This window comes from Neoarius graeffei, chromosome 14 (assembly GCF_027579695.1).
Source record: "Neoarius graeffei isolate fNeoGra1 chromosome 14, fNeoGra1.pri, whole genome shotgun sequence".
Classification (NCBI taxonomy): domain Eukaryota; kingdom Metazoa; phylum Chordata; class Actinopteri; order Siluriformes; family Ariidae; genus Neoarius; species Neoarius graeffei.
Genome location: NC_083582.1, coordinates 20,068,182 through 20,140,270, shown reverse-complemented (window position 1 = coordinate 20,140,270; position 72,089 = coordinate 20,068,182). Strand labels below are relative to the sequence as shown.

The 72,089-nt window shown below is 44.1% G+C and overlaps 1 protein-coding gene across 1 annotated transcript; it reads right to left on the bottom strand.

Moving 5' to 3' along the window:
* Positions 1-24,310: 24,310 nt before the first annotated feature.
* On the bottom strand, positions 24,311-70,745 carry LOC132897506 (sarcoplasmic reticulum histidine-rich calcium-binding protein). The gene is made up of 5 exons (XM_060938773.1): positions 70,054-70,745; positions 42,702-42,805; positions 34,026-34,094; positions 33,741-33,795; positions 24,311-25,069 (listed from the first exon to the last, which is right to left on the bottom strand). The coding sequence occupies exons 1-5, from the start codon at positions 70,670-70,672 to the stop codon at positions 25,044-25,046; spliced, it is 873 nt and encodes a 290-aa protein (XP_060794756.1). The 5' UTR covers positions 70,673-70,745; the 3' UTR covers positions 24,311-25,043.
* Positions 70,746-72,089: the final 1,344 nt, after the last annotated feature.

Genomic DNA, 72,089 nt, shown 5'->3' with positions numbered 1-72,089 from the left:
CTGGTCGTGGAATATATCCCAGTTTGTTATTTCAAAACATGCTCTCAGATCCTCGCACGCTTCAGGAGACCAGCATCGTATTTCTCTTTCTACTGCATTGCAGCGTTTCAATTTGGATTTGTATGTCGGGATTAAGTGGACCACATTGTGATCGGAATTAGCAATAGAGGGTCTAATTTTAGATCCATAAGCATCCTTTACGTTCACATAGCATTTATCCAATAGTCTGTCTTTCCGCGTTTCACCTTTGACTACTTGATAGAAGCCAGGTAGAACTGCGTCCAATTGGCAGTGATTTAAATCCCCTGCTATAATGGCAGGCGCGTCTGGGTGTTTCTGTAAAAGTTTGTAAACATAGTCCGCAGTAGTGGCTGCGGCGATCGAAGCCTTGCCGCTAGGTGGTACGTACACCACACAGAGAAGCACGCATCCAAACTCACGGGGCAGGTAGAAAGGCCTCAATGTCAAACAGAGCATCTCAACGTTTGAGTCGCATATCGTGTCTTTAACGGTAAACTGGCGGCACCATTGATCATTCACGTATACACAAATCCCACCGCCCTTGCTTTTCCCAGAGTTATTGTCTCTATCGAGCCGGATCAGAGTAAATCCGTTTATCTCGAAAAGAGAATCAGGGGCGTTGGGTTGCAGCCAGCTTTCTGTAAGACACAACAGCGAAGCTTCACGAAATTCGGAGCAGTACCTTGCGTGGGTTCGGAGGTCGTCGATCTTGTTGTTCAAAGACCGAAGGTTGCTGAGAATGATTGCTGGGAGCGGAGGTTTGGTGTACCTTCGTCTGAGCCGATTCCGTATTCCACCTCTCCTGCCTCGTTTCCTGCGCATGGGCCTTCTCAGCTCAACGGGGATGTCACTCAGGAACGGCGGGGGTGGCGAAGGTGGCAAGTGGCGAAATGCAAGCAGGGAATCACGGCTGTAGATTGCGTTGGGGCGACGGTCCCAGTCGGATATTAAGTCCATTTCTCTCTCCGGTACAACAGAAGACTTTGAGTAAGCAGGGAGTTGCCCAATGATGGTAATCCCAATTAGAGTCAATATAATCCGCGGATAAATCATCTTTAACATCGTAAGTGGGCAAACGTGACGAGTGCCATTTTAGACACAAAACAAACGACACAAGCACATTAACAAACAAACAAACTTGAGACAAACTTAAAGCGAGAGCATGTTCAGGACGCGGTTCGCAGCCGAGCAGCGCACCGGAAGTTGTCCCCACCGGAAGGCTAGCACATTGTGATTATGATTGAGTGTAACCTAACTTTACCAAACATCTACCTGGTACTACCAGGCTTAAATAAAATTAGGATTACATTTTCAGCACAATATACAGTAGGAGTCCAAAGTTTGGACACACCTACTCATTCATACGCTGTTAAAGTTCCTGCAAAAACACAAACAACTGGTAGCAGGGTTGCCATTCTGTTACTGTAAAATTAACACAGTTACTAAAATGTGTGGTTTTGTACCGTTAATGAAAAATACAGTATGAACTTGGTTTTTTGAGTACTTTCACAGTATTATACAGTTAATTGAAAAATGTATAACTTTTCTTTTACAGTATCTTACTAATTTGTTTAAATGCACTTTATAGTTTGCATTTTTTTACATCCACATTCCAAAATCTGTCCAAAGCTGGCTACAAGCACAGAATGCAAACCTTTGTTGTGAGTGAAGAACAGAGCTAAATGACTGATTTTTCAATCATGTAATTACAATGTGAGAGAAAAATTCCACAGCTTCTTATTGCACTTTATTTTATAATAAAAATTGTAGAACAATTGCATGTTAGCTTGGTGCTAACAAAAATGAGACAGATCTGTCTCAAAATGCCTTTGGCTTTAGCTGAAAATAGTGCAATAAATGTACAATGGATTTATGGCCCTTTTCCACTACCCTTTTTCAGCTCACTTCAGCCCGACACGGCTCGCGTTTCGACTACCAAAAAACAGCACGACTCGGCTCGCTTCAGCCCTGCTTAGCCCCTAAAACTCGCACGGTTTTGGAGTGGGGCTGAAGCGAGCCAAACCGAGCAGAGTGAGGCTGGGGGCGTGAGCAGACACTCCCCTGTGCACTGATTGGTGAGGAGGAGTGTCCTCACATGCCCACAAACGCCCCGCGAGCACGCTGGGATCTGTAAACACCGTAAACCCGGAAGAAGGAGAATTACGAATTACGAGAATTTCTGAAGCCTTATGCGCCTCGCCTCATCTATACGCTCTTGCCAGTATCTGTTGGCGTTGTCGGTGACAACAAGCCACAGCACCAAGACCAGCAACACTAACGACTCCATGTCCTCCATGTTTATTGTTTACTATCCGGGTCGTGAGACTACCGCTTAAAAGATCACTGATGTCACTGTTTGCGCTGCTTAATGACATCACGTGACGTCCACCCACTTTCGCTAACTCCACCCAATGTGTCCACCCACTTCCAGCCAGCACGGTTCAGCGCGGTTGTAGTCGAAATGCAACTCCAACAGCCCTGCTCAGCTCGACTCAGCACGGCACAGCCACGTTTGTAGTGGAAAAGCGGCATTAGGCTCAGAATTATTAACATGGCCAACTATCTCACTTTTTAAACTAACACTATAAATGAAACACTACACACCATAATATGGAAACAATGTTTAGAAATCTACACCATGTGACCAGAACACAACAGATCAGTTGAAGACATTACATAATTTCAAACAGTTACAGACAGGAGCAAATTCCAACAAAACTCTACATCACGTATCGTGGGAACAAAGTGAATTTATTGCCCAAACTTAAGGCATATCAGTGGTCAAAGAGAGAGAGAGAGAGAGAGTAGATTAAATAGAACTTTATTGATCCCTTTGGGCAGGTTCCCTCAGGGAAATTAAGATTCCAGCAGCATCATTACAGGATAAACAGAGAATAGAAAATAGAGAAAAAACTTCTAGATAAATTAAGTATTTACATATACAAATATAAAAAGAATAAGATATGGGGAAGGGGGGAAGGGGGCCAGCAGGAGAGATGTTGCACTTTATATTGCACATTGTCCAGTATTGCTTATTGTTAGGCTAGGCTACTGCTCCTTCCTGTCCTCTGTCCTCCTGTTACCCCTCCTCCCTCCCAGAGAGGAGTTGTACAGTCTGATGACATGAGGGACAAAGGAGTTTTTAAGTCTGTTCGTCTAGGGACAAATAAAATTACATTAAATGTGTTCATGGGAGCCTTGTAGCACTCAATGTGAAAGAATTTTGTGAATAGCTCCTTTCGTTTCCGTGTAAATCAGCGTTGTTCGAGGAGAGGGAACTCTGAGAGAAAAAGCGCTCTTTGCTTGTTATATTGTGTCTTTTCCCTGCACCGTTACCAAGGCGACGAGCTCCGCTCAGGGAGCAGAGAGGGGAGGGGCTGCTCTCTCTCTCTTTCTCTCTCATGGTGTATTGAGCTGTTATATTTACAGAAAAATTCGTGTTAAAAGGTGTCTCATGCTGCATCAGATTCATCAGAAGGTGGTAACTCAGGTGACCTGCAAAGAAATTATATTTTGTGAAATTATTCCTGTCTAAATATAGGTTATGACAGCCATCTTGAAAAAAAAAATTCAAAAAAAAAAAATGCCTGCCTACCGACCCTAGTTTTGAAATCTACGTAACCGGGAACACACTTTTTTTTTTTTGGCCTAACCAGAAAATTATAGTTTTAACATGGTCTATTTTGTTGAAGTTATCAACTGTTCACTGATGATGACTTGAGTGCAAGACTGTTGATGACAACTGCAGTCCTAAAGTTATCATGGCAATTGTAATCCTAAGCTATTGTAGCAAAGCTGTAAGTGTCCAGAGCCATCTTCTAAGTAGCATCCAGACAGTAAGGCATTACTGCCCATTAGACTTGACTTCCTACTGCCCACAGAAGCAAAGTGATGAGAACTCCAGCCAGAAGTAGGACATCAGGATGGATCAGACAGCATCACTGGTATCTCAGGACTGATGTGTAACTTGACAGAGAGAGAAACACATTGTTAGGTATACAGTGTCTTGCAAAAGTATTCATCCCCCTTGGTGTTTGTCCTGTTTTGTCGCATTACAAGCTGGAATTAAAATGGACTGGGGGGGGGGGGGGGGGGTAAAGCACCATTTAACTTACACAACATGCCTACAACTTTAAAGGTGAAAATTGTTTTATTGTGAGACAAACAATAATTAAGATGAAAAAAAAAACCCAGAAATCAGGAATGTACATAGGTATTTACCCCCCAAATGTCAATACTTTGTAGAACCACCTTTTGCTGCAATTACAGTTGCAAGTCTCTTGGGGTATGTCTCTATTAGCTTAGCAGATCTACCCACTGGGATTTTTGCCCATTTCTCAAGGCAAAACTGCTCCAACTCCAAGTTATGCCACAGATTCTCAATTAGATTGAGGTCTGGGCTTTGATTAGACCATTCCAAGACATTTAAATGTTTCGCTTTAAACCACTCTAGTGTAGCTTTAGCAGTATGTTCCAGGTCATTGTTCTGCTGGAACGTGAACCTTCATCCCAGTCTCAAACATCTGAATGACTCAAACCGGTTTTCTTCCAGAATTGCCCTGTATTGAGTGCCATCCATTTTTCCTTCAGTCCTGACCAGCTTTCCTGTCCCTGCAGATGAAAAATATCCCCACAGCATGATACTGCCACCACCATGCTTCACTGTAGGAATGGTGTTCTCAGGGTGTTGGGTTTGCACCACACATGGCTTTTCCCATGATGGCATTTCACATTATGGATCAATTTTAGGCTCATTTGACCAGAAAATCTTCTTCCATGTGTTTGGAGAGTCTGCCACATGCTGTTGGGCAAACTCCAAATGTGTTTTCTTACACAATTACTTTTTTTCCAGCCACTCTTTCATAAAGCCCCATTCTGTAGAGTGTACGGCTTCAAATGGTCCTATGGACAGATGCTCCCATCCCTACTGTGGATCTTTGCAGCTCCTTCAGTGTTATCTTTGGTGTCTTTGTTGTATCTCTGATTAATGCCCTCCTTGCCTGGTCTGTGAGTTTTGGTGGGAGACCTTCTCTTGTCAGGTTTGTAGTGGTTTCATATTCTTTCCATTTTACTATAATGGCTTTAATTGAACTCCCTAGGATATTCAAAGTTTGGGATGTATATATATTTTTTTAAAATAACCCAACCCTGAGCCATACTTCTTCACAACTTTGTCTCTGACATGTTTAGAGTGGGGCGGCACGGTGGTGTAGTGGTTAGCGCTGTCGCCTCACAGCAAGAAGGTCCTGGGTTCGAGCCCCGGGGCTGGCGAGGGCCTTTCTGTGTGGAGTTTGCATGTTCTCCCCGTGTCCGCGTGGGTTTCCTCCGGGTGCTCCGGTTTCCCCCACAGTCCAAAGACATGCAGGTTAGGTTAACTGGTGACTCTAAATTGACCGTAGGTGTGAATGTGAGTGTGAATGGTTGTCTGTGTCTATGTGTCAGCCCTGTGATGACCTGGCGACTTGTCCAGGGTGTACCCCACCTTTCGCCCGTAGTCAGCTGGGATAGGCTCCAGCTTGCCTGCGACCCTGTAGAAGGATAAAGCGGCTAGAGATAATGAGATGAGATGTTTGGAGTGCTCCTTGGTTTTCATGTTGCTTGCTTGGTATGTGGATCTTAAATCAACTAATTATGTGACTTATAAAGTGAATTAGTTAAACCAGCTCTTATTTAGGGGTTTCATACAAAACGGGGTGAATGCCTATGCACACTCCAGATCTGTTTTTTCATCTTATTGTTTGTGTCACAAAAAAACAACAATTTTCACCTATAAAGTTGTAGGCATGTTGTGTAAATCAAATGGTGCTAACCCCCCCAAAAAAAATCCATTTTAATTTCAGCTTGTAAAGTGACAAAACAGGACAAACACCAAGGGGGCACTTTTGCAAGGCACTATAACCACTGTTACCTACAGTGGTGCTCGAAAGTTTGTGAATGCTTTAGAATTTTCTATATTTATGCATAAATATGACCGAAAACAACATCAGATTTTCACACAAGTCCTAAAAGTAGATAAAGAGAACCCAGTTAAACAAATGAGACAAAATTATTATACTTGGCCATTTATTTATTAAGGAAAATGATCCAAGATTACATATCTGTGAGTGGCAAAAGTTTGTGAACCTCTAGGTTTAGTCAAGTCAAGTTTATTTGTATAGCGCTTTTAACAATAAACATTGGCGCAAAGCAGCTTTACAGAATTTGAATGACTTAAAATATGAGCTAATTTTATCCCTAATCTATCCCCAATGAGCACGCCTGTGGCGATGGTGGCAAGAAAAAACTCCCTCAGACAACATGAGGAAGAAACCTCAAGAGGAACCAGACTCAAAAGGGAACCCATCCCCATCTGGGCAACCACAGACAACATGACTATAACATTAACAGTCCGAACATAAAGTCAGCTTCATTGATGCTATAAACCCCCCAGCGACGGAAACCCGAGTGCAAAACCGTTCACAACAACTGTAGTCCCAAAGTCAGCAAGTCAACTGCAGTCCTAAAGTCAGCAAGTCAACTGCAGTCCCCAGCCACAAAAGCACCACTGCAAGAGTCCAGAGCTTCCTCCAGGTGCAACCCCCAACTGTCCACATGGGGCCGCCCTCCACAGGAGCAATGCGATGAGACTCCAGACTCCAACCAGACACAGGGCACCAGGATGGATCAGGCACGTCCAAGGAGCAGAAGAGGTCAGTATCTCGATCCCAGGACCAACAGGTAACTCAGAGGGACAGATTTGGGGGGGGGGGGGGGGGGGACACAGGTTGCTAGGTATGCCCAATGTCACCTGTAGGAACAGTCATTCACCTGTAGGAACAGTCTACATATTCCACTGAGTACAAGCAGGGACTCCGGCAACTAACTATGACAGCATAACTAAAAGGGGAGAGCCAGAAGGTAACACAGGCATGAGGGAGCCCCAGAACATAAAGCAGCCAGCCACTACACCGTCAACAAACTCGAGTGAGCAAGTGAGTGGGGACTGACAGCATCCATACATCCCAGTTTACCAAAACACTCTATGTCTGAGGACCCTCCAGATCTACACCTTTACCTCATAAACACCATTAACAAAAGGCTTGACTAAACAGATATGTTTTCAGCCTAGACAAACACTGAGACTGTGTCTGATTCCCGAACACTACTTGGAAGGCTGTTCCATAACTGTGGGGCTTTGTAAGAAAAGGCTCTGTCCCCTGATGTAGCCTTAACTATACGAGGTACCAGCAGATAGCCTGCAACCGTTTGATCTAAGTAGGTGTGGCGGGTCATAGAGGAGCAGAAGTTCACTCAGGTACTGTGGTGCGAGACCATTCAGTGCTTTAAAAGGTCAATAGTAGTACTTTATAATCAATACGAAATTTGATTGGGAGCCAATACACTGTGGATAAGACAGGGGTGATGCGGTCATATTTTCTAGTTCTAGTAAGGACTCTTGCTGCTGCATTTTGAACTAACTGGAGCTTGTTTATGCACTTATTGGAACATCCAGACAGTAAGGCATAACAATAATCCAACCTGGAGGTAACGAAAGCATGAACTAGTTTTTCCACGTCATGTAGTAACATTACATTTCTTATCTTAGCAATATTTCTGAGATGAAAGAAAGCTATCCGGGTAATGTTATCAATGTGAGTTTCAAATGAAAGACTAGGGTCAATAATCACTCTGAGGTCTTTTACTGCTGCATGTGAGGAAACAGAAAGGCCATCCAGAGTTACTGTGTAATCAGAAAACTTACTTCTAGCTGCATGTGGTCCTAGTACAAGTACTTCAGTCTTGTCAGAGTTAAGCAGAAGGAAATTAATAAGCATCCGGTGTCTAATGTCCTTTACACATTCCTCAATTCTATTAAGCTGGTGTCTCTCATCAGGTTTTGCAGAAACATACAACTATGTGTCATCAGCATAACAGTGGAAATGAATAGAATATTTACGAATAGTATCACCCAGAGGTAACATGTATAAAGAAAAAAGCAGTGGACCAAAGACAAAACCTTGTGGAACACCAAACTTTACCTCAGGGCCCGTTTACACGAGGACGCTGTCGGGTAAAAACGACTAAATATTTTATCAGAAGTGCCTTTCGTTTACACGAGGACGGCGTTTCCGAGGCTGAAAAACGGATAAAATTGAAAACGCCTTCCAAAGTGGATAAGTTTAAAAACGGCCCCCGTTGCGTATCCGTCTAAACTACCCAATACGCGAAACTCCGCTCGGATCTGCTCACGTCGGGTACGCGTTTACGTCATACATGTGTCATATACTGTACATGCCAGCCCGGGAAGTAAGAAAGTAAGTAAAAAAGTAAGAGCATGTCTGATTACATCGATCTAACGGACCTTCAAGCTGCTCTGTGTTTTAATGCAGTAGATGTGTTTTCCTGCTCACCCGCCCAGCTGGAGCTCCTCAGTTTGGTGTCGCCAAGTTACACGCACGCACGCACACGCGTGTGCGTGCACGCGCGCGCCGCCTATTCAAGCCGCTCGTGAAACCATAAACCCGAGACTGAAAACAAAACTAGCAGCCGAACAGGTTTATTTTGCTGAGATGGACAATGCCTTTTCTCTTCTTCACCGAAATAAGAGTGAGTGTTACTTAATAAAGGCAGATTAAAAGAGTTTCGGTTTGCTCCTGCTCCTCCCTCGAGCACTACAGTACCTCAGCCGGACCGGTGTTCTGTAAAGTTATCCTAGCAAGTTCTCATACAGACCGTTTTATTATTCAAAACAAGTCATTACAAATTATGTGACTTGGCCAAAGGCTCGACCAATACGCACAAAACATAAAAATCGGCAAATGCGTGAAATTCTCACCGATTTTCTATCAGCCCAGCTGATCGGTGGGACAAAACTACTGTTGAATTTTCCTACCCTCCTGGATTTCGCGCATGCGTAGTAGGCTTGGTAGGATAACTTGACAGAACAGCGGCGCAGATGTGCAGATCAGACAAGACGGAAGACGTTGCGCATGCGTGCAGACATAGCGGAGACATTTATGCGTCACCGTATAGACGCAGATTTCCTCCTTGAAAACGGTCGTGTAGACGCGGAAAAAAGTGAGAACGAAAACGGACTTTTGCGTTTTTGTTTTATACCGTCCCCGTGTAAAGTGGGCCTCAGTAAGTCTAGAAATATCACCATTTATATCAAAATACTGACAGCGATCAGTTATATAAGACCTAAGCCAGGAGATGGCCGTTCCCTTCACTCCCACAACATTTTCTAGTCTATCCAGAAGAATGGAATGATCAATGGTATCAAATGCTGCACTAAGGCCAAGCAACACAAGCAGTGAGACACAGCCCTGATCAGATGCCAACAGCAGATCATTTACTACTTTAACCAGAGCTGTCTCTGTGCTATGATGAGGTCTAAATCCTGACTGATACATTTTATGGATGTTATTCCTATGCAAATATGAGCAAAACTGCTGTGCCACAGCTTTTTCAAGGATCTTGGAGATAAAGGGGAGGTTTGATATTGGCCGATAATTGGACAGCTGACATGGATCAAAGTCAGGTTTTTTAATCAGGGGTTTGATAACTGCTAGTTAAAAGGATTTGGATACATAGCCAATCCTCAGAGAAGAATTTATTATTTTTAGAAGCGGTTCAATTACTTCAGGTATTATCGGTTTGAATAGATGTGTAGGTAAGGGATCACAAGTTGAGGCTTTTGATGCCGAGATTAATGAAAGTAATTCAGTTTCTTTTAGGGAAGTAAAACATTCTAATTGCTGATCTGATACAGTTATATTGTTAACTGCAGGATCACTTACATTGTCTGACCTTAAATTAGTAGTTGGAATTTTTTCGGATATTCTCAATTTTGTCATTAAAAAAATTCATGAAGTCGTTGCTACTACATACTGCAGGTGTGCATGTGTCTATAGTGGACTTACTTCTGGTTAATTTTGCTACAGCATTAAATAGGAATCTAGGATTATTTTTATCATCTTCTATTAGGGAGGAGAGATATGTTGATCTAGCAGAACTAAGAGATTTTCTATACTTCAGGAAGCTCTCCTTCCACACTAATTTGAACACTACCAATTTTGTTTGACGCCATTTACATTCCAATTTTCAAGTGGTCTGTTTTAATGTGCAAGTGTCATCATTATACCAGGGTACTAATTTTTTGTCTCTGACCATTTCCTTTTAAGAGGAGCTACATTATCTAATGCCGCTTTTCCACTACCAACGCGGCTGAGTTGGGCTGAGCCGTGCCGTGCTGAGTCGAGCTGAGTGGGGCTGTTGGAGTTGCATTTCGACTACAACCGCGCTGAACCGTGCTGGCTGGAAGTGGGTGGACGTCACGTGATGTCGTTAGGCGGCACAAACAGTGACATCAGTGACCTTTTAAGCGGTAGTCTCACGACCCGGATAGTAAACAATAAACATGGAGGACATGGAGTCGTTAGTGTTGCTGGTCTTGGTGCTGTGGCTTGTTGTCACCAACAACGCCAACAGATACTGGCAAGAGCGTATAGATGAGGCGAGGCGCATAAGGCTTCAGAAATTCTCGTAATTCGTAATTCTCCTTCTTCTGGGTTTACGGTGTTTACAGATCCCAGCGTGCTCGCGGGGCGTGTGGGGGCATGTGAGGACACTCCTCCTCACCAATCAGTGCACAGGGGAGTGTCTCCACATGCCTCTAGCCCCACTCGACTCGGTTTGGCTCGCTTCAGCCCTACTTCAAAACCGTGCGAGTTTTGGGTGCTGAGTAGGGCTGAAGCGAGCTGAGTCGTGCTGTTCTGAGGTAGTCGAAACGCGAGCCGTGTCGGGCTGAAGTGAGCTGAAAAAGGGTAGTGGAAAAGGGCCATAAGGTATGGCAGAATGTTGACTCTAAGGCTACATCCACACGACAACGGCAACGAGATGTTATTTAAAAATATATCGCGTCCAAATGGGCAACGATCAGTAAAATATCAGGTCCATATGGCAACACAACGCTTGCTGAAAACGATGCAATACACATGCCACACCTCTAGGGGCGCTGTAAGACGGTCCCTTCGGAGACACCAGAACAATAGAAGTAAGGACGCATGCACATAAACTATTATGCGCGAGACTTCATATTAGCCACAAAGTCAGGAAAATCTGTTCGTAAAATTACATTATAATGACCAAATACAATGAAAAGTATTTTTCCAGTCTCACCTGTGAAAGGTAATCCCATGTGATCTCGTTTGGGCAGCAAACCTGTTGGTACAGTTAAACGCAGCTAATCTTTATTCTCCGCTTTGACCTATCCAATATGGCGGCGAGGATGACGTATGATTCTACGTGGAAGGCGGCATCTTTAATGGTCCAGAATAAATTGAATGCTACACGTTGATGGATTAATTTGCTCTTCTACGCCCTTTTTGAGGAATGTATTGTAGGACTAAAACCAACATCTGAAGAGGTGAGATCGCTCCTTTTTTTTCCCTATTTTTGCTGGCGGGATTGACTCTGCCCTAAGGGCAGAGTCTCTCTCTCACTTTGCACCATTACACAATAAATATTCACAGTGAAAATATTTTGTAAGCGCGTTTCATGAACCAAGTTATAGGATTTGTTGACAACTCGCATCGAGTTCGTTACACTTCTACCCGGCGTGAAGCACTCAGTCATGTGGTTGTGACGTCATCGTAAACAAATCCGTTCTACTCATCCAGACGACTTCACAACGGCAATGTTGCCAGATCTTTCCACTCTGGAACCCGTTCTCAAAAAGACTGCGTTTTGGGCACCCAAAACGCCGGTGCTGTGTGGACGCCAGGCCTAAACGATAAGCAATTGTATCGGAGTCACCTGAATCCGTTGCCGTGTGGACAGGGCCTAAGCATTCGGTTGCCTGATCAAGTTTTGCAGACCCAATCAAAGTTGATAACTCTGGGAGATCATTTATAAAGCTCTGTGCAGTAGTTGACGTGAATGTACGTTTAATACAGTAGCATGGTGAGGTGCATATATAATTACTCAGACACATTTTGAATGAGATAATGATCTGAGATAACTTCAGACTGTGGAAGTATGACTATATTTTCTACATTTAACCTGAATGTTAGTATTAGATCAGGGGTGTGACCACAATTATGGGTCGGTCCTATGACATTCTGATTAATCCCTACTGAATCTAAAATGGACACAAACGCTGTTTTCAAAGGGTGTTCTGGGTTATCGAAGTGAATATTAAAATCTCCGACAACTAAATCTTTGTCTAAAGAAATAACCAGATCTGAAATAAAATCTGCAAATTCAGAAAAACTCAGAATATGGCCCCGGGGACCTGTAAATAATAAGTACTGGAATTAACTGGGTAGACTTATTTTTCGAGGCTACATACATTATATGGGTATGAAGAACTTCAAATGTATTAAATTTATTACCAGGTTTTTGTGTTACACCTAGATAATCATTATAAATAACCGCAACGCCTCCTCCTCTGCCAGTTAGAAGAGGCTGGTGTATATAACTGTATCCAGGAGGACTCGCTTCATTTATTGCTATATATTCATTTGGCTTAATCCATGTTTCAGTTAAACAAAGTACATTAAACTCCTGATCAGTAATGAATTCATTAACCATTAGCACTTTAGATGTAAGAGATCTAATATTTAATAGCCCCACCTTTAGGATTAGCAGTTAATTTGAAGGTGAAATTAGAGTCAGGTGTTTTCAGTTAATGGGATGACAATCAGGTGACAGTGGGCACCCTGTTTTATTTAAAGAACAGGGATCTATCAAAGTCTGATCTTCACAACACATGTTTGTGGAAGTGTATCATGGCATGAGCAAAGGAGATTTCTGAGGACCTCAGAAAAAGCGTTGTTGATGCTCATCAGGCTGGAAAAGGTTACAAAACCATCTCTAAAAAGAGTTTGGACTGCACCAGTCCACAGTCAGACACATTGTGTACAAATGGAGGAAATTCAAGACCATTATTACCCTCCCCAGGAGTGGTCAACCAACAAAGATCACTCCAAGAGCAAGGCGTGTAATAGTCGGTGAGGTCACAAAGGACCCCAGGGTAACTTCTAGGCAACTGAAGGCCTCTCTCACATTGGCTAATGTTCATGTTCATGAGTCCACCATCAGGAGAACACTGAACAACAATGGTGTGCATGGCAGGGTTGCAAGGAGAAAGCCACTGCTCTCCAAAAAGAACATTGCTGCTCGTCTGCAGTTTAATAAAGATCATGTGGACAAGCCAGAAGGCTATTGGAAAAATGTTTTGTGGACAGATGAGACCAAAATAGAACTTTTTGGTTTAAATGAGAAGCTTTTTTTTCTTTCGATTACGTTCATTATGTCTTATATTAAATATAGTTAGTTTTTTTTTCTTTTTTATCAGACATCTAATTTTTGGGTTTGTTTACCTGACATGTTTCGACGTACAACTTCCGTCTTCCTCAGAGTGTCACCGGATGTTATTGGTGACGCATCTTTTATCAGCTGCTGTTTCTGAAGGCGTGTCAATATCCACAATGGGCAATATCCAAAGGGGCAGAACAGGTTAAGAACAACAAAACACAGAAGAAAGAGAAAAAACAAACTAACAAACAAGAACACAGGGGAGTAGTTACATTACCATACATCAGGGGAATAACTGAACGCATTCAAAGAGTAATGAGGAAACACAACATTAACACACCTGTCAAACCACACACAACACTCCGTCAGATCCTGGTTCATCCCAAAGACAGAATACATCCGGACAACAGATGCAACACCATATATGAGATTCCATGTCAATTATGCAATAAAACTTACATTGGGGAGACAGGAAGGAGTTTCAACACAAGAAAAAATGAACATAAGAAAGAGTGCGAAAAGGAGACAGCTACAAGACAAACCCGAACAATAAAAGAAAAGGCACAACAGGAAAATTATACGTCAGCTATAACAGATCATTGCAAAAGGGAAAATCACATTATGGACTGGGGGAATGCCAGAGTCATCCGCACAGAAGATAACAAACATCAGCGCTGGATCAGGGAGGCCATGGAGATCCGTAAGCGAAGCCCGAGGACCATCAACCGGGATGAGGGAGCATACATGCTCTCCCATACCTGGAGTGACATCTTGCAGGGGACGAACAGACAGTATAAGGCGTGACCGACCTGTCAAACCAGACAGGAAGGCCACGCCTTCAGAAACAGCAGCTGATAAAAGATGCGTCACCAATAACATCCGGTGACACTCTGAGGAAGACGGAAGTTGTACGTCGAAACATGTCAGGTAAACAAACCCAAAAATTAAATGAGAAGCGTTATGTTTGGAGAAAGGAAAACACTGCATTCCAGCATAAGAACCTTATCCCATCTGTGAAACATGGTGGTGGTTGTATCATGGTTTGGGCATGTTTTGCTGCATCTGGGCCAGGACAGCTTGCCATCGTTGATGGAACAATGAATTCTGAATTATACCAGTGAATTCTAAAGGAAAATGTCAGGGCATCTGTCCATAAACTGAATCTCAAGAGAAGGTGGGTCATGCAGCAAGACAACGACCCTAAGCACAGATCAAATTCTGTAAAGCTGCTTTGTGACAATGCTTATTGTTGAAAGCGCTATACAAATAAACTTTGCTTGACTTGACAAGTTGTTCTACCAAAGAATGGTTAAAGAAGAATAAAGTTAATGTTTTGGAATGGCCAAGTCAAAGTCCTGACCTTAATCCAACTGAAATGTTGTGGAAGGAATTGAAGCGAGCAGTTCATGTGAGGAAACCCACCAACATCCCAGAATTGAAGCTGTTCTGTTTGGCGGAATGGGCTAAAATTCCTCCAAGCCAATGTGCAGGACTGATCAACAGTTACCAGAAATGTTTAGTTGCAGTTATTGCTGCACAAGGGGGTCACACCAGATACTGAAAGCAAAGGTTCACATACTTTTGCCACTCACAGATATGTAATATTGGATCGTTTTCCTCATTAAATAAATGACCAAGTATAATATTTTTGTCTCATTTGTTTAACTCGGTTCTCTTTATCTACTTTTAGGACTTGTGTGAAAATCTGATGTTTTAGGTTATATTTATGCAGAAATATAGAAAATTCTAAAGCGTTCACAAACTTTCAAGCACCACTGTAATGGTTAAGGACAGTGTACATTGTGCAATGAGTGTAAGCAGAGACTCTTGCAAGACTAACTATTACAGCATAACTAAAAGGGAGAGCCAGAAGGTAACACAGACATGAGGGCACCCTGGGACATAAAGCAGCCAGCCACTCCACCATCAACAAACCAGAGCGAATGCGGGGGGCAACAGCATCCATACATCCCAGTTTACCAAAACTCTCTATACCTAAGAATCCTACAGAGCTACTCCTTTATCGAATAAAAAGCTATTAACAAAAGGCTTGACTAAACAAATTTGCCTTCAGCCTAGACCTAAACACTGAGACTGTGTCTGAGTCCCAAACACAACTTGGAAGACTGTTCCATACTGTAATTGTGGGGCCCTGGAAGAGACGGCTCTGCCCCCTGATGTAGCCTTCACTATTTGAGGTACCAACAAATAACCAGCACCTTTTGATCTTACTCAGGATGGTGGGTCATAAAAGATCAGAAGTACACTCAGGTACTGTGTTGCGAAACCATTCAGTGCTTCCTAGTTCAATTGTAATTTTTTATAAATCAATGTGAAACTTGATTGGGAGCTAATGCAGTGTGAATAAGAAATGGTGAGGAGTCCTTACTAGATCTTCTAGATCTAGTAAAGACTCACTACTACATTCTGGACAAACTGCAGCTCGTTTATGCACCTACTGGAACATCCAGACAGTCAGTGCGTTTACATGCACATAGAGAAAATCAAATTTCTGCCGTTGCTCGACTGAAATCGAAGTTCTAAATGCCATGGAAACACCTTAGCTAGGCTGAAATCGAACCGAACTTGATTTCTTGTAATCGAGCTACACAACCTAGATTATGCAATTGTAGCCGAGCTACTTACTTCAGCACTGCCCCTTCCGGAAGTGACGAGTGACGAGACCACAAGCGGGAAACACAACAGCCTCGGTCGACATGACAATGAATCATGACAACGGCATGAATCTTTTCTTTTTGTGGCATTGTTTGCACTGTTAAAATTTAGCTCACTTACTGTATCACCAAATACATCTATACAGCTGTTGCATAGCTGTGAATTGTGTACATAAACAAGTCACTGTATTTGTGAGTGTATGTATATATATATATATATATATATATATATATATATATATATATATAAAAATAATGTCCAACATCTGAAGAATGTCAATAAAAACAAAACAATTGAACTTTGTGTGTTTATTAAGACATAAGTTAAATTGTAAGCAAAAAATGGACTTTAGAAAAATATACAATTGTGCAAAATAAGTTGTCTTACAAAACAGTGGTCTGCGCAGGACAGTTTGTAGCCATACAGTCTGTTAGAGCAAGCCTAACAGCTTGAGCACGGAACTTGCGAACACGGAACTGATACCAGTGTTGCCAGATTGGGCGGTTTTAAGTGCATTTTGGCGGATTTGAACATGTTTTGGGCTGGAAAACGTCAGCAGTATCTGGCAACACTGCTGATAGCTTTGTTTATACTCTTGAATAGCTCTTCTTCATGACGACAACCGGAAGTGTACCAACACGATGGGGCGTGTAGCGCCACCTGTGGCTCAGGTGCACAATGTACCTCACACAACAGCTCGATTTCCTTGTGTGCATGTTGGATTGGATTTCTCTGGCACCCCTGCTGGGACCCTTAGCTCGATTTGCATGTGCATGTAAACGCACTAAGTAAGGCATTACAATAATCCAACCTAGAGAACTAGGTTTTCTGCATCATGTAGTGACATTATATTTCTTATCTTAGCAATATGTCTGAGATGAAAGAAGGCTATCCTTGTAACAGTCAGTGCGTTTACATGCACATCCAAATCGAGCTACTGTCGGTAATCGAGCTAAGGGTCCCAGCAAGGGTGCCAGAGAAATCCAATCCTACATGCACACAAGGAAATCGAGCTATTGTGTGAGGTACATTGTGCACCCGAGCCACAGGTGGCGCTACACGCCCCATTGTGTTGGTACACTTCCGGTTGTCGTCATGAAGAGCTATTCAAGAGTATAAACAAAGTTATCAGCAGTGTTGCCAGATACTGCTGACGTTTTCCAGCCCAAAACATGTTCAAATCCGCCAAATTCCACTTAAAACCGCCCAATCTGGCAACACTGGCAGTTCAGTGTTCACAAGTTCCGTGCTCAAGCTGTTAGGCTTGCTCTAACAGACTGTATGGCTACAAACTGTCCTGCGCAGACCACTGTTTTGTAAGACAACTTATTTTGCACAATTGTATATTTTTCTAAAGTCCATTTTTTGCTTACAAAAAATATATATTTTTTGCTTACAATTTATGTCTTAATAAACACACAAAGTTCAATTGCTTTGTTTTTATTCACATTCTTCAGATGTTGACATACACACAAATACAATGACTTGTTTATGTACACAATTCACAGCTATGCAACAGCTGTACAGATGTATTTGGTGATACAGTAAGCGAGCTAAATTTTAACAGTGCAAACAATGCCACAAAAAGAAAAGATTCATGCCGTTGTCATGATTTGTTGTCATGCCGACCGAGGCTGTTGTGTTTCCCGCTTGTGGTCTCGTCACTTCCGGAAGGGGCAGTGCTGAAGTAAGTAGCTCGAATACGTAGCTCAATAGGGTTTACATGCACTAAGTAGCTCGGCAGAAATCACATAATCTAGGTCATATAGCTCGATTCCGAGAAATCAAGTTCGGTTCAATTTCAGCAGAATTAAGGTGTATACATGGCATTCTGAACTTCGATTTCAGTCGAGCAACGGCAGAAATTCGATTCTCTCTACGTGCATGTAAACACACTGATTATCTACATGAGTTTCAAATGAAAGACTGGAGTCAATAATCACCTCAAGGTCTTTTACTGCAGCACATGAAAAAACAAGGGCCATCCGAGTTACTATGTAATTAGAAAACTTGCTTCTTGCATGTTGTCCTAGTGCAAGTTCTTCTGACTTGTCAGAATTAAGTAGAAGGAAGTAAATAAACATCCAGTCTCTGTCCTTTACACATTCCTCAGTTTTATTAAGCTGGTGTCTCTCATCTGGCTTTGCTGAAACAAACTGTGTGTCATCAGCATAAGAGTGGAAGCTAATACCATGCTTATGAATAATATTACCCGGAGGTAGCATGTAGAAAGGAAAAAGCAGTGGGCCTAAGACAGAACCTTGTGGAACACCAAACTTTGTCTTCGTCTACATAGAACAGTCACCAGTTACATCAGCAAACTGATAATGATTAATTAAATAAGACCTTAACTGGGAGGGCACCATTCCCTTAACCCCAACAACATTTTCTAGTTTATCAAGGAGAATGGTATGATCCATGTTGTCAAAGGCTGCACTAAGCTAAGGTCAAGCAACACAAGCAAGGAGTCACAGCCCTGATCAGAGGCCAGTAGTAGGTCATTTACTACTTTAACCAGCACTGTCTCTGTAAATCCTGACTGATACATTTCATGGATGTTATTCATATGTAGATATGAGCACGGACTGCTGTGCCATAGCTTTTTCTAGGATCTTGGTGATAAGGGGAGGTTCATTATTGATGTTTTAAAGGATTTAGGTACATAGCCAGTGCTAAGGGAAGAATTTATTTTTAGAAGAGCTTGATTGGTTCCATTATGCTCTACGAGGTGATATGGAATATCAAGACTCATTGGATTGTGAGAATTCTATAGCTGATAACTACTTCACATATCCAGCATTGATGAGCTTGGTGATCTCTGCCTGATATATTGCAGCATGTTCTGGGTTGTAGGCAAGCAGTCTTTCTATGCTGCACAGAGAAGGTATTACAGCATTCAGAAGTGCCTTTAGAGGTGGTGTGTTGTTGATATACTGTAAAGGAGTGGCAGAGTGATACACATCTACAGTTACCCTTACTATATGCTGATCAAGACAACCTACTGCTTCCTGATCAAGCTTAGAAGGGAAAATGGCCCCTAAAGACTGGTAAGGGAGAATGTCTATCTGCCACAGTTGTTGGACACCTTGACAGAGTTGTACTTCATTAGAACTTTTCCCAACAAATAGAGCTTGGACCACTGTCTGATTTTGTGCTGCAGAGGATTTGATCTTTTCAAGGAATAGAGTGTGCCCCTGAAGAGACCAGAAGCATGATAGCAGGCCTATAGCCTGGGCCAAGCATGAAATGCTCTACTGGACACAAGAGATGAGGATGATCAGATCCAATGAGCAGTGTAGACTGCAGTGTCAAACGCTTGCATGGGTAACCCTTGTAGATGTTTAAAGTGCTGTATAATCTGAATTGGATAAGTCTGATCCAAAAGGTACAAATTCTCAGAAGTAAAGGCCTCCTTTGATATCGAACTTCTTGTGTTGGGCTGAAGCTGAGGCAACATTGAAGGCTACAGCTTTGCCCTTAAAAGGTTTCAGTATCCTGCTGGACAGTTCTTAAGATGAGGGATTTCTGCCACCCCGTCAAGTCTGAGAGATTCAGCGGCATCAGTTAACAGCATTGCTTTTTTCTGATCCTAAGGCCTTGTGATCTCAACCACACTTCCAGGATTCCGCTTTGTCAGAAATCGATCTCCGGATCTTATCCAAGGACAGAAGTCTGGGCACACGCTCAGATGGTGGTCTCTAGTGGTACAGAATGGACAATTATATCTCTGGCCTGGTGAATTCATACTGGAGTTTCACACATCACTCACACTTGTAGATAGTTTCTTCTGGGATTGACTTGTTCCATGTACAACGGTAGCTGTAGGGATTTCAGATTTAAAGGATTTTCTCTCTTGCTGTTATGGCTCTTGTTTTCCCTGCTGACTTACCTGTGTAGCCACTATCGAGCACTCAGCTTACTGCTCAAGGCATTCTGCAAAGTCCACCTGGATGTAAGAAGCTCCTAGATGCTTAGAACAAATTACCTACTGTAATTTGCCATATGGACATAAAGAACTTGCCAAGGAGTTGCTGAAAATGTGAAGTACAGGCCAAATCAGCATCCCCCTGTTTTTCTCCAAAGATTTGAGCATGCCCACAAGAGCTCAAACTCAAAAGTCACTGAAATTCTTCACATCACCAACACAAACAGGAGGAAGACTCCAGGTTTGTACTGATTTCCTTTAAAACTAATTGATGGGGCTGGGCATCTCTCTGCTGTAGGGCAGCTAAAACACAAGTATACAGATGGAGGCTGTGAGCGTAAGCACGAGCAAGACAGCGAGTAGACTCCAACTTCGGATGATCCAGCAGGATATATGATATTTATACTGCTCAGTAGCCTCCTGAGAAACTAGATTGAAGAGAACCATTTTCAACATGGCAAACTCTGGAGGGTCATAAATCATAAAGTTAGGAAAAGAGGGTGCTTCAATCAGAGATGATGTAGCCCATGGAACCATAAAACCATGAGAATGACCTGGAGGTTGAGTCTACAAGGAGGTGTGGGTCTGTGGTTGAGGATAAGGATAACCACAACTCCAGAGTGCCTCTGAGAGGGATAAGCAGCCAGAGCACCACATTGTGGCCACTGAGAAAGTAAGTTAGTAACTAGCAGAGGCACAGCAGCAAATGCAAGAGGGATTGGATTTTGTGCAGAAATTGCTGTGGTGTCTCTAACTGAAATAATCTGAGCAGGTTATGAACTCTGTGCCCTATCTAAGTGATGGCTCTCTGTGTTCAGAATGGAGGAAGGAGGCAGTGGTAAAGCTGATAGGCAGCTAAGAAGAGGGGGTGAGTGAGTAATTGTTGACTTGTCCAGATAATTGAGAATTACACTCATTTATTCAGGCACGTAACTCTTAGACTAAAGAAATATCTTGCTGACCTGGTGTTGAATTCATAGATGGTGGATAAGAGATAGATGAGATGTAATAAGGAGATCTCTGTTCAAAGCAATCCATTCTCTCCTCCAATGCTTGAAAATTATGTCGTAAATTAATGATTAATATTTTATGGTCCATATCCTGCTGTAATTTAGACATATGATAAGGATTATTAGAAACAGAATTATGTTGGGTAAGTGGAGGTTTGTCTGAACCCTGTGTTGGAGACATTTCTCCAGGATCCTGATTTGGAACAGCAGTTCCAGGGACAGAGCCAGGTATGTAGCTGGGGTGTGAATGCTTGTCATTCAGGTTGAGTGTATTGTGCTGCTTGAGCTTCTCAATGAGTGTGTGAGGGAGAAGCAGCATTTGCATTAAATTGGGGACTATAATTAAATGGTCTTTTTAACTCTGCTCAGATAAACAAAGGAACTTGCTGCCATACATACATTCACATACGTACATGCTTAGAACGTGTCACTAAAAATAGGTAGAGATAGCACGCCAGCACAGAATGACATCACTTCCATAGTTGACGGGTCTATCCAATGAAGAGATTTTTTTACAATATAATTTCAATAAAAAACATTACACATTATTACAGTAAAATAACTACCACTTTTGATGGGCAGTGTAGATAAAATTTACTTTTTTAAAAATCTGTTTAAAATCCGAGTTCAGGATTTTTCCATTTATAGTCAATTATGATCAAATGCTGATGCAAAAATATCTTTAACCTTTCAATCATGTTGATCATCTATTTACAATGAATGCATTTAAAAGCTTCTCTCTCTTTTTAACCAAATGTTAACCAAATCTTTTTAACCAAAAGATTACCATTAATGTTATCAGGTTGCCGGGGATATGTTAATATTACCATTTTGCTTCCATTCCCATATGACATCATTACAGCATAATAGCAGTAAATAAATAGTTTTGTGTGTGAATGTAATGGGGTATTGGTGAGGAATTGCTGATTGCAGAGGAGACAGGGAGATAGTAGGTGCCAAAACTTCATCACTTGTGCAGAACTGTAATATATAGAAAGTTAACTAGGAAGAAAGTGAAATTTCAAGTGGGATATTTATACCAAACATCAGTTATTCCATAGCTTATCATGCCATTCCAACCTTTGTTTAATGTAACATGCAGCAATGACCAAGCATGGATTAATTAACAAGAATACTTTTAATCTTTTAAGTTGAAAATTGTAAATCCTTTTTAATAGGAAGAGCGTTGAATAAAGTTTGTTTTGAAATGTTTTAAAATGAAATGGTTTTGGAAATGAATTCCCCTTAGTCTCTCATTATAAAAGGTAATCTTCACCATGAATTCTCTTAACAAAGAAATGGGTCTTTTTAACCAAGAAAATGTTCAAGCAAAATATCAAAATATAAAATGAAACTTAAAAGTTCCTCAGCAGACCCTTATCAAATCACCTTTGTAAGAATGATAAACCCAAAATTAAAAGCACAAACAATATGGGCAGTTATACTTATCACGGGAGCAATCGTTCTGAATACTCAGTAAACAATAATTCAGTCTCCCAGTTCAATATTCTCACGTAAAAGTTCACGGTTTCCAACCTGTAAAATGCAATGTTTCCTCATAAAAGTTCACAGTTCCAACCGAGTGGGCTTACGTACAGTCTCTGTACCAAACGACTCTTCAAAACAACTGGTGGCAGGGTACTCACACACACCGGGCACCACCGTGGCTGGGGAGAGAGAGAGAGAGAGAGAGAGAGAGAGAAGTGGTCCAGGGACAGGCAGCTGCTGGAGTAGATGATCTTGCTCCGCTGTCGAAGGAAAGGCGTCGAGCTACAGAAGTCTATTGTCTGAGACTGCAAAACTACCTAGTGAGCTCAATCCGTCTCACACACTAACGACGAGTACTGCTTCCGTAGCCTATGGCTGAATACGGTCTTCAATGCCTTCACGTTGGTTCTCCTGAACACTGACAACTACCGTACTTTTTCCGGAAACAAACAACAATACTCAAACTTTCACACTTGGATTCCAACTTACATTAACCAGAGTAAGACTTATTTTCTTCAGCAAGCCCAGTCGCACGCCTGCTCCTTGGACGCCGCCATCTTCTTCTCTCTTCGTCCCGCCCTCTCTTCCTCGCTCCCATTGGCCAGCGCACCAATGCCAGTGCTCCCGATTGGTCAGTCCTGTGGCACATGGCTAGGTGCATTTAAAGAAACAGTATCAAAACAAACCATAGTCCATTACTCTGGTGCACCGCTACATTAGCAGATACAAAATGACCTTGAAAGTGGAATAATATGCTATTATTACCAGTTAATACTGAACTAAAACAGAATTATGGTGTTAGAACTACATCTGTGCATTTAGAAATACAAATACACACAAAGTACCACTGAATCATGTGTCTTATCTGTTTATTATATTTATTTATGTTGGAACTAAATGCAAGTAGTTCATCACGAAAGAATCCAGTGCAACCGAAAATTAAATATTCTGTATTTTATTGTTGCCATTTCTGATAAAAGTAGTTCTGTAAACAAAAAAAAAACCTAGCATTTAAAAGATCTGCTTTAAATATATCCATCTTGCTACAATGAACTCTTCCTAGGATGGACTGATAACAGGTCATGTTTCCAGCTTATGTCGGCGACACTTAACATCACTCAGCCACTGAGCTTTACTTCTGCTGTCCACCACAGGATGGCACAGCAGATGATGTGAAATGTCCTCAGAGATATGAGGCAACAGTTCTGCAGAAACAATGAGGAAGGATATATAAATCATCAAAACATACTGTGCATGCCTGGGCATTAAAGATTGCTATGTAGAACACAGGAAATAAAAGAGGACGTCTTGGATCAAATTGTTTAAGCACTATACCCCCAAATGACCTTTTTGTTTATCCTTGCATTTCTTTACATATCTATAAATATATGAAATAATGAAATATAGAAAAAGCACTCAAGTACTCAAGGATTAAGTATTTCAATAACTTGAGAAAGACTAAGTATTAGAGATTCAGTACTCACTGATACACTGTTCCAGACATCACGTCCATAAAGCCACCTGGGGGGGGGGGGGGGGGGGGCTTACACAATGTATTTTACACAGTCATTTGCTTTGTGTGTATTTGGTGGAACAAATGGTAATTTAATAAATAAATAAATAGATTTTTAAAAAAAGTCAGATAATTGATGTCCAATCACTGAACCTTCCTTACTATTATCCAGTTAGTTTGAACATCAGAGGTGGACAAAGTACTCAATTTCATTACTTAAGTCAATAGTACAGATCCCACTGGTCAAATGTTACTCCGATACAAGTGAAAGTTGTCCAGTCAAATTTTTACTTAAGTACTGAAGTACTTGCTTTTAAAAATACTTAAGTATTAAAATTACATTTTCTGTTAATGCATCGTTGTATTATTGCCACAACGCTTACAAACCTAATGCCTCTGAAGCAACCGATCGGATTCACAAAATGAACGCATGCTGTGCCGTCATGGTGGTTTAACGTTCAGCTAGCTAGTCAGTGAAGCGCCACCTGACATGCTAGCAAATGCTTTTCAAACTCGAAATCATATTGGGTAGCTAACGCTACTAGAAAAGAAAAATATCTACATTCTGTTTATTTGGCAAGATTATGCTAAAACATATTTCTGAAAGGACTTCAGATAAGTTAACGTTATTCATGTTAGTGTAACTCCGTTTTTACATGCTAACTAATAGTGCCCAAGTTAACTAGCGATGTGTTAACGTTAGCCATGGACAAGGCGATGGTAATTTGGCGGACAAATCCATAGAAAGTCATGTGATTAACCAGACTGCATAGCTATTGCAACATTATTGCTAGCTCTAAAGGCACAGACAACTTCATTGCAAGCTTTCTCTTGGAATAAAAAAGTTTACATCCCTCAATATGCTTCCGCAGGTCAGACGTCAAGTCTTTGTAGGCTGTGATGTGGTTCATTTTAGGCAAACATTTAAAATGAAACAGATCTTTAATTCTTTCAGAAAACTGAAACATGGGTTCTAGCTATAGCCATGGATGCATGCATTCTCCAGAAGAACCACCTCCTTCCATTCTGTCATCAACTGATCATGTTAAATAATGCTGCAGAGAAATCATTGATCTTGATTTTATCCAGTCTAGGGACGTGACCCTAGTGATTACTGATAGGCTGTCTCAGTGTCACCTGCAAAAAAAAAAAAAAAAATCACGTTTTAGAAAGGAAAAGAAAAAAAACATCCACTTTCAAAGCTGCTTCATAGTAACAAGTAGCGAGGACCTTGACAGAAATGTAGTGGAGGAAAAAGTACAATATTTGTCTTTCAAATGTAGTGAAGTTAAAGTCATAAGTTTCCAAAAAAAATAATAATCAAGTAAAGTACAGATACTCAAAAAGTGTACTTAAGTACAGTACTCAAGTAAATGTATTTTGTTACTGTCCACCTCTGTTGAACATACATTAGTTTGAACTTCTGATTTAAGCACAAAAGACATACAGTAAGGTCCATAAGTATTTGGACAGTGACAATTTTCATAATTATGCTTCTGTACCCCACCACAATGGATTTGAAATGAAAGCATCAAAATTTCAGCTTTAATTCAAGGGGTTTAGCAAAAATATGGCATTAACTGTTTAGGAATTAATCTAACCTATTTTTTGCCAAGTCCCTCCATTTTCACATATTTAAAAGTAATTGGATAAAATAAAAATTACAAATGTTATTTTTAATACTTGGATGCAAATTCTTTGCAGGTCAATGACCACCTGAAGTCTGAAACCAATGGACATCACTAAATACTGAGTTTACTCCCTTGAAATGCTTTGCCAGGCATTTAATGCAGCCACCTTCAGTTGCTGCTAGTTTTTGGGTTTTGCCTTCAGTAAGTGGAAATTATGCTCAGTTCGGTTGACTGACTTGGCCATTTACTAACATTCCATTACTTTGCCTTTAGAAGCTCTTGGGTTGCTTTTGCAGTATGTTTTGTGTCATAATCCATCTGTACTGTGAAGTGTCATCCAAGCAGTTTTGCAACATTTGACTGAATCAGAGTAGAAAGTATAGATCTATACACTTCAGAATTCATCCCATCATCAATCAGATCACCAATAAAACACCAGTGATCCAGTTCCACTGGATGCCCATGTCCACCGTGTTTGACAGATGATACAGTTAGGTCCATATATATTTGGACACTGACACAAATTTTGTTTTTTTTTTACCTGTTTACTGAAACATATTCAAGTTATAGTTATATAATGGACATGGACATAAAGTCCAGACTTTCAGCTTTCATTTGAGGGTATCCACATTAAAATTGGATGAAGGGTTTAAGAGTTTCAGCTCCTTAACATGTACCACCCTGTTTTTAAAGGGACCAAAAGTAATTGGACAATTGACTCAAAGGCTATTTCATGGGCAGGTGTGGGAAATTCCTTCATTATGTCATTCTCAATTAAGCAGATAAAAGGCCTGGAGTTGATATGAGGTGTGGTGCTTGCATTTGGAAGATTTTGCTATGAAGCAAATATGCGGTCAAAGGAGTTCTCCATTCAGGTGAAACAAGCCATCCTTAAGCTGCGAAAACAGAAAAAAACCATCCGAGAAATTGCTACAATATCAGGAGTGGCAAAATCTACAGTTTGGTACATCCTGAGAAAGAAAGAAAGCACTGGTGAACTCATCAATGCAAAAAGACCTGGACACTCAGGCCCACTTTACACGGGGACGGTCTGAAACAAAAACGCAAAAGTCCATTTTCGTTCTCACTTTTTTCCGCGTCTACACGACCGTTTTCAAGGAGGAAATCTGCGTCTATACGGTGACGCATAAATGCGTGGAATTCAATTGGATGTGCATGCCAGGCGGCTTAGTGGTGCTGTGAAAGACCTCCGCTATGTCTGCACCCATGCGCAACGTCTTCCGTCTTGTCTGATCTGCACATCTGCGCTGCGAAAACTTTGACTACTCTGCCTATGGCTACTCGTGAGGTTGCCAGAGCAGCTTGAAGGTCCGTTGGATCGATGTAATCAGACATGCTGTAGCCGTTCTATATGAGTGGGTGGAGCACAAAGAACGGCAGGACAGAGATCAGGTTTACAAATAGGCTTTATTGCTACACTTTTCAGTCTAACAATATTTTTAAACCAACAGACACACACGCAACCGGCGTCTAGCTTGGGGATGAGCTTCTCTGCTCTCCCTCTTTAAATAGGGTGCGGTCACTGGGAAGACACACAAACACAGGTTAATTGACATCAGGTGTAGTGATTCTGCCACTTACCTTCCCTGACTCCACCCTCCTGTCACAGACCGGCGCTTGACCACGCCCCCGCTGCCACACATGCTCTTACTATGACATAAACGCGTACCCGACGTGAGCAGATCCGAGCAGAGTTTCGCGTATTGGGTAGTTTAGACGGATATGCAACGGGGGCTGTTTTTAACTTATCCACTCTGGAAGGCGTTTTCAATTTTTTCCGTTTTTCAGCCTCGAAAACGCTGTCCCCGTGTAGACGAAAGGCACTTCCGATAAAATATTTAGTCGTTTTTACCCGACAGCGTCCTCGTGTAAACGGGCCCTCACAGAAGACAACAGTAGTGGATGATCGCAGAATAATTTCCATGGTGAAGAGAAACCCCTTCACAACAGCCAACCAAGTGAACAACACTCTCCAGGAGGTAAGCATATCAATATCCAAATCTACCATAAAGAGAAGACTGCATGAAAGTAAATACAGAGGGTTCACTGCACAGTGCAAGCCACTCATAAGCCTCAAGAATAAAAAGGCTAGATTGGACTTTGCTAAAAAAACATCTAAAAAAGCCAGCACAGTTCTGGAAGAACATTCTTTGGACAGACGAAACCAAGATCAACCTCTACCGGAATGATGGAAAGAAAAAGGTATGGTGAAGGCGTGGTACAGCTCATGATCCAAAGCATACCACATCATCTGTAAAATACGGCGGAGGCAGTGTGATGGCTTGGGCATGCATGGCTGCCAGTGGGACTGGGTCACTAGTGTTTATTGATGTGACACAGGACAGAAACAGCCGGATGAATTCTGAGGTATTCAGAGACATACTGTGTGCTCAAATCCAGCCAAACTGATTGGTCGGCGTTTCATAATACAGATGAACAATGACTTGGCCATTCAAGAATATTCCACTTCTTTGCTTTAATAAACTCCTGGATTGCTTTGGCTTTATGTTTTGGGTCAGTCACCTGATCTCAACCCAACTGAGCATGCATTTCACTTGTTAAAGACTAAACTTCAGACAGAAAGGCCCACAAACAAACAGCAACTGAAAAACGCTGCAGTAAAGGCCTTGCAGAGCATTAAAAAGGAGGAAACACAGCATCTGGTGATGTCCATGAGTTCAAGACTTCAGGCAGTCATTGCCAACAAAGGGTTTTCAACCAAGTATTAGAAATGAACGTTTTATTTACAATTATTTAATTTGTCCAATTACTTTTGAGCCCTTGAAATGAAGGGATTGTGTTTTTAAAAATGCTTTAGTTCCTCACATTTTTATGCAATCATTTTGTTCAACCCACTGAATTAAAGCTGAAAGTCTGAACTTCAACTGCATCTGAATTGTTTTGTTCACAATTCATTGTGGTAATGTACAGAACCAAAATTAGAAAATGTTGCCTCTGTCCAAATATTTATGGACCTAACTGTATGGTATGCTTTGGATCATGAGCCCTTCCTTTCCTTCTCCATACTCTTCTCTTCCCATCATCCTGGTTCAAGTCAATCTTGGTTTCATCTGTCCAAAGAATCTTGTTCCAAAACTGGGAAGATTTTCTAGCAATGTCTAATCTGGCCTTTCTTTTCTTGAGTGGTACCACTGGTTTGCATCTTGAGGTAAAATCTCTGTATTTATATTAATGAAGGCATCTCTTCATTGAACACTTTGACAACATTAGGCCTACCTCCTTGAAACCCCCAAGTCCTTGACTTCAGGGTTTTCTTCAACAAAGAAAGAATTCTATAGTTATCCACTTTCATTGTCTTCCATGGTCTTCCAGGCCTGTTGGTGTTGCTGAGCTCACCAGTGCATGCATTCCTTTTTTGAAAATATACCAAATTGTTGATTTGGCCACTCCTAAAGTTTTTGCCATTTCTATGACAGGTCGATTTTTTTTTCAGCCTAATGATGACCTTCACTTGCAGCGACACCTCTTTGGACCACATGTTGAGAGTTCCCAGACCTTTTATCTCCTTAATTGGTCATGGAATTAAGAACAACTTTATTCATCACACACTTGTGAAATTCCTCTCTGCATTTAACCCATCTGAAGCAGTGAACAACTCCGCCAAGGACGGTCCCAAGCCCGGCTGAAAAAGGAGGAGGGCTGGGTGTGGGGCTAGCTACCCCACCCCGTTAAACAAAGCTAGCTACAAAAACACCAAGAGGAAAATCAAGACATCGTAGTCCTGGGAAGAGGGGGATCATCAAGAAGAGTTATGACGCCGTGTGGTGAAAGCCGGAAATCGGAAGCTACAAGGCCGACCCTGCTCTCCGCCAGGGCACCAATCAACATCAGTGCATGGAATGTCAGGACCATGTACGGAGCAGGGAAGGCAGCGCAAGTTTCTGCAGAAATGCGCAACTACAACCTAACACTGATTGGAATCAGCAAAACGCGATGGACACAATCTGGACAGACAAGACTAACATCAGGGGAGATGCTGCTGTATTCAGGACATGAGGAGGACAACGCTCCACACACCCAAGGAATAGCTCTGATGATGTCCAAAGTAGCACAGAAAGCACTCATCGGATGGGAAGCCCATGGTCTGAGGATCATCACAGCATCTTTCCGAACAAAGAAGAAGAGAATCACCATGAATGCTGTGCGGTGCTATGCCCCTATGAACAATGGCATAGAAGAAGAAAAAGATCAGTTCTAAAGTAGGCTAAAGACCATCCTAGAAAACCTCAGCGAGAGACATGTCAACATCCTAATGGGAGACTTCAACGCTAAAGTGGGAAGTGACACCACCGGGTATGAAGAGGTGATGAGGAGACATGGCCTGGGTAATATGAATGAGAATGGAGAAAAGTTTGCAGACCTGTGCACTCTCAACAACCTGGTAATCGGGAGCAGCGTCTTCGCGCACAAGAGGATACACAAGGCAACTTGGGTGTCACCGGACAATACCACTGAGAACCAGATCGATCATATCTGCATCAGCAAGAAGTTCAGGAGATCCCTGCAGGATGTGAAGGTGAAGAGAGGAGCTGATGCCGCATCAGACCACTATCTGACTGAAGCTGAAACTGAAGAAGGAATGGATGGCATTGGCAGCACAGCGTCACAAGTACAACATATTCTCTCTGTGAGACACACACGAGAGAAAAATTCAGAGTGGCCCTGAACAACAGGTTCCAAGTACTGAGAGAACTGATGGAAGAGGAGGAGACCGTAGACAGCAGATGGAAGAATGTCAAAGAAGCTGTGACCACAACATGCAGCGATGTTCTCGGGCCCATAAAGTACCAACATAAAGAGTGGCTGACAACAGAGACAATGAAGATGGTTCAAGACAGGAAGGAGAAAAAAGCAAAAGTCAACAATAGCAGAACAAGAGCTGGGAAGACAAAAGGCACAAGAGGAATACATCACAGCCAACAAAACTGTGAAGAAAAGCATCAGAGCCAATAAGAGAAGGTTCATTGACAGCCTGGCAGCTAAAGCAGAAGAAGCAGCAAGAAAGGGTAACATGAGTGAAGTGTACTCCATCACGAAGAAGCTGTCAAGAACGTCCAGTAAGCCAAACAGACCAGTCAAAGACAAGGAGGGAAAGACCTTGATGGGAGAGGAACAACAGCAGGACAGATGGAAGGAGCATTTTGAAGAGCTGCTAAACAGGCCAGTGCCTCCAAACCCACCAGACATAGCACCAGCAACTGAGGATCTCCAAATCAACTGCAACACGCCAAGCAGGGAGGAGATCCGGAAAGCTATTGGACAGCTGAAGAATAACAAGGCAGCAGGCCCAGATAACATACCAGCAGAGGCATTAAAGGTAGATATAAACACCACAGTAGAGATGATGTTCCCACTGTTTGAGAAGATCTGGAAGGAGGAGCAAATACCATCAGAATGGAAGGAAAGCTATCTGATCAAGCTACCAAAGAAGGGTGACCTCAGCAATTGTGCCAACTACCGAGGCAAGGTCCATATCAGGCAAGGTGTTCAACAGGATCATCCTGAATTGAATGAAAGACCAAGTAGACGCTCAACTCAGGGACCAGCAAGCAGGCTTCTGGAAAGACAGATCCTGCACAGATCAGATCCTGCACATCATCGTCGAACAGTCCTTGGAGTGGAACTCTCCTCTACAGTATATGCCAACTTTGTGGACTATGAGAAGGCGTTCGACAGTTTGGACAGGAACACCCTCTGGAAGCTTTTCCATCACTATGGTGTGCCAGCCAAGATGGTCACCATCATCAAGAACTTGTATGATGAGATGTCCTGCAGAGGAGTCCATGGATGGCAGCCCACCAATGCCTTCGAAGTGAGGACTGGAGTTCGTCAGGGGTGCTTACTCTCATCTTTCCTCTTCTTGCTGGCAATCGACTGGATAATGAAGATGTCGGTGACCTGCACAAGAACAGGAATCTGGTGGACACCCTTCACACAACTTGACGATCTCAACTTTGCAGATGACCTGGCACTAATGTCCCATACCCGTCAACAGATGCAGGAAAAGACCAACAGAGTGGCAGCCATCTCAGCACAAGTAGGCCTGAACATCAACAAGAGGAAGACAAAGATCCTGAGGATCAACTCCATGAGCGAAGATCCCATAGAGCTGGAAGGAGAGGCCTTAGAAGAGGTAGAAGCCTTCACCTACCTGGGGAGTGTCGTGGACAAGCTGGGCAGTACCGAAGCTGACGTCAAGGCCAAAATAGGCAAAGTAAGAGCAGACTTCCTACAGCTAAAGAACATATGGAAGCCTAAGAAGCTGACTATACAAACAAAGATCAGGATCTTCAACTCCAAGTTGGTACTGTTGTATGAAACAGAAGCCTGGAGGACAACAGCGGCCACGATGAAGAAAGTGCAGACTAGAGCCCTGCACTCCCGCGGGACCCGATGCAAAGCAGTGCGGCGCGGTACAAATTTTGAAAGCTCATTGCGGGGGCGGGCGGGAGGGAGAGTGCACAATGCGGGCGCGGGCAGGAGAGGTGATAAGCTGCAGTCCCGCTAACTAAAAACGTGTTTAAAATAAAATTTATAAATTATTAATTTATGTCTATCGTATATAATTTGTGCTGGATATTTTATTTGGCATTAATAAAAACATTTTAATATGCCTAAATTTGCGGATGTGGTCTAATCTCACGTACGTTTCTGATTCCTTTCCGCTCTTCCATGTTTGAGATCTCCGATCATGGCAGAAGAGCAGAGCTCCTCTAGTGAAGCTCACAGTGCTTCATAAGTAAGTGCTGCTTTAAAAAGAAGTACATTTACCATTAAAAAGTCAAGAGTATTAGTCCTAAGTATTAAAAAGTATTTAAAAAAAGTATTAACTAGTATTAAAAAGGACTGTGTATCGCACAGATTGTTCAATTTAAAGCTAGAAATAGACAGTGTATAATCTGAGGAGCTGGTTGTGGTTGCGCAGCACTTCATATGAGAGGAGAATGAAATCGCGGTTGGAATCATAACGCTACAGACTCGGAAGTGGGAGTGCGCAAAGCGAGAACTGTCAATCAAAGCGAAAGCTGTCAATCATGAGCGCATGCAGCGCTCAACTTGGAATGTGTCAGCAGAATGTCAGAGTCTAAACAATAAACTTACAATAAATGAAGGATCGGTCAGTGGAGAGCTCAGCATGTTTAATTCCCCAAGCCAATGACAAGAACTTTCGTGAGAAATAACGCGAACATCTGCATCATGCGGGATTTGCGGGCGGGAGCGGGACAAAATATGGCAGGCGCGGGCAGGAGCGGGACTGAAAATCATAATTCTTTGCGGGAGCGGGTGGGAGCGGGACTGCATAATGCGGGAGCGGGCGGGAGCAGGACTGAAAATTCTGTCCCGCGCAGACCTCTAGTGCAGACTTTTATCAACTCCTGTCTATGGATCCACTGGCCGAACACCATCATCAGCAACCAGGACCTTTGGCATAGAACCAAATAGCTCCCTGCAGAAGAGGAGATCCTAAGAAGACGCTGGAGATGGTTTGGTCACACACTCCACAAGCCAACCTCCAACACAACTAAGCAAGCACTGACCTGGAACCCCCAAGGCAAGAGAAACAGAGGATAGCCCAGAAACAAATGGCGTCGAGACCTCAATGTTGACACCAAAAGAATGGCGTACACCTGGAGCCAGCTGGAGCAAAAAGCCCAAGACCGGGATGCCTGGAGATCTCTCGCTGGTGGCCTATACCCCAGGAGGGGTAGTAGGCTTAAGTAAGAAAGAAAGAAGCAGTGAACACGCGCACACATGTGAGCAATGAGCGCGCGTGCACACATACCCAGAGCAGTGGGCAGCCATGCTAACAGCGCCCAGGGAGCAGTTGGGAGTTAGGTGCCTCACTCAAGGGCACCTCAGCCCAACCATCCCATATTAACCTAACTGCATGTCTTTGAACTGTGGGGGAAACTGGAGCACCCGGAGGAAACCCACACAGACATGGGGAGAACATGTAAACTCCCCACAGAAAGGCCCCCGCCAGCCACTGGGCTCGAACCCAGAACCTTCTTGCTGTGAGGTGACTGTGCTAACCACTTGGAAACTGGTCACACCTGGCCATGAAACTGTTTATTAGTCAATTACTTTTGAAACTATGAAAATGGAGGGACAATGTAAAATGCAGAACGTGATACCTGGTTTGCAGATCGTCTCACAGACCACAGGACATATGTAGCAGTAGGAGCATTGCTGGAGGAAAACAACAAAATCTTAAACAGTATTCTGAAAGGAACCATACATTCAACCTTTAGGGCACCAGATTTGTAAAAGCCTGGGAGCTCTATAGTGGCCATAAAATGTCTGTCATCACCTTGGAAAAATGATTGATTGATTGTTTTTATAACACTGATTATTATAACATATTATACACCCTCTTTTTGTACTATACTTGTATGCACACTTTGTATAGGTGTACTTACATCACAGTGTTGGCAATGCACTGAGGAGTCTCCTGCCTCACACGAGCATTCATCACAACTATTGCAGTGCTGAGAAAGAGGGAAAAAGACAGCAAAAAGTTCCTTCTGAGAGTCTCTTTGTATTTGAATTGATGCCCTTATGCAAATACTAGAGCTTCACATATAGATGTTGACTGTTTGGAAGAGTTACATAAAATGCAGACAAACAGACTGTGGCAGCGGGGGCGTGGTCAAGCGCCGGTCTGTGACAGGAGGGCGGAGTTGGGGAAGGTAAGTGGCAGAATCGCTTCACCTGAGTGTCATTAACCTGTGTTTTGTGTGTGTTCTCCCCAGTAAACCGCCCTACTTAAGGAGGGAAAGGGAGAGCGGAAGGGAGCTTCTTCCCCGGCAGAGCCGACAGTGTGTGTGTGTCTCTCTGCCTACTTGGTTTAAAAACATTGTTAAACTGAAAAGTTCGGCAATAAAGCCTTGTGAAAACCCTTGATCTCTGTCCTGCCGTCCTCTGTGCTCCACCCACACGCTATTCGCGCTACAGTGGTGCCGAAACCCGGGACAAGGTGGAGCATCAGTCCTGCAGCCCCATGGAATCCTCCCCGTTCGCGGACTTGGTCCACGCCCTCGCCACGGCTCAGCAGAGTCAGCACCAGGCACTCGTCACGCTCCGGAAGGAGCAGGAGCTCCGCTTCGAAGCCCTGGTGCTGGCTCAACAGGAAGATCGAGAGGCGTTCCGGCGTCTCCTCGCGTCGGCGGGGTCCACCAGCGCCCCGGCCGCGGGCCCGTCTCCCCTCACCTTAACTAAGATGGGCCCGCAGGATGACCCCGAGGCTTTCATCACGTTGTTCGAGCAGGTCGCAGAAGCCTCGGGGTGGCCGATGGAGCAGCGCGCGGCACGCCTCCTCCCCCTCCTGACGGGAGAGGCGCAGCTGGCCGCACTACAGCTCCCCGCCGATCGCCGGCTGGCCTACGCCGACCTTCGCCGGGCTGTCCTCCAGCGCGTGGGGCGCACGCCGGAGCAGCAGCGCCAGCGCTTCCGCGCGCTGCGGATGGAGGAAGTCGGCAGCCCGTTCGTGTTCGGCCAGCAGCTCTGGGACGCCTGCTGGCGGTGGCTGAGGGCCGAAGATCGCGACGCCGAGGGAATCATCGACCAGGTGGCGCTGGAACAGTTCACCGCCCGCTTACCAGCCGGAACCGCGGAGTGGGTCCAGTGCCACTGCCCGGCGTCGCTGGATCAGGCCGTGGGACTGGCAGAGGATCATCTGGCAGCTGTTCCGGCGGCAGGACAACCACCAACATCGTCTTCTCTCTCCTCTCCTCTCTCTCTTTCTCTCCCCCCTCCTCCCGTGTCTCGTCCTCGCCCCATTCCCCCACCACGGAGGCGGGGGCCGGCTCCACCCCAGCCGGCCCGCCGCACCCGTGGTGCCCTCCCGTTTCTCCCTTCTGTGTCTGTCTCTCCCCCCCCTCAGGTGAGTGAGCCTCAGAACACAGCTGCAGAGGGAAGGCCTGGGCCGGTTTGCTGGTGCTGCGGGGAACCGGGCCACCTGCAGCAACAGTGTGCAGCGATGGAGGTGGGGGCGGTGGTGCGGATCCCTGACGCGCCAGAGGCTGCCCTCGATCGGGCCGGAGCGTATCGCATACCAGTAAGTGTACAAGGGGCTACATATCAGGCGTTGGTGGATTCAGGTTGCAATCAGACCTCAATCCGCCAAAGCCTGGTGCAAGACGAGGCATTGGGGGGAGCACAAGGGGTGAAGGTGTTGTGTGTGCACGGGGATATTCACAGCTACCCGTTGGTGTCGGTCCACATATATTTCAGAGGGGCAAAATCAATAGTGAAGGCGGCGGTTAATCCTCGCCTGACCCACTCTTTGATCTTGGGGACTGATTGGCCGGGATTTCGGGGTTTGATGGCACGTCTAGTAAAGAGTGGGTCCTGCCGGTTGATAGGGGAGGGTCCCGGTGTCGCTTTGGCTGGAGCGGCGGTCGCAGAGCCGTCTACGTCATCTCCGCGACAGAGTGAGGAGCCCCCGGCCCCTCCTCTTTCTATTGGGGAATCCCTCGCGGATTTCCCACTGGAACAATCGCGAGACGAGACTCTGCGACACGCGTTTGACCAAGTGAGAGTAATCGATGGTCAAACGCTCCCGCCGAACGCCACCCCGCCCTTCCCCTATTTTTCCATTTTGAAGGATAGGTTATACCGAGTGACGCAGGACACTCAGACGAAAGAGCGGGTCACCCAGTTGTTAATTCCAAAGAGCCGCCGGGAATTGGTATTCCAGGCGGCTCACTTTAATCCCATGGCTGGACACCTCGGGCAGGATAAGACACTCGCCCGGATAATGGCCCGATTCTATTGGCCGGGGATTCGCGGCGACGTCCGTAAGTGGTGTACGGCGTGCCGCGAATGCCAGTTAGTAAATCCAGCGGCCATTCCAAGAGCACCCTTACACCCCCTACCATTAATTGAGACCCCGTTCGAAAGAATTGGGATGGATCTCATCGGGCCATTAGACCGGTCAACACGTGGGTACCGCTTTATATTGGTTCTGGTGGACTATGCAACGCGATACCCGGAAGCGGTGCCTCTTCGCAATATCTCAGCACGCAGTATTGCAGAGGCCCTCTTCCACGTCATCTCCCGGGTTGGAATCCCGAAAGAGATTCTGACTGACCAGGGCACCTCGTTTATGTCACGAACACTGAGCGAACTGTATGGGCTACTGGGTATTAAGCCGATCCGCACCAGCGTTTATCACCCACAGACGGACGGTTTAGTTGAACGGTTCAATCGCACCCTCAAGAATATTATTAAAAAATTCGTAAGTGAGGACGCACGTAACTGGGATAAGTGGCTCGAACCCTTGATGTTTGCAGTGCGAGAGGTCCCCCAAGCCTCCACGGGGTTCTCCCCATTTGAATTATTATATGGGCGTAAGCCACGCGGCATCTTAGATGTACTGCGGGAAAATTGGGAGGAGGAACCTTCACAGAGCAAAAACGAAATTCAGTACGTTATGGATCTGCGCGCAAAACTCCACACGCTCACCCACCTAACTCAGGAGAATTTGCGCCTGGCCCAGGAACGGCAAACCCGCCTGTACAACAAGGGCACGCGCCTTAGAGAGTTCACTCCGGGAGATAAGGTACTCGTCCTGTTGCCCACGTCGAGCTCCAAATTAATCGCCAAGTGGCAAGGACCCTTTGAGGTCACACGGCGAGTCGGGGACGTCGACTATGAGGTTAGGCGAACGGACAGGGAGGGGGCGCTACAGATCTACCACCTCAATCTGTTAAAACTCTGGAAAGAGGAGGTCCCCGTGGCGTTGGTGTCGGTAGTTCCGGAGAAGGCGGAGCTGGGGCCGGAGGTCCAAAAAGGGACATTGGCATCTCGTACCTCTCCGGTCCCCTGTGGAGACCACCTCTCCCTGACCCAACTCACGGAGGTCGCCCAGTTGCAGGCCGAGTTTTCGGATGTATTCTCGCCCCTGCCCAGTCGCACTAACCTCATAGAACACCACATAGAGACGCCCCCAGGGGTGGTAGTGCGCAGCCGTCCTTATCGATTACCCGAACACAAAAAAAAGGTAGTTCGGGAAGAACTTCAGGCCATGCTCGAAATGGGCATCGTCGAGGAGTCCCACAGTGACTGGAGCAGCCCGGTGGTCTTAGTTCCTAAGGCCGACGGCTCGGTCCGGTTCTGTGTGGACTATAGAAAAGTCAACGCGGTGTCTAAATTCGACGCGTACCCGATGCCTCGTATTGATGAGCTGCTCGATCGACTAGGCACGGCTCGCTTTTACTCGACACTGGATTTGACGAATGGATATTGGCAGATCCCCTTGACTCCATTATCCCGGGAGAAAACGGCCTTTTCCACACCGTTCGGCTTACACCAGTTCGTCACACTTCCGTTTGGGCTGTTTGGGGCGCCCGCTACGTTTCAGCGGCTGATGGACCGGGTCCTCCGGCCCCACGCCACCTACGCGGCCGCTTACCTAGATGACATCATTATCTATAGTAATGACTGGCAGCGGCACCTGCAACACCTGAGGGCCGTCCTTAGGTCGCTGAGGCGGGCGGGGCTCACTGCCAACCCGAAGAAGTGTGCGATTGGGCGGGTGGAAGTACGGTATCTGGGCTTCCACTTGGGTAACGGGCAGGTGCGTCCCCAAATTAATAAGACCGCAGCGATTGCGGCCTGCCCGAGACCCAAGACCAAAAAGGGGGTGAGGCAGTTCCTGGGGCTGGCTGGCTATTATCGTAGGTTTATACCTAATTATTCGGACGTCACCAGCCCGCTGACTGACCTCACTAAAAAGGGGGCACCAGATCCGGTCCAGTGGACGGAGCAGTGCCAGCGGGCTTTCTCTGAGGTAAAGGCTGCACTGTGTGGGGGGCCACTTTTGCACTCCCCTGACTTCTCTCTCCCTTTTTTGTTACAGACGGATGCGTCGGACAGAGGGCTGGGGGCCGTTTTGTCCCAGCAGGTGGGGGGAGAGGACCGCCCAGTGTTATACATCAGCCGGAAGCTGTCAGTGCGTGAGGGGCGCTACAGCACTATCGAGAAAGAGTGCCTGGCCATCAAGTGGGCGGTCCTCGCCCTCCGTTACTACCTGCTGGGGCGCTCTTTCACCCTCTGTTCGGACCACGCGCCCCTCCAGTGGCTCCACCGCATGAAGGATGCCAACGCGCGGATCACCCGTTGGTATCTGGCGCTCCAACCTTTCAACTTCAAGGTGGTCCACAGGCCGGGGGCGCAGATGGTCGTGGCGGACTTCCTCTCCCGTCAAAGGGGGGGGGGGGGGGGGAGTCGGCTGCGGGCCGGACGGGCGCCTGGCCTGAGTCGGGCGGTGGGGGTATGTGGCAGCGGGGGCGTGGTCAAGCGCCGGTCTGTGACAGGAGGGCGGAGTTGGGGAAGGTAAGTGGCAGAATCGCTTCACCTGAGTGTCATTAACCTGTGTTTTGTGTGTGTTCTCCCCAGTAAACCGCCCTACTTAAGGAGGGAAAGGGAGAGCGGAAGGGAGCTTCTTCCCCGGCAGAGCCGACAGTGTGTGTGTGTCTCTCTGCCTACTTGGTTTAAAAACATTGTTAAACTGAAAAGTTCGGCAATAAAGCCTTGTGAAAACCCTTGATCTCTGTCCTGCCGTCCTCTGTGCTCCACCCACACGCTATTCGCGCTACACAGACAAATGCAACACCTACACTTTGATAGCCATCACTGGAACTGCAGTTGGAATTGGTCAGAAAAGGCTAAAAAAAAATTTGTGCAGAAATGTTACACATTAGCATGCTTTGCAAGGAAAAGCACCTGGTAGCCACTGTAAAATATGGAGATGGATTAGTGATGCTTGGGGCCATTTTGTGACTATCAGTCAATGGGCTGGTGTAACAATGTATGATATGAATGAATACAAATTGAATTGTATTCAGTGTATGTTTGTTTCACTACAGCATGAAGCTTCCCTTCCCAAAGGGTAATGGCCATAGAAAGAAAATAGCTAGAGAGAACAAGCAACTTATGAAAGTGCGCTCTTCTTACTTAGAATCTCCTCTCATTTTTTAAATGGTTCCACCCCTCATTAACATATTACCGCCCATAGCAATCTGAAATCAAGAAGATATTGCCCTGCCAACTCTGTTAGAGTTGACCTTCAGTTCACAGACCATAAGTAAAACATTCAAAGTTAAAAAAAAAAAAAACACATTAAATGATGTAATGTACAGTGGGGCAAAAAAGTATTTAGTCAGTCACCAATTGTGCAAGTTCTCCCACTTAAAAAGATGAGAGAGGCCTGTAATTTTCATCATAGGTATACCTCAACTATGAGAGACAAAATGAGAAAAAAAAATCCAGAAAATCACATTGTCTGATTTTTAAAGAATTTATTTGCAAATTATGGTGGAAAATAAGTATTTGGTCAATAACAAAAGTTCATCTCAATACTTTGTTATATACCCTTTGTTGGCATTGACAGAGGGCAAACGTTTTCTGTAAGTCTTCACAAGGTTTTCACACACTGTTGCTAGTATTTTGGCCCATTCCTCCATGCAGATCTCCTCTAGAGCAGTGATGTTTTGGGGCTGTCGCTGGGCAACACGGACTTTCAACTCCCTCCAAAAATTTTCTATGGGGTTGAGATCTGGAGACTGGCTAGGCCACTCCAGGACCTTGAAATGCTTCTTAGGAAGCCACTCCTTTGTTGCCCGGGCGGTGTGTTTGGGATCATTGTCATGCTGAAAGACCCAGCCATGTTTCATCTTCAATGCCCTTACTGATGGAAGGTGGTTTTCACTCAAACTCTCACGATACATAACCCCATTCATTCTTTCCTTTACACGGATCAGTCGTCCTGGTCCCTTTGCAGAAAAACAGCCCCAAAGCATGATGTTTCCACCCCCGTGCTTCACAGTAGGTATGGTGTTCTTTGGATGCAACTCAGCATTCTTTCTCCTCCAAACACGACAAGTTGAGTTTTTACCAAAAAGTTCTATTTTGGTTTCATCTGACCATATGATATTCTCCCAATCCTCTTCTGGATCATCCAAATGCTCTCTAGCAAACTTCAGATGGGCCTGGACATGTATTGGCTTAAGCAGGGGGACACGTCTGGCATTGCAGGATTTGAATCCCTGGTGGTGCAGTGTGTTACTGATGGTAGCCTTTGTTACTTTGGTCCCAGCTCTCTGCAGGTCATTCACTAGGTCCCCCCGTGTGGTTCTGGGATTTTTGCTCACCGTTCTTGTGATCATTTTGACCCCATGGGGTGAGATCTTGCATGGAGCCCCAGATTGAGGGAGATTATCAGTGGTCTTGTATGTCTTCCATTTTCTAATAATTGCTCCCACAGTTGATTTCTTCACACCAAGCTGCTTACCTATTGCAGATTCAGTCTTCCCAGCTTGGTGCAGGTCTACAATTTTGTTTCTGGTGTCCTTTGACAGCTCTTTGGTCTTGGCCATAGTGGAGTTTGGAGTGTGCCTGTTTGAGGTTGTGGACAGGTGTCTTTTATACTGATAAGTTCAAACAGGTGCCATTAATACAGGTAACGAGTGGAGGACAGAGGAGCCTCTTAAAGAAGTTGTTACAGGTCTGTGAGAGCCAGAAATCTTGTTTGTAGGTGACCAAATACTTATTTTACCAAGGAATTTACCAATTAATTCATAAAAAAAATCCTACAATGTGATTTCCTGGATTCTTCCCCCCATTCTGTCTCTCATAGTTGAAGTATACCTATGATGAAAATTACAGGCCTCTCTCATCTTTTTAAGTGGGAGAACTTGCACAATTGGTGGCTGACTAAATACTTTTTTGCCCCACTGTATATTGTAATAAATTTCTGCTTTTGGACTGAATGTTCATTTGATGGCATGACCAGTCAAAGCCGTCAGGTAACATTGGCTGGTCAGTTAATGTTAACATACTGTCCATGATGCTAAATTTAGATAAAACATGTAGTTTGGCATACATAGTTTGCAGGGCTGCACAGATCGCCTGATTCAATTCCAATTCCCAAGCTAACAATTTGATTTTGATTCAATAGGTGTGTGTGTATATTATATATCAAAGCAATCTTACATATTGCTTTGATTTCACCTGCAATACTAGTGTCAAATTTATATAATCCAAAGTGGTTCCACACATCAGCCATTAATTCTGGTCAGAGCCAAACTATTTTATTCTCTGGCTATGTTTAATCATAGTTGAAATGAACCTAGAAAACCTTTTACCAAAAAATGCATATTTGCCTAAAAAGATCCATCCATAAATTTTACAGATCAATTGTAAAAACTATTTATTAAAAAATATGTTCGCACTCGGTGGCACGGTGGTGCAGTGGTTAGCGCTGTCGCCTCACAGCAAGAAGGTCCGGGTTCGAGCCCCGTGGCCGACGAGGGCCTTTCTGTGCGGAGTTTGCATGTTCTCCCTGTGTCCGCATGGGTTTCCTTCGGGTGCTCCGGTTTCCCCCACAGTCCAAAGACATGCAAGTTAGGTTAACTGGTGACTCTAAATTGACCATAGGTGTGAATGTGAGTGTGAATGGTTGTCTGTGTCTATGTGTCAGCCCTGTGATGACCTGGCGACTTGTCCAGGGTGTACCCCGCCTTTCGCCCGTAGTCAGCTGGGATAGGCTCCAGCTTGCCTGCGACCCTGTAGAACAGGATAAAGCGGCTAGAGATAATGAGATGAGACATTTAAAGGCACAGCCACAAAATCAGCCTGTCTTATCCTACAGGATTTTCATACCATGCTAAAGTGGCATTGGGGGGGGGGGGGGGGGGGGGGGACATGGCATTTTTACAATTAAAAACATTTTTAAAAATTAAAAAAAAAAACATCAAAAACTTTAGAAAAGCATCTCAGGGAATAAAATAAGTGAAAAGTGTACAGCATGCCTCCTTTAAAGTTGAGATGATAAACGTTTTAAAAGGCAGAAAATAATTTTGCTGAAAATACCCATAATTAGCCCAAAATTTTTCATCTTTTTAGAATTCAGCCATAGTGGCATCCAACAAATCTAAGGACATTAATGTTATGCTACCTGTTACAGTTGCCCATCAAGCAAGGATAACATTCTCTCATTCAAGGAACAATTACTAAAAAAAAAATTATTGCATTCATGTTTTACTGTACATGGTGTGTATGGGGTATGTGGTGTGTGTCATTCATGCTGGTACCTCACAGACGGAGCACAGGCTACACAGAGATCCACTCTGATACTGTAATGTAGTTGTGGTCTCTGCCTCTGCTGCTTTTGCTTTTTCATCACCACTGGTGTGTTCTACAGAGCAAACAATACACACTTAATCATTAAAAATCTACATGCACTGGATCTATGGATTCACTAATCCATAGTCTTGGAAAGAGAAATCCAAACTGCTGCTTCAGCTATGTTGGTATCTCACATTCACCATCAAATTCTCCATTAAATCATTATAAATTTTAACTTCACTTGTGAAACAGAAATTTGGCAGTGGAGAGACCAAATGTCAAGACAGACTTTATGATTTTTATGAGTGACAGTAACAATAAATAAGGAAATCATGAAAGCTGATGATTGACTAGATCCACGAACCGAACTCTAATGAGTATAAACAGGATCATAACACTCATGCTGGAATAAACAAAAATATTTGTCATTATATTTTCAGGACATGGAGTATTATTGTGTTACAATTACCGGTCATCAAAACTGGCTCTTTTAGCTTTAAGGCAAAACATAATTTCAATTCAACTCAACCTTATTTGTATCAGTGTTTTTAACAAAACTGGTGCATCTCAAAAAGTTAGAATATGGTGAAAAAAGTTCGTTTTTTTCATAATTTAATTCAAAAAGGTAAACCTTCATATATTCAATATTCATTATACATAAAGAGAAATATTTCAAACCTTTTTTTGTTTCAATTTTGATGAATATGGCTTATAGCTCATGAAAATAAGAAATCCAGTGTCTCTCTTGGTCAAGTACAGAACACAACCACAATCATGGGGAAGCCTGCTGACTTGACAGTTGTCCAGAAGACAATCAACAACACCCTCCACAAGGAGAGTAAGCCACAGAAGTTTCTTGCTGAAAAGGCTGGCTGGAAAAGGTGCATAAACAACAGGGATGACCGCAGCTTTGAGAGTATTGTTAAGAAAAGTTGATTCAAGAACTTGGGAGAGCTTCACAAGGAGTGGACTGAGGCTGGTGTCAGTGCATCAAGAGCCATCACACACAGATGTCTTCAGGAAAGGGGCTACAACTGTCACATTCCTAATATCAAGCCACTTCTGAACCAGAGACATCAAGTGTCTTAGCTGGGCTTAGGAGAGAAAGAACTGGACTGTTGCTCAGTGGTCTAAAGTCCTCTTTTCAGATGAAAGCAAATTTTGCATTTCATTTGGAAACCAAGGTCCTAGACTCTCCCTCTGAAATCCTTCTCGAACTTTTTCTTCATGTGTCATATGTGGAAGTTGCAAATAGAATATCTCATCTCATCTCATTATCTCCAGCCGCTTTATCCTGTTCTACGGGGTCGCAGGCAAGCTGGAGCCTATCCCAGCTGACTACGGGCGAAAGGCGGGGTACACCCTGGACAAGTCGCCAGGTCATCACAGGGCTGACACATAGACACAGACAACCATTCACACTCACATTCACACCTACGGTCAATTTAAAGTCACCAGTTAACCTAACCTGCATGTCTTTGGACTGTGGGGGAAACCGGAGCACCCGGAGGAAACCCACGCGGACACGGGGAGAACATGCAAACTCTGCACAGAAAGGCCCTCGCCGGCCACGGGGCTCAAACCCGGACCTTCTTGCTGTGAGGCGACAGCCCTAACCACTACACCACCGTGCCGCCGCAAATAGAATATACCTGATATTTTCTTTCCTTCATGGCCACCCACAAGACAGCCGAGGCTGGTTCTGGTCCAACACAATGGAATAACCATACAAAAATGTAATGGATCAGTCAAAAGAATTTAAAGTATAGCCACAGTACTTTGACAAACAAAAAAAAAAAGTTTTCAATTTCATGTTACAATTTATGATCTATGGCTTGGAGTGTTGTGCATTGCTATGGATTGTTTTTCAAATAATGGAATATCCAAGCATGCGAAAATGTTGACTTGCTGCTTGGCACAGAGGCTTCTGGGAAGGGTGAGTTGGCCCCTTTGATGTAATTCTCCATTAGCAACTGAAAGATTTAATGCTGTATTCATGTCTGTTTTGTGAGGGCCACCTGGCTCAAGGTAGCCACCACATATAAGGAGTCATACACTGTTAGTGGTATATATACATGTGCGCATTTATTTTACAATATTTACAGACTATAGTGAACCAAGCAAGCAAAGACACAACAAGCAGGCCGCCAGCCACAACCGCTGGAAGAGCAAGCTACCAGCCTCTCGCCGTCAGGCCAAGGCTGGAAATGAGCAACCACTCCCAGGTGACAGAACCCCAGCTAAATTTCCTGGACTCTGCCTCCTGGTTACCCCCAGACTGCAGGCTCCAACTCCACCTGCAGGCTATGAAAAGAACACAGCAAAACCAGGACACATCTTGCAGTTGGTATTACTGTGGGAGCATAGAGTGTTGAGAGAGAGGCAGTGGCGTAACGCCAGACGGCACGGTTGAGCCGGGGCTTCACATCACTCCCCCCCAAAAGACAGGAACCCATAACATGGGTTACTGTGTAAGAACATCACAAATCCTACACAGCAATAATAGAATGCACAGCAATAATACGAAATACACCCAAAAATACCAAACACGTGCACACACTCATAGGCCTAAGTGAACACCCATACAGGCTACACAGCCACACCAAACCAGAATTGAATCCGTCCACATAGTCTCACTCATGCCGTTAAACCATCCCACCATTCCATGTTTCCGGACACATGGGAACGCTGAAACAGAGCAAGACATGAGAGACACAAACAGACAGACAAACAGGCACAGACAAACAGTCACTCATCCCTCCGGGGCACGAGAAAGGGCATCAGCCAGGACATTTTCATGGCCACGGATGTGTCGAATGAGGAGTCTGTAAGGCTGCAAAAAACACGCCCAGCGCATCAAGCGCGGATTAGAGTTTGTAATCTCTCCGCTCAGTAGCCGAGAGAGCTACAAAAGCATCCTGGGCATGTCCCTGCAAAGCAGTTTGAAGTAAGAAAACTTTATCCTCACCTGTCCATTTTAAGTCAGTAACCATACTTTCAAACAGAGAGAAGAAAACGTCTGGGTCGCGTTCGTTAAATTTGGGGAGAAACTTCACCATATTGGCCAAACTAGGTGACAGAATATTACCGTATTTCCCCTCGATCATCAAATCTAAATGAACACACTCCATACGCAATTTCTCCATCTCCAATTCTCGTTCTTTCTCCCTTTCAGCAGCCTCTAACCGTCTCTGATCAATTTGCATTTGCAAAATGACTTTTTGCTGCTCGAAAGTTAAGTTACCTACCACTGACGCCGCAGCACTAAGGGCATCGCGTTCACCAGGCTGTTCCATAGTTTTAACTGATGGCAACACCTGTATTGCCTTCAACCTCTCACCGAGAAACACAAGCAACTGCTCCTTTTTAACAGACTTAGGCAGTGTGATCTCGATACAGTAAAAGTCCGCTACTTGGAATAACTCCTTAACAGTCAAGGTAAACCAACAGGCTCTCAGATGGAGCAGCCAAAAACTTTTCTACCGCGCTCATCACCAGCGCAACAATACTTACCTACAATGCCCAACGAGCATAAAATAAATCACAGGCCTATGAAACAACCAAAATGCTCTCTCTACCAACCCCGACCTCAAAAACCCAAGCAATAACCAAACATTTAGTGAGGTGAAAACACAGCTAACCCCGCAGGGTCAGCTAACCACAGAGCATTCCCCCTAAACATTTACCCCCCGACTAGACTACCCTATCTTCTGACGGAGTCCAAGAGCCGGGGATCAGTGCCCAAAAAGAACACTCACCAATACCGTCAGATGCCAGCCGTCCCGACAAAGCAGATGCAGCCTTACTCTGCGGCGGTGCCCTCCGGCCCAGACTCCCGTCACCGGAACCTACAGCCCAGCGCGGAGCGCTCTACTTGGGGAGAGATTTAGCTCAAGTGACTAGCCACCCCACAGTGAAGCCCGACTACATCCCACAGATATTACACGTTTGGAAATTGAGAAGAGACCAAGAGTTTAAACAGCTTGCCTTACCTTACCAACAGCACATATTCCCAAACAAACAGCGTACATCAACAACCAGGCGAGTAAACAACAGGGCCAAACCACGCCCCCTACTACAAACTTTTCATTCACAAAAAACCCTCGCCTGTCACCACTAGCGTACACACCTGACCTTACGTCAGAGCCTAGTGAAACCACAGTGCCCACAGCAATTACAGCAATTACAGCCAACATGGGCTTACACACTGCTTAACATAGAACCTTACCGAATCCGTAAAACTCAGACGAGCCCCCAGTATGTGAGGGCCACCTGGCTCAAGGTAGCCACCACATATAAGGAGACATACACTGTTAGTGGTATATATACACGTGTGCATTTATTTTACAATATTTACAGACTATAGTGAACCAAGCAAGCAAATACACAACAAGCAGGCCGCCAGCCACAACTGCTGGAAGAGCAAGCTACCAGCCTCTTGCCGTCAGGCCAGGGCTGGAAATGAGCGACCACTCCCAGGTGACAGAACTCCAGCTAAATTCCCTGGACTCCTCCTCCTGGTTACCCCCAGACTGCAGGCTCCAACTCCACCTGCAGGCTATGCAAAGAATACAGCAAAACCAGGACACAGCTTGCAGTTGGTATTACTGTGGGAGCATAGAGTGTGGGAGGCAGTGGCGTAACACCAGACGGCACGGTTGAGCCGGGGCATCACAGTTTCCAAAAGATCATTTATTAATTTAATTTAAAGGTTTCACAACAATGGAGATGAATACGCATGCAAATCACAATTTTTGGTAATATTTTATATTTGGCAATTTTTTTTTAGTGTGCACACACCGCTCTGGAAAAAATTAAGAAACACTTCAATTTTTTTCTTTGATCAGCATCTATGTACCAAGTGCAATCAGACATATCCAATCCCCCAAAGATTTTATGGATTTATCAATTAAAGTTTTTTCAAAGAACAATATTCTGCTTTCATGGGCACCGCCAGGGGGGGAAAGGTTAGAACAATTCTAGGGGCCCAGCACTGCCATGGGGCCCTTTAAGGGGCTGATAATATGCTTTTAATGATTTTAATAAGACTTTTGAAATAAGAACAATGCAATATTCCATCTGGTAAAATGAGCTAATTGAACAAGGTTGTCTATTTCTTGAGTTCTTCAACATAGTCATTTAACCCTCCCCCTTTTGCGAAATGGTACGGTCCAGTTCTGGTAGAAGCACGATGCGTTAAATCTGTGTGCTGATCAGTGCAACGCTACTTGCTGCTGTGTCGCGGTGCAGCAGCCAGCCAGCCAGCAGTGGAGTGCGTACAGACTATGATCGCTAAATATGAAGAGTGGCTGTCAAAAATGTAAAGAAAGGCAGCTGAAAGCTGAGAGGGACTGGAGAGGTAGGCAACTGGTCACTCAGTTTTTCCCAAAGAAAGGTAGCTATCGCTCACGTGTGTTCAAAATATTAGCGAATGGTAAATGAACAGTATGAACGTGGTTGGATTAGCCTATCAAGAGAACACTTTTACAGTTTGTACAGTGACATTTTTCCATTTTAATAACTGAATTGACTTGTGTGATAAACAAAATGAAATATTACGTTATGCTGGTGCTAATAACTAGTGCTAATAACCAGTTTCATAACTAATGGGGTGCCCTAAATGTGCACAGATTCAGCCTCAGGGGGACCTCAGCCCTACCAAACCACTGAACCCCCCTTTGGAGAAGGAGGTAAGCAGCAAATTGCACCAACATTAGTCACGGACCAGTTTTCATCTAGTCCCTGGTAGGTTAATACATAAAATGTAATAACAGTCACAAACTCAAGGTCCATGGGCTACCAAAAGTCAAATAATGACAATAGTGCAATTGTGACGAGGGTGGGCAAAGTTGGGGGGCCCAAAATTCTAATCTTTCATGGGGCCCAAAATTTCTGGCGGCGCCCCTGTCTGCTTTGGATGACTTCTTTATGAGTTGAGTGATGCATAAAATCAACACAGAAAATGCATGATGTAGTATGTGTGTAACAGTATATTTTGTTACACACAAAATATACTGTTACATGTCACAATTATTCAACCTCTATATAATATTGTTAGCTTTAAAGCTTTGACAGTTTTTATGGCCTAAAGTGGAGTTGAAACATAATTAAGCCTTTGGGAACTCTATAATGATCCTTCAGTTGCTTCAGTTATGATGCATATATAAACCCCACCCATGAAAGTATTCAAGGTCAGTTGTAATCATGGGAAAAACAAAGGAGCTTTCACAAAAGCTGAGAGAAGAGATAATTTCATCACACCAAAAGGGCCTTGGGCATAAGATTTCCAAAAAAAAAAACAACATTCCAAAAGACACCATTGGGACATTTGAAACTTGTGGAACAGCTGCAAACCTGCCTGGCTGTGGAAGAAAGCCCAAAATTTCATCAAGGGCCCTTAGCCACTTAGTCAGGACAACTAAGAAAAAAAACCCATGTGAGTGCAAGACACCTACAGGATGACATCATGAAGGCTGGTACAAGTGCTTCAGTGGCAACTATAAGATGTGCACTGAATAAACAAAGATTTCTTGGCCGGACTCCAAGATGCACTCCATTCTTGACCACAAGGAACATCAAAAGTCGACTAGAATATGCCAAGAGGAATTTGGATAAGACTACAGAGTTTTGGGTGACAGTTCTATGGACTGATGAAACCAAACTGGAACTGTTTGGACATATGGACCAGCAGTATGTCTGGCGTGCAGAAGGCCAGGCTTATAACCAGAAGAATACCATCCCCACAGTCAAGCATGGAGGTGGATCATTGATGATGTGGGGCTGTTTTTCTGAGGCAGGAACTGGAAATCTTGATCCTGTACCTGGCATCACGGATTCCCAGAAATACCAGGCCATTTTAAAGAGGAACGTGATGCCTTCTGTTGACAAATTAAACATTGGTGATCAATGGACTTTCCAGCAAGACAATGATCCCAAGCACACCTCCAAGTCAACCAAAGCTTGGTTGAGAAAAAGATCCTGGAACGTCCTGGAATAGCCTTCTCAGTCACCAGATTTAAAACCGACTGAAAATCTTTGGTAGGATTTAAAGAAGGCAGTTGCAGCACGGAAGCCATCAAACATCACTGAGCTAGAGGCTTTTGCACATGAAGAATGAGCAAAGATTCCAGTTGAGAGGTGTAAGAAGCTTGTCAGCACTAACCAAAAATGTTTGCTAGAAGTTATAAAAGCTAAAGGATGCTCCACAAAGTACTGAAGCTGAGGGTTGAATAATAGTGCACATGCATGTGTTAAAAGATTTACATTTTCATTTGAACTTCAGGCGGCACGGTGGTGTAGTGGTTAGCGCTGTCGCCTCACAGCAAGAAGGTCCTGGGTTTGAACCCCAGGTCCGGCGAGGGCCTTTCTGTGTGGAGTTTGCATGTTCTCCCCGTGTCTGCGTGGGTTTCCTCCGGGTGCTCCGGTTTCCCCCACAGTCCAAAGACATGCAGGTTAGGTTAACTGGTGACTCTAAATTGACCGTAGGTGTGAATGTGAGTGTGAATGGTTGCCTGTGTCTATGTGTCAGCCCTGTGATGACCTGGCGACTTGTCCAGGGTGTACCCTGCCTTTCGCCTGTAGTCAGCTGGGATAGGCTCCAAGCTTGCCTGCGACCCTGTAGAAGGATAAAGCGGCTAGAGATAATGAGATGAGATTTGAACTTCAAAGTAAAGTCAGCTAGCTTCTGTTGTCAAAATAACTCAAATACGGTGGTGCTTGAAAGTTTGTGAACCCTTTAGAATTTTCTGTATTTCTGCATAAATATGACCTAAAACAGTCAGGTTTTCACACAAGTCCTAAAAGTAGGTAAAGAGAACCCAGTTAAGCAAATGAGACAAAAATATTATACTTGGTAATTTATTTATTGAGGAAAATTATCCAATATTACATATCTGTGAGTGGCAAAAGTATGTGAACCTTTGCTCTCAGTATCTGGTGTGACCCTCTTGTGCAGCAATAACTACAACTAAACGTTTCCGGTAACTGTTGATCAGTCCTGCACACTGGCTTGGACGAATTTTAGCCCATTCCTCCGTACAGAACAGTATCAACTCTGGGATGTTGGTGGGTTTCCTCACATGAACTGCTCGCTTCAGGTCCTTCCACAACATTTCCATTGGATTAAGGGCAGGACTTTGACTTGGCCATTCCAAAGCATTAACTTTATTCTTCTTTAACCATTCTTTGGTAGAATGACGTGTGCTTAGGGTCGTTGTCTTGCTGCATGACCCACCTTCTCTTGAGATTCAGTTCATGGACAGATGTCCTGACATTTTCCTTTAGAATTCGCTGGTATAATTCAGAATTCATTGTTCCATCAATGATGGCAAGCTGTCCTGGCCCAGATACAGCAAAACAAGCCCAAACCATGATAATACCACCACCATGTTTCACAGATGGGATAAGGTTCTTATGCTGGAATCCAGTGTTTTCCTTTCTCCAAACATAATGCTTCTCATTTAAATCAAAGAGTTCTATTTTGGTCTCATCCATCCACAAAACATTTTTCCAATAGCCTTCTGGCTTGTCCATGTGATCTTTAGCGAACTGCAGACAAGCAGCAATTTTGAGAGCAGTGGCTTTCTCCTTGCAACCCTGCCATGCACACCATTGTTGTTCAGTGTTCTCCTGATGGTGAACTCATGAACATTAACCAATGTGAGAGAGGCCTTCAGTTGCTTAGAAGTTACCCTGGGGTCCTTTGTGACCTCGCCGACTATTACATGTCTTGCTCTTGGAGTGATCTTTGTTGGTTGACCACTCCTGGGGAGGGTAACAATGGTCTTGAATTTCCTCCATTTGTACACAGTGTGTCTGACTGTGGATTGGTGGAGTCCAAACTCTTTAGAGATGGTTTTGTAACCTTTTCTCGCCTGATGAGCATCAACAACGCTTTTTCTGAGGTCCTCAGAAATCTCCTTTGTTTGTGCCATGATACACTTCCATAAACATATGTTGTGAAGATCAGACTTTGATAGATCCCTGTTCTTTAAATAAAACAGGGTGCCCACTCACACCTGATCGTCATCCCATTGATTGAAAACACCTGACTCTAATTTCACCTTCAAATTAACTGCTAATCCTAGAGGTTCACATACTTTTGCCACTCATAGATATGTAATATTGGATCATTTTCCTCAATAAATAAATGACCAAGTATAATATTTTTGTCTCATTTGTTTAACTGGGTTCTCTTTATCTACTTTTAGGACTTGTGTGAAAATCTGATGATGTTTTAGGTCATATTTATGCAGATATATACACTACCATTCAAAGGTTTGGGGTCACTTTGAAATGTCCTTATTTTTGAAAGAAAAGCACTGTTCTTTTCAATGAAGATCACTTTAAACTAATCAGAAATACACTCTATACATTACTAATGTGGTAAATGACTATTCTAGCTGCAAATGTCTGGTTTTTGGTGCAATATCTACATACTGTAGGTGTATAGAGGCCCATTTCCAGCAACTATCACTCCAGTGTTCTAATGGTACAATGTGTTTGCTCATTGCCTCAGAAGGCTAATGGATGATTAGAAAACCCTTGTACAATCATGTTAGCACAGCTGAAAACAGTTTAGCTCTTTAGAGAAGCTATAAAACTGACCTTCCTTTGAGCAGACTGAGTTTCTGGAGCATCACATTTGTGGGGTCGATTAAATGCTCAAAATGGCCAGAAAAATGTCTTGACTATATTTTCTATTCATTTTACAACTTATGGTGGTAAATAAAAGTGTGACTTTTCATGGAAAACACAAAATTGTCTGGGTGACCCCAAACTTTTGAACAGTAGTGTAGAAAATTCTAAAGGGTTCACAAACTTTCAAGCACCACTGTATGTATCAATTTTTTTTGTTGTTTAATGAGTTAGTCATTTATTGTCATTATCTTTCATCCACATCACTATAATGTCTTTTGAGGTGAGGGGGTTGAATATTTCTGACTGCAACTGTATGGTAGCCATTTCATTCCAGTATCTGTGCTGGAATTCCAACAGAAGCACACCTTATTTTACTTAATATGGCACTGATTAGTTGATCACCTGACCCAAACCTTATTTAACAAGGAAAAGTATAAAAACACTGCTGTGGTCATCACTATCCTCTTGCAGTAGGACCAGTTTGGATGGCAAAAACAGTGCTAGTAATACCTTAAATTTAATTGGAACACAAAAATATCTATTTTTCATACCAAAAGAGTCAAAAAGATAAAAGTTTTGAGTGATAAAAAGAAAGGTTAAATTCTGACTTTACTGGCAGTGTCAGGTTGCTTTCTTCCTCAAAATTTCAAAGAAGGCAGTTCATAAAAACAACGTCAAGCAGCAGACATTGGTGACAAAGTTACAGACTGGCAGAGAGCAAAAACAATTCTGCACTGACCGGGATGATCGTCAACTCCTTCAAATATTCAACAACCATAGGATGACATCAAATAACCTACAAAAACAAATGGCAGCTGGGGTTAAGTGCATGGCAAGGATGGTTTGAAACAGGCTGAGCTGAAGTCATGCAAAGCAAGAAAAAAAGCCTTTCATCAGTGAGAAGTAAAGAAGAGCCAGGCTCAGGTTTGCTAAAGACCATAAATCCAATTTATAGCTTTTCCCAACACCTCATGGTCTCATCATCTCATGGTCAGACAGAGATCTGGAGAGGTCTACAAGCCGCAGTGTTTTGCACCCATTGTGAAATTTGGTGGAGAACTGGTGATGATCTGGGGGTGCTTCAGCAAGGCTAGAATGGGGCAGATTTTTGTTTGTGAAGGACACATGAATCAAGCCATGTACAAAGTTATCCTGGAAGAAAACTTGCTTCCTTCTGTTCTGACAATGTTCCCCAACTCTGAGGATTGGGTTTTCCAGCAGGACAATGCTCCATGGCACACAGCTAGGTCAATTAAGGTGTGGCTGGAGGACCACAAGGTCAAGACCCTGTCATGGCCAGCCCAATCTCCAGACCTGAACCCCATCAAAAACCTCTGGAATGTGAGCAAGAGGAAGATGGATGGCCACAAGCCATCAAACAACTGAGCTGACTGAATTTTTGTGCTAGGACTGGCCCAAGAGCAATGTGAAAGACTGGTGGAGAGCACGCCAAGCCTCATGAAAGCTGTGATTAAATATCAAGGTTATTCCACCAAATACTGATTTCTGAACTTAGCCCAAGTTCAAACATTAGTATTGTGTTTAAAATTGAATATGATCTTGATTTCTATGAATTATTCAAGGTCATAGTTGTCATTTTATGCAATTAAATGCTCTAAGTGACAATATTTTTAATGTGAAATTTGGGGGAAATGTCAGTAGTTTATGGCATAAGAGAGAAAAAAAAAGTCATGTTCCTCAAACACATACCTATTTGTCATGACCTGGCTCAAGAACCATGACAAAAAGCAAGGATGCAGTATTAAGGCCAAAATAAGTAATTTATTCTAACAAAATAACACCAATATAGACCGCATACTTGCCAACCCTCCTGATTTTAGCCTCCGTCTCCCGCCTCCCGATCGTATTTGTTAAAAACTGGATAATCTCCCAGTCTGGGGAAATCCCAACCACCAAGTTAAAAATACTCCCGATTATGTCCAATCAGAATCATATGAGAAACACTGCTGACGTCAACTGATTTTTAACCAATCAACGAACAGAACGACATTCACTTCCATAATGTAGGATTCACTCAGGCTATCCGACATTTTTTTATAAGCAGTCATTCATCATGGCCACTAAACCAAATACCAAATAGCAAAAATATGAATGCAAATACCAGGTTGCATGGGAGAATGAATTTCCATGGATAAGCAAATGTTCGACCAGCCAGTTACATATTTTAAGGTAAAGACACCTTAAATCAGAATATAATGGACATTTGAGTGTGAAATTAAACTAGTCTTCCAATACCATTTCAGAAACAAACTGTACAACTTCTAAAATGTTTAGTGAAATTTTGCATGACAGAGAATTTGTTTGATGAATGTATTTGAATAGTGTGGTCGTGTCTTAGTGCTATTTTGAATTTATGTTTGAAAGTTTTAACTGAAAGTTTACAAGTGAATTATCTGGAAAGTGATTGATTTTGATAGAGTTTTGAGGTTTTAAGTGAAAGATTACTAGGTGAGTGTATTTTGGTAGTACTAAAATTTTGCATTCAAATGAATTTCTTTGTGGAGTATATTTTGATAGTATGGTAGTATTTATAGTGCCATTTTTAAATTTTGTTTGAAAACTTTCAAAGTTTGCAAATGAGCAAATTCCTTTGATACATTCCGATAGGATTTTGATAGTATTTCTAGTGCTTTTTAAAAATTCTGTTGGAAAGTGTTTAGTGAGAGAGATGCATTTTAGTAGTACCAAGACAGTGCAGTATTTATTTAATTGAGTTGTTACTATTTTGGTTAAATCTTATTAAAATTTAATTTATACTATATGATATTATAGTTCTCTGTATTTTTACATGAGCTTACAGAAGGAAAACACATTTGATGCAATCCAATAATACTTTCATTCACTGTGACTATTTTAAGAAATTATAAACATTCTTCTAAAGCATCACTTGTTATTTTCTGTGGGTCTCTGTATGTATACAATATTCACGCATGAGATTTTTCAGCTAAAAATCTGATTTAAGACTTTTCATTATTATATTAAAATTCAAGATGAGTATTATTTCAGATTTTTCACTCTGAGCTATCTCATGCCTGATACATGAATCCCATAACCTAGAGTAATTGATAGAACAATATCAACAATTCAAAAACTCTTTAATTGTATAAATTTCAAATGGTTTGCAATTAATTGGGATCCACTGTTTTTATCGTTTCAACCGCACATCATACCCTCATCCAATTGAAAATGTCGTTCACGCACTTTTCTCCCCCATGAGAATTTTGAAAAGTTGGCAAGTATGAGACAGACATAGCAAAACAAAGCAGTGATGGGAGAAAAGAAAGCTCCACTTGGACAAGGGGGAAGCCAGATTTAAAGGCGTGGAGACACTGGGCCCAGGTGTCTCCAATTCCGGTGATGGGCTGCGGCCATGCCTAGTGAAATGACACACAAAACACAGAACAGAACACAAACGCAGACAGGCCAGCAGACCATCACACCCCATCCCACAAGAACGGGCTCCTTAATGGAGTCCAGTTCACAATACAATCAAATAACTAGAATTCAAAAAGTTCAAAAGAATACAGAAATACAAAAAAGTAACATAACAATAAACCCAGCTACATACATTACCCAGCTACATACATTACCCAGCCCCCTTTTCCAAATACCATGTCCTGGACCAATTCTTTTCCAGTCCCACAGCTCAGCACCCATTTTACCGCTTCCCAACTCAGCACCAAGGAAGCATTTTAAGAGTATAGGGGGAGGCAAGAGGGGAGCAATAGGAACAGAGGACAGTTACACTAGAGGAGCCCTATACAGCATGTCTGCCACCACGTTTGCAGGTTAGGGATAACTAGATTAGGGATAAAATTAGCTCACGTTTTAAGTCGTTTGAATTCTGTAAAACTGCTTTGCGACAATGTTTATTGTTAAAAGTGCTATACAAACAAACTTGACATTTGTCAGTTCCCTTGATGTGATGTACGGTACATCCAGGCAATAGGACTGTAGGTAAAAGGACCATCTGATTAATCTCTGGCTTGGACAATGTAAAGAATTAAGAATTGTGAGCGGATTGTGGTCCATGAAGACCACAACCGGAACACTGCCACCAACATAAACATCAAAATGTCTCAAAGTCAAGATCAGCACCAAAGTCTCCTTCTCAACAACTGAATAATTCAGTTGACAAGAATTAAATTTTCTCAAGCAGAAGCTTACAGGCTTGTCTATGCTGCGGTCATCCTTCTGCATCCACGTAAAGCTTAAACAAATGGTCAAAACGTGGCATGGCCAGGACCGGAGCGGTGCAGTGCAAAGAAGCATTTTAACCTGATGAAAAGCATTCTGACAAAAAGCAGCCCAAACAAACTTTTCCTTCTCCCTCAGCAAGTTAGTGAGAGGTGCCACAACAGTAGAAAAGTTTCTACAGAAACTTCTGTAATAGCCCACAAGGCTAAGGAACCACATCAGTTCTTTTTTTTTTAGTTGTCAGCACTGGGAACCACTCAACTGCTTGAACTTTTGCACCGACAGGGTGCCCCTGTCTCTTCCCCTGAACTCTTGCCCCTGCCCCACTACTCAACCAATGTAGGTCACAGTCGCCCTCACAAACTCACACTTTGAGAGGTTGACTGGGCTCCTCTCCTCTGCTAAACAGATAAAAATTTCCCACATACAATGCAGATGAGTGTCCCAATTGTCTGAATATAGCAGCACATCTAGGTACACTGTGCAACCTTGCATATCACCAATAATGAGATTCATAAGACACTGAAACGTCGTAGGAGCATTCCAAAGCCCAAACGGCATAACGTAATGTCCAGCCTTTAGATGTTCTAAACACAGCAATCTCGTGCATATGGCTGGACAATGGCACTTGCCAATATCCTTTTAGCAGATCTAACTTGCTTATGAATTTTGCAGAGCCCACTTGGTCTATACAGTCTTCCATTCTTGGAAGGGGAAAAGAATCCGGCTTAGTGACAGCATTGACCTTGCAAAAATCAATGCAGAAGTGCAGCATACCATCTGCCATAGGAACAAGTAAACATGGAGAAGCCCAACTAGAGGAACCTGGTTCGGCTATTCCATTCTCCAGCATGTAAGTAATCTCACCATCTAGATGGTTCAGTTTGTCAGCATTCACCCAATAGAACCTGTTTTATTGGTTTAGCATCTCCAACCTCAATGTCATGTTCAATCAAATGCGTGCAACCAGGGGTGTCAAAAAACAGACAAGAGAAACTATGAATCAAATCTGCCAACTCTGCAGAATGCAAAGCAGGCAAATGTGCCAGCAACTTACCCAAGTTAGGGAGAGCCTGAGAGTTTTTAAAATGGCCAAGCAACAACACTTGCTCTGGCACACCCAATTCATTCTCCTGCTCCACAGAAGCAGAATCAATCAAATCGACGGCCTCAGCTACACAAGCCACATGAGAACCACCACCGCCCGGCTGAGTGCAACATAGCAATGACTGGGGCGTTCGGGAGTAATAGGGCTTAAGTAAATTTAAATGGCAGAGCTATGTACTCTTCCTGCGCTCAGGTGTGGAGATTATGTAATTTTGCTCTGAAACTTGTTTCACTATTGTATATGGCCCTGCAAACATGGCCTGAAATGGTTAATGAACAATGGGAAATAAGGCTAACACCTGATCACACAGACTGAAAATATGACACTCGGTATGCCAATCATACCAGAACTTCATTTTCTCTTGCGCAGATGCCAATTTTTCTTTAGCCAGATTACCTAAAGACAATGTCGAAAACCATTAACAAAATCAATCAAATTTTCAGGAGGCACTGCTTCTCTCCAACTGTCCGACAAGACTGCCAGTGAACCACGTACTGTTCATACAGTAAACACAAACTCGTTTGGGCTGAACCCTGTACTTTCCTGTGTAACTTCCCTGACCACAAGCATCAACCATGGTAACCAGTCTCTCCCCAACTCTGTGCAATATGCGCAAAGAAGGGACTTAAGTGTCTGGTGGAAATGTGCTAACGCCCCCTGGCTTTGGGGATGATAAGCTGAAGCTTGGTTATGCTGAACGCAAAGCTGTTTTAAAACCTGAGCAAACACACGTGAAGAGAAGTTTGAACCTTGATCTGACTGAATAATTTTCGGAATGCCAAAAATCAAAATGAATGAGAGAGCACGAACTACTGATCTTATGGAAATTGTGTGCAATGGATATGCCACAGGATAGCGGGTGCTCTGACCCATCACTGTTAACAGATAGCTAGCACCAGACTTTGAGCATGGCAGAGGTCCGACAGTGAATAAATAAATGTTCAAACAGCTGACAAAGAGCAGGAATGGGGTACAGTGGTGCTGGCTTCAAAATTTGATTTATCAATTTATCAATTATCAGTCAATTGGTATGTGTGGCATGTTTTGATGTAGGCGGAGACCTCTTTTTTCATATGTGGCCAAAAGAAATGTCTCAACGCACAGTCATGTGTTTTACGAACACCAGAGTGTCCAGATTCATCATGTACAACTTTTAACACTGACTGATGGAGTTTCGCTGGTAAGACAAGCTGTAATACAGGATCCCCAACAAAGCCACCGGCATGTTGGGCCCATTTTCTCACCAACAGCAAGTCTTGAAGAACATATCTACATTGATTGTCCCCCATTTCACTATCAGGCTGGACCAGCTTATACAACCCAGCCAGTGAAGAATCGGCCTTCTGCTCTGCAATCAGCTCACTACGGGAAACAGACACAGGGAAATCAGCCAAAGGTAATGAAAATTTCTGTGACAGTTTGCTCTTACAAGATTGAGAAACTGGTTCAGGATCAGACTTTGCACATGCCATAGCACGTGTTACAGCACAGGCTGCAAATGTCTCAGGAAAATCTCGTTCACACTCATTCAGCCTGGGCCTCAATCACGGCACTGGCTCAACGACAAGAGGCGGAATAGAATCAGGCCAAACGCGAGCACCTGCAAGATTATTACCAAGAATCACAGAGACTCCTTCAATAGGTAGTGCTGGGTGCACAGCAAGCGCAGCCTCGCCCTGAAACAGGTCACAATCAAGCATCAGCTTATGCAATGGAACAAACAAAACATTTAAGCCCATTCCCCAAACTGTAACTGAGTGACCCACTTCAGTGTCTTTAGACAAGGGCAGCACACCAGCCTGGATAAAAGAGTCAAATGCCCCCGTGTCCCTCAAAATTTTCACCCGCACCTTCACATCACTGCCAACCATAGACACATACCCCATTCTAACAAATGGCAAGTAATATTCTAGAGCAGCTGCACGAGTGTTTTACCTGTGCATCAGAGGCAGCAGCGTCCGGTGTGTTTAAATGCCCAGGCGCGGCCAAGCTGGCACCCTTCACGTGTGAGCCTGAGACAAATTTATTCTTGTGAGACTTAAGCATGTAACATTCAGCTTTCCAATGGCCACATTTATGGCAATAGTGGCAAACTTTATACATCTCGTGAGCCACTAGTCATGCTGTCAGCCTGAAAAGGTCTGTTCAGATGAGTAAAAACCTCAGCAGTCACACCAGCACCACTGCTAGTCTGAAACCAGCACTCACCAGAGCTGTTCTGATGTATTAACACGGTCATCAGCGAACACCACTGATTCATCTGCAGTCTGTGCCTTTTGCTCACTGATATAGGTAGCCACTGTCAGGAACTGAGTTTTTAAATTGTTCCAACACAATCAGATCACACAGAGTCTCAATTAGTGACTTCAGCAGATGAATACCAACATGAAAAATAAGTTGTTAAATCACGAGCAAATTCTAGATGGCTCTGCTTTTGACCCTTTTTCCATGATCTAAATCGTTGCCTATAATGTTCAGGAACTCGTTCATATGCTTTCAGTATAGTCGCTTTTACTTTAGTATAATCCTGACTACCCACTGAAGTCAACGCTGAGCAGGCCTCTTGAGCTCTACCACTCATTACACACTATAGCATCAATGCGTGAGCTGAGTCTGGCCAGTTACGCGCATCGGCCACTTTTTCAAACAGCAGAAAAAAGGAATCAGGATCACTCTGAAAATTTAGGCATCAGTCTCAAATTTCCCAGGACATCAAAATTCAGACCGATCAGACAATGAATGAAAGCTCAATCTAGACGCAGGTGGGATTTTCCCCTCTTGCATTACCTAAAGTTTGTGTTCACGGTCTAACCGCATTTGTTCAGTCTCTTGGCATAACTTCTCCATGGCCAGCTCTTTTTCTTCCGCAGCATTCACTTTATATTTGTCATGCTCAATTTGTAACAACAACTCTTTCCACTGCTGAAAAATTAACCCCTTCATTGACATAGATAATGGTGACGAAGTAGCAGATTCATTTTCAATCAAAATACCTAACGCAGCCAAACTACTTTTTAAAATTACCTTTACAAAATTATTACTAATATACACTTTATAGTGCTCTGCTAACTTAAGCAGCTGTTGTTTTGTACACTGATCTAAAACTTCTTCCGATGGAGAAGCAATAAACTCTTTTACCATTGGCATTTTATTTATTTTTTTTAACCAATGTGCGCAACACAAAATACAATAAGTGCATGACTCCGTGCACCAGCCCACCAGATTTAAGGCTAAAATAAAGCAACACGCGCCCCTTTAACTACCTAGGCCCCAAAAGCTACGTACTTACCTAAGCTAAAGCCTAGCTCTTCATGCAGTTACAGGCGGTGGGAAATTAAGTGCTAAAGCCCAGTGGGGAGAAAAAACAACCAGAAACTAGCGACTCCTTCTCACACCATGGATACACTTCCGAGCCAATTGCTCTAGCCACTTTCGCCACAACACTACACACAAGCCCAGCAAAACCCAAAGGATAATGCCACTACACCTAACAGGGACAGCACATTTGCCACAAAACAATAATCAGTGCAACAGTCAAATGCTTACTTTAATCATTGCCCATAGAGGCTGAACTTTAAAACAAACAAAAGCTTATAAATTCCAAACAAAAATCACTGCTCAAACCAAGGAAATGAACTGTCTCCTCAAACTAGGCCTATAGACTGTTTGCACGACATCACATATCTTATAACCCTCTCTGATTTAGCTGTGTCCGCCATCTTTGTGGAATAACACATGCATAGCAACAAGTACCTTAATATGAAATGCCACAAATTTGTGCAGTTATCGGCTGCTCCAACAATTCTGCTAAGGCTGGAGTCAGATTGTCCAGTTTACCCACTGTTAGAATATGAGAAGGACCCCCAATGGAAGATCTAACCCGTAGACGACAGAGACAGTGGCTTGCAAATCTGAACAAATCGGACATAAAAGAGACCAGCTACAAATATGTACGAGTACGTGCAGATAATTTCGTAAAGGGTAAGTTTATATTTCTACCGTAACTGTTTATGTGAACCATAAACAAATATATAAAGATGCGACATACTGTAAGTGATTTACATGCAAGCGCAATTCCAATTTATATTGCAGTTACAAATGCAAAGCACAAAGCCCCAGTAAAATGTAGGTAGTTGAGCTTGGTAAAATGTTGCCTTAGATGTCGTCAATAATTAGGTTGGGTTTTTTTTTTGTTTGTGTTTTGTGTAACATTTGCCTAGCCTGGCTAACGCGACTTCAAAGCTCTCTGAGCTATTGGTCTGGCCAAGATATTAAGCCCAACTGTTTCCCAGAGCCTGTGGTTGACCCGCCTCCCTGAAATGCCTCAGTTTGCTACTGGTCGAAGCCAGAAAAGGCTGTGACGAAGCTTAAACCAATCACATCACTCTTTCCTCTGACGTATGCGACGCGACGGGGCTAACTGGTAGATTAAACTCTTACCGAAGCCGGTCGGGAGCAAGGCGAAAACGTCCTTCCTTTCAATAAATACCTCCAGGGCTGCTCTTTGCTCTGTTTTCAATGAGAACTTCCCGTTGAATGCTTTCAATACAGCATCTATGCGTAAGATGCGGAAGCGTGAATGAAGCACTTCCGGCATAGATTCTGTAAACAATCTATGGCTTCCGGTCGCAGTTCTACTACGTCAGTGCCTTGAACACGCCTCTACCCAGGGCCGTTGGAGATGCTCAAAGTTGATTGGTTCCCGATTTTTCGGGAGCTTGGAAGAGCTGTAGATAGCTTGCCTGGCCAGACTAAGCTCGCAACAGGCCCTCGTGTTGCATCACGCTTAGGATGGGCGGGCCCAGGCTAACATTTGCCCACATCAGGAACCTTCTAGATCCTTACAGTAAACTTGCACTAAACAGTAAATGATAGTGTACATCAGTTGGTACCAGTGACAAAGCTAGTAGTTAACACTGGGCAATTCACAATGTCTGTGTAATTCACACTCATTGAGTCTGGTTCCTCTCGAGGTTTCTTCCTCATGTCGTCTGAGGGAGTTTCCTTGCCACCATCACCACAGGCTTGCTCATTGGGGACAGATTAGGGATAAAATTAGCTCATGTTTTAAGTCATTCAAATTCTGTAAGGCTGCTTTGTGACAGTGTTTATTGTTAAAAGCACTATACAAATAAACTTGACTTGACTGACTTGACACTCGGCCACATCCGTACATTGTCTTCATACTCTACAACACTGCTGTACGGAACCACCTTATCTTTTCCCTGTATCTGACCTTGTCACTATTACTCAATTCATGATATGTTTGCAAAAAACTACAGTTTGCCAATATACTCTCCTCGGTCGCCATGGATGCTATGCCACAAAGATGGCAGACACAACAAAATCAGAGAGCATCATGGGAGATTTGTGATGCAAGTGCAAATAGTCTATACTTCCTGCCTTGATTACTACACCTGAGCGGAACACAAGGGAATCCCCACTACGAAATTGTGTCACGCAAGACAAGCCATTCACAAAATTGACCTGCAGCACTCCCACAGTAAAGGCGGAAACAAAAACTACGATATTTAATTCTTAACTTAAACAAGAATTTTGCGAGACAAAGGATCAAATAGATTAGACAAGCCCTCAATTTGTCATGACCTGGCTCAAGAGCCATGGCAAAAAGCAAGGACGCCAAAATAACAAGCAATTTATTCTAACAAAATAACACCAATATAGACAGACATAAAACAAAGCGGTGATGGGGAAAAAAGAAAGCTCTACTGGGATATGAGGGAAGCCAGATTTAAGGGCATGGAGACACCAGGCCCAGATCAAATCAAATCAAATCAAGTTTATTTGTACAGCGCTTTTAACAATAAACATTGTCGCAAAGCAGCTTTACAGAATTTGAACGACTTAAAACATGAGCTAATTTTATCCCTAATCTATCCCCAATGAGCAAGCCTGCCCAGATGTCTCCAATTCTGGCGATGGGACCTGGAATTGGAACCCTAACCCAAACCACACCTACTGAAACAACAAAAAACAGAACACAAATGCAGATGGAGACAGGCCAGCAGACCATCACACTATAAATAGTAAAACCAGAGAAACTAAGAATTTGCAGTGGTCTCTTAATTTTTTTCCAGAGTTGTGTGTGTGTAATATATAACAAACTGAGCACTGAATGTGCATTATTGAACATCATGCCCCACTACTGTTTCACATCACTCAAATCTTTCCACCAATCTCTGCTGATTCCAGTGGTAAGTTTGCAGTTGAAAATTGTACATTCAGAATAACCTTGCATCACAGCTGATAAAAGACCTGTGTGTGTGTGTGTGTGTGTGTGTGGGTGGACGACAAAAAAAAAAAAAAAAAAACACCGCACACACCACCCTACCATAGTGGCTCCATTACACTGGCATTATCTGGTTCCATTTGTCCCCTTAAGAGAGAGACAGTACATCACTACAAATCAACACAAAGTTCTTCTGATCAAATCACTCTGAGCAAACATTTCTATTCTGATCAGAGTGGGATATTCCAGGATGACAGTGTATAAGGGCACACTGAATGGTTTAATGAGGATGAAAAATAATGTAAATCACATGCTATAGCCTTCACAGTCACCAGATCTCAATCTACATGAACCTAAACACAAGAACACTGAAGCTCAGTGACCCAAGACACATGCGGTTTTGTTTTGTTTTTTTGTCCTTTGCCTATATTTATCTTATTTTAATTCCTCTAATTTTATGTAAGCAATATGTTTTGTTTTTTCTGTGATTTTCAGGTAGTGTCTGTGGACTGTGGACTAATGAGCTCCAAATTTTTCCTGGCAAGGCAAAAGAAAACATTCAGTAGATGTTAGTATTGGTACGCGTTACTCCTCCCCTGTCAATCACAGAGACACTAACCAATCATGGGTGTCTGTGAGCTTGTGTATGAAGAAAACGACAGTTAGTGTCATCTCCACGTCTGTGACAGCTCAAAAAGAGGAAGCGGTTGCTTAAAAAGTAACCTATGAATTTTTATGACCCCCACAAGATTTACCCATCATTTTAGCTGCCATGAAAAAGGTTTCAACAAATTATCATTTTATGTTCGTGTCAACAGTAAACACCCATAGGGGGCTTAAAATGTTTTGAAGAGTTCAGATGCTTGCTAGTGTTTACATATAACAGGCTATTTTAGAATTGCATGCCTGGAACGAGACAACAAAAGCACCTACTGTCCCAAACTAGAATAAATTAAACATCTTACAATTGGAATAAATGTTTTTTAGTGATAAATCAGAAGGTGCTTGTGGCAGCGGGGGCGTGGTCAAGCGACAGTCTGTGAATGGAGGGCAGAGTCAGGGAAGAGGAGGGCAGAGTCAGGGAAGATAAGTGGCAGAATCACAGCACCTGACAGGAATTAACCTGTGTTCATGTGTCTTCCCCAGTGACCGCGCCCCATAAGAGGAGAGGGAGAACAGAGGAAGGGAGCTCTCCCCCAACCAGAACACTTGTGTGCGCGCGCGTGCGCATGGGAGAATAAATGTAAAGCTGAAAAGCTAAAATAAAAAGGTTTTTTGCGAACTCAGTTCTGGCCTGCCATGCTTCTGTGCTCCACCCACCTTAACTATTGCTACAGTGGTGCTGAAACCCGGGACGGAGTACATAAAAGAACAGCCCCATGGATCCCTCCCCCTTCAAGGACCTGGTCCATGCCCTTGCCTCGGCCCAACAGAGCCAGCACCAGGCGCTGGTCGCCCTCCGGAAGGAGCAGGAACAACGGTTTGAAGCCCTGGTGCTGGCACAGCAGGAAGATCGCCAGGCGTTCCGGCACCTGCTCATGTCAGCAGGGTCCACCATCACCACTGCCGTGGACCCTTCCCACCTCACCCTAACGAAAACGGGTCCGCATGACGACCCCGAAGCCTTTCTCGCTCTTTTTGAGCAGGCAGCAGAGGCATGGGGTTGGCCTGTGGAACAGTACGCAGTGCGCCTCCTCCCCCTGCCAACGGGCGAGGCACAGCTGGCCACGCTACAGCTCCCCGCCGACTGCCGGCTGGTCTATGCGGACCTCCGCAGGGCCGTCCTCCAACATGTGGGGCACACCCCGGAGCAGCAACGGCAGCACTTCCACGCACTGTGCCTGGAGGAGATCAGCTGGCCATTCACGTTTGGCCAGCAACTCCGGGACGCCTGCCGGCGGTGGCTGAGGGCCGACAACCGCGACGCCGAGGGAATCATCGACCTGGTGGCACTAGAACAATTCATCGCCCGACTTCTGGAAGGAACAGCGGAGTAGGTCCAGTGCCATCGCCCGGTGTCGCTGGATCAGGCCATCAAGCTGGCGGAGGACCATATGACGCTGTCCTGCTGTCGGAACAGCTGCATCTCCTCTTCTCCCCTCTCTCTCTCTCTCTCTCTCTCTCCCCCTTCTGTTTCTCGTCCTCACCCCATTCCCCCACCATGGAGGCGGGGGCCAACTCCACCCCAGCCGGCCCGCCGCACCTGCGGTGCCCTACTGTTTCCTACTTCTGTGTCTGTGTCCCCCCAGGTGAGTGAGCTCCGGAACACCAGTGCAGAGGGGAGCCTGGGCCGGTTTGCTGGCACTGCGGGGAGCCAGGGCACCTCCAGCATCAGTGCTCTGTGATGGAGGTGGGCGCGGTGGTCAAGATCCCCGACCCGCCGGGGACCACCCTCAATCGGGCCAGAGCGTATCGCATACCGGTGAGTATCCAAGGGGATATGTATCAGGCTTTGGTGGACTCTGGCCATAATCGGACCTCCATCCACCAAAGCCTGGTGCAAGACGAGGCATTGGGGAGAGCACAATTGGTGAAAGTGTTGCGTGTGCATGGGGATGTTCACAACTACCCTTTAGTGTCAATCCACATTCTATTTCAAGGTGAAAAATTTAGAGTAAAGGCAGTGGTTAATCCTTGCCTTACCCACTCAATAATTTTGTGGACTGATTGGCTGGGATTTAGGGAATTAATGGTGCATCTAGTGAAGAGTGGGGCCTGCCATAATTTAGCAGGGGGAGGTCCCGGTGTGGCATTGGCAGGAGCAGCTGTCACAGAGCCATCTACGTCATCACCGTGTCAGAGTGAGGAGCAGCAGGCTCCTCATCCCTCTCTCGGGGAATCCCTCACGGATTTCCCGTAAGAGCAGTCGCGAGATGAAACTCTGCGGCATGCGTTTGACCAAGTGAGAGTAATCGATGGTCAAACACTCCAGCCAAACGCCACCCCATCCTTCCCCATTTCACCATTATTAAGGATAGGTTATACAGAGTGACGCAGGACACTCAGACTAAGGAACCGATAGCACAGCTTTTAATCCCAAAGAGCCGCCGGGAATTTCTATTCCAGGCTGCTCACTTTAATCCCATGGCCGGACACTTGGGGCAGGATAAGACACTAGCCCAAATAATGGCCCGGTTCTATTAGCCAGGGATTCGCGGCGATGTCCGTAGGTGGTGTACGGCGTGCCGCGAATGCCAGTTAGTAAATCCCGTGGCCGTTCCAAAAGTGCCTTTGTGCCCTCTGCCATTAATCGAGACCCCATTCGAAAGAATTGGGATGGATCTCGTCGGGCCATTAGATCGGTCAACACGAGGATATCACTTTATTTTAGTTCTGGTGGACTATGCAACGGGATATCCGGAAGCAGTGCCTCTTCACAATATCTCAGCATGTAGTATTGCAGAAGCACTCTTCTGTGTCATCTCCCGAGTCAGAATCCTGACTCAGTCAGAATCACTAAGAGATTCTGACTGATCAAGGCACTACGTTTATATCATGCACACTGCGCGAACTGCATGGGTTACTGGGAATTAAGCCTATCTGCACCAGCGTTTATCACCCACGAATGGATGGCTTAGTCGAATGGTTCAATCGCACCCTCAAGAACATAATTCGGAAATTTGTAAGCGAGGACACATGCAACTGGGATAAATGGCTTGAGCCCCTGTTATTCACAGTGCGAGAGGTCCCGCAAGCCTCCACGGGGTTCTCCCCGTTCTAATTATTATACGGGCATAAGCCGCGTGGCATTCTAGATGTGCTGCATGAAAATTGGGAGGAGGGACCTTCAACAAGCAAAAATGAAATTCAATACGTTATCAACCTGCGCACCAAACTCCACACACTCATGCACCTAACCCAGGAGAATTTGCGGCAGGCCCAAGAACGTCAAGTCCATCTGTACGACAGGGGTACGCGCCTTAGGGAATTCACACCGGGAGATAAAAATACTCATGTTGTTGCCCACATCGAGCTCCAAATTGATCGCCAGGTGGCAAGGACCCTTTGAGGTCACACGGCGAGCCAGGGACGTCGACTATGAGGTGAGGCAAACAGACGGGGTGGGGCGTTACAGATTTACCACCTCAATCTGTTAAAACTTTGGAACAAGGAGGTCCCCATGGCATTGGTGTCGGTGGTTCCAGAGAAGGCAGAGCTGGGGCCAGAGGTTCAAAAGGGAAAATTGACATCACCCACTGATCTGGTCCTCTGTGGAGACCACCTCTCCCTGACCCAACTCACGGAGGTCGCCCAGTTGCAGACAGAATTTTCTGATGTGTTCTTGCCCCTGCCCGGCCACACCCACCTCATAGAACACCACATTGAGATGCCCCCGGGGGTAGTAGTGTGTAGCCGCCCTTACAGACTGCCCGAACACAAGAAAAAAGGTGTTTCGGGAAGAACTCGAGGCCATGCTCGAAATGGGCATCGTCGAGGAGTCCCACAGTGACTGGAGCAGCCCAGTAGTCTTGGTTACCAAGGCCGATGGGTCGGTCCGGTTCTGTGTGGACTATAGAAAAGTCAATGCGGTGTCTAAATTTGATGCCTCGTATTGACGAGTTGCTCGATCGACTAGGCACGGCTCGTTTTTATTTGACACTGGATTTGACAAAGGAATTATTGGCAGATCCCCTTGACTCCACTACCCGAGAAAAAACTGCCTTTTCCACACCATTTGGCTTACACCAGTTCATCACACTTCCTTTTGGGCTGTTTGGGGCACCCGCTACATTCCAGCGGCTTATGGATAGGGTCCTCCGCCCCCACGCCACCTATGCGGCCGCACACCTGGACGACATCATTATTTATAGTAATGACTGGCTGTGGCACCTAGAACACCTAAGGGCCGTCCTTAGGTCGCTGAGGCGAGCGGGTCTCACAGCCAACCTGAAGAAGTGTGCGATTGGGCGGGTGGAAGTACGGTATCTGGGCTTCCACTTGGGCAATGGGCAGGTGTGTCCCCAAATCAATAAGACAGCAGTGATTGCGGCCTGCCCGAGGCCCAAGACCAAAAAGGGGGAGACACAGTTCCTGGGGCTGGCTGGCTACTATCATAGGTTTATACCTAATTATTCAGATGTCACCAGCCCACTGACTGATCTCACTAAAAAGGGGGCACCAGATTCAGTCCAGTGGACGGAGCAATGCCAGCAGGCTTTCTCTAAGGTAAAGGCTGTACTGTGTGGGGGGCCACTGTTACACACCCTGACTTTTCTCTCCCCTTTGTTTTGCAGACAGACGTGTCGGACAGAGGGCTGGGGGCTGTTCTATCCCAGGAGGTGGAGGACCATCCAGTGCTGTACATAAGCCAGAAGCTGTTGGTGCATGAGGGCAGGTACAGCACCATAGAAAAGGAATGCCTTTCCATCAAGTGGGCGGTCCTCGCCCTCCACTATTACCTGCTGGGGTGCCCTTTCACCCTCTGGTCGGACCACGTGCCCCTGCAGTGGCTCCACTGCATGAAGGATGCCAACCTGCGGATCACCCATTGGTATCTGGCATTCCAGCCGTTTAAGTTTGAGGTGGTCCACAGGCCGGGGGCACAGATGGTCATGGCGGATTTCCTCTCCAGTCAAGGGGGGGGGTCAGCTGCAGGCCGGATGGCTCCCCGGCCAGAGTCGGGCAGTGGGGGCGTGGTCAAGCATCGGTCTGTGAATGGAGGGCAGAGTCAGGGAAGGTAAGTGGCAGAATCACTGCACCTGATAGGAATTAACCTATTTGTGTGTCTTCCCCAGTGACCGTGCCCTATAAGAGGAGAGGGAGAGCAGAGGAAGGGAGCTCTCCCCCAACCAGAACACGTGTGTGTGTGTGTGCGCGTGTGCGCGTGCATGGGAGAATAAATGTAAAGCTGAAAAGCTAAAATAAAAGGGTTTTTGTGAACTCCGTTCTGGCCTGCCGTGCTTCTATGCTCCACCCACCTTAACTATTGCTACAGTGCTAAAGATCACTGATTGGTGGTAAACTAGTTGAAATCGATGCAAAATATGATCCAGTCACTAATCTGGTGTTCAATGTATAAAATTGCTTAGATGCTTAAAACGTGTACTTTTGTGACAACATAGATAAGAGTGAGGCCTAAAACTGTAACACGATAAATAAATACCTTCAGCTTTTTCCTCAGCTTGATCATCTGCATCTTTTAGTCCACGCTCATCTTCATCACCTTTGGCTTGGTCGTCATCATCCTTTTCCATCGCAGAATGTACTTTAATATCCTGTTCCTCTGCTTCATCCTCCTCACCATCATCCTTGTCATCAGACATAGTAACTTCCCCCTGTCTGTCCTCTTCTTCTGTTTCTTCTTCCTCCTCCTCCTTCTCTGCATCTTTTTCTCCTTCATCCTCATCTTCCGAAGTGGCTTCTTCCTCCTCTACATCATCCTCCCCATCAGCTTCACTCTTCTCTGTGGTGTCTTCTTCCTCAACATCATCTTCAGATTCTTCCTCTGTTGTCTGATCCTCTTCTGCTATGTCTTCTCCCTCATAATCATCATCTTCCTCCATTTCGCCATCATCATCTTCATCGCTGTCTTGTTCTAGATCCTGTGCTCCCTCATCAGTGGCTTCTCCGCCTTCTTCACTACTTTTTTCCATGTTCAATTTCTCCAGCTCCTCTGGTTCATCCTGGCTCTCTTCCTCAACCTCCACTGCTCCCTGAATCCATGTTCCAACACTCAGAAAAGCAAGCAGGAGCCACACTAGGCCACAATGCAGAGCTGCCATTTTCAATCCTCACTCAAGAAGGAACTGGATCTTCCAGTCTATTGCAGTGTCCCCACCCTAAAACAGTTTCAACTTTAGTTGTTTGCACTTGATAAAAGTAAATTAATAACTCCAGCAAACCAAATTGCTTGCAACAGTAGTTCTGCTTTTTTGTTTGGTTCCTTTTGCGGGCAGTGGCCAGAGCAGTTCAGTCACATGCACACAAGTACACACAGGCAAATACACTGACGCACACAAATCAGAGAACAAAATGGAGCAATGAAGCACAGGAATCTAGTCATCTGACTGACAAGACCACATGTCTGTTTAGCTGTTCTGATGTCCTCTATTCAACCTATGCGAGTCAGAAAGATAGCAAATATAGCAATGGTGTGCATGCGTGTGCGCGCGCACACGCGCGCACACCACCCAATCTCCAAAGTCAGCTAAAGCCCGTCACATACCGTATATGCGTAGAGCTTCATGGAGCCTGACAGGTGATTGGAACGCTATAAAAAGCAGCTCTCAATACACTCCACAATCCAAGCTTGACTTCACTCACAGAAACTGAAATCAGTTCTCTCTGATCTACTTCTTTCATCCTCCAAATGTCATTTATTCCATCTACTTGCGTACCAACACTAGAAAACAGGAAAAAACATTAATAATAATAATAATAATAATAATAATAATAATAATAATAATAATAATAATCACATGCTCTTCATTTAGGTGTGCAAAATTTATCATGTGACCTTCATGTAGAGGTAAAATGTAGGTCTGAAATTGAGCTTATAACAATAATGTAACATTGCCATGCTGAGACATTGTAAATATTCATAAATGATTATTTATAGGTACACTGTATCCCTTGAAAGAGTTGAATAAAAGAGAACAAAAAACAGTACTAAATGAAAACAAAGAAAGCTATATTTCTGTACGTTTGTGAATAACCACTCAGATGCATACCTGTCAACCCTCCCGTTTTTCCCAGGAAATCCCTTCTGACTTATTTCCCACTGTCTTCCCATTTTTTTATTTTCCCGAAAATATCCCGTATTTTCACATTATATAAAAGTCCTGTATTTTCACAATATAAAAAAGTCGGTAGGTCCAGAATTCATGACGCACCTCTGACAGGAGTTTACAGCAGGAAGTCGGGCCATGAATTCACGTCCCCACCCTCTCAGGCATCAGTAATTACATAACTACGTCCGGAGGCGAGGCTGAACAAGTGATTAGGTTCAGTGTTGCCAGATTGGGCGGTTTCAAGTGCATTTTGGCGGGTTTTGAAAATATTTTGGGCTGGAAAACGTCAGCAGTATCTGGCAACACTGATTAGGTCTGAGGTGAAGATGGCGATGCTAATAGCTAAGAAAAACATTAGCCTCTCTTTCTTTGATGATTTCAACAAGTGCGTGGCTGGAATGTTCCCAGA

Excerpts from the sequence above, each read along its gene's own strand:
- LOC132897506 (XM_060938773.1), bottom strand. The coding sequence starts at position 70,672 with ATGGCAGCTCTGCATTGTGGCCTAGTGTGGCTCCTGCTTGCTTTTCTG. Across the intron at positions 42,806-70,053 it reads AGCTGAGGAAAAAGCTGAAG|AACACACCAGTGGTGATGAA; the intron begins GTATTTATTTAT and ends TTTGCTCTGTAG. Across the intron at positions 25,070-33,740 it reads TGAGACGATCTGCAAACCAG|GTGACACTGAGACAGCCTAT; the intron begins GTATCACGTTCT and ends TTTTTTTTGCAG.